The sequence below is a fragment of the Oryx dammah genome, unplaced genomic scaffold, assembly GCF_014754425.2.
Source record: "Oryx dammah isolate SB20612 unplaced genomic scaffold, SCBI_Odam_1.1 HiC_scaffold_6, whole genome shotgun sequence".
Lineage (NCBI taxonomy): Eukaryota > Metazoa > Chordata > Mammalia > Artiodactyla > Bovidae > Oryx > Oryx dammah.
Window position 1 is genome coordinate 24,353,865 of NW_024070190.1, and position 71,674 is coordinate 24,425,538.

The 71,674-nt window shown below is 41.1% G+C and overlaps 2 protein-coding genes across 3 annotated transcripts; one reads left to right on the forward strand and one right to left on the reverse strand.

The window, feature by feature from the left end:
* Positions 1–23,872: 23,872 nt before the first annotated feature.
* DYDC2 (DPY30 domain containing 2) lies at positions 23,873–34,761 on the reverse strand. Of its 2 annotated transcripts, none has more exons than XM_040242603.1 (6): positions 34,678–34,761; positions 32,498–32,673; positions 30,081–30,217; positions 29,414–29,569; positions 29,107–29,277; positions 23,873–24,402 (listed from the first exon to the last, which is right to left on the reverse strand). In XM_040242603.1, the coding sequence occupies exons 4-6, from the start codon at positions 29,558–29,560 to the stop codon at positions 24,136–24,138; spliced, it is 585 nt and encodes a 194-aa protein (XP_040098537.1). In that variant the 5' UTR covers positions 29,561–29,569; positions 30,081–30,217; positions 32,498–32,673; positions 34,678–34,761; the 3' UTR covers positions 23,873–24,135. The 2 variants fall into 2 exon arrangements, with proteins under 2 accessions (XP_040098537.1, XP_040098536.1); XM_040242602.1 differs by lacking the exon at positions 34,678–34,761 and adding an exon at positions 34,487–34,582.
* DYDC1 (DPY30 domain containing 1) lies at positions 34,714–58,806 on the forward strand. The gene is made up of 8 exons (XM_040242604.1): positions 34,714–34,791; positions 40,114–40,251; positions 40,340–40,509; positions 42,697–42,798; positions 49,954–50,046; positions 53,574–53,630; positions 54,438–54,539; positions 57,837–58,806. The coding sequence occupies exons 3-8, from the start codon at positions 40,363–40,365 to the stop codon at positions 57,864–57,866; spliced, it is 531 nt and encodes a 176-aa protein (XP_040098538.1). The 5' UTR covers positions 34,714–34,791; positions 40,114–40,251; positions 40,340–40,362; the 3' UTR covers positions 57,867–58,806.
* The last annotated feature ends 12,868 nt before the right edge of the window (positions 58,807–71,674 follow it).

A 71,674-nucleotide genomic window follows, 5' to 3' on the forward strand; every position in this document is an offset into this window, starting at 1 on the left:
TGTCATCGCATTATCCTCCTGCCTTCTATCTTTCTCAGCATCGGGGTCTTTTCTAATGAGTCGGCTCTTTGCATCAAGTGGCCAAAGTACTAGAGATTCAGCTTCAGCATCAGTCCTTCCAATGAATATTCAGGGTTGATTTCCTTTAAGATTGACTGGTTTGATTTCCTTGCTGTCCAGTTCAGTTCAGTTCAGTTCAATCGCTCAGTCGTGTCCGACTCTTTGCAACCCCATGAATCACAGCACGCCAGGCCTCCCTGTCCATCACCAACTCCCGGAGTTCACTCAGACTTGCGTCCATCGAGTCGGTGATGCCATCCAGCCATCTCATCCTCGATTGTCCCCTTTTCCTCCTCCCCTCAATCCCTCCCAGCATCAAAGTCTTTTCCAATGAGTCAGGTCTTTGCATGAAGTGGCCAAAGTACTGGAGTTTCAGCTTTAGTATCATTCCTTCCAAAGAAATCCCAGGGTTGATTTCCTTCAGAATGGACTGGTTGGATCTCCTTGCAGTCCAAGGGACTCTCAAAAGTTTTCTCCAGCACCACAGTTCAAAAGCATCAGTTCTTCGGCACTCAGCCCTTTTTATGGTCCAGCTCTCACATCTGTACATGACTACTGGAAAGACCATAGCTTTGACTAGACAGACCTCTGTTGGCAAAATAATGTCTCTGCTTTTTAATTTGCTGTTTAGGTTGGTAATAGCCTTTCTTCCAAGGAGTAAGTGTCTTTTAATTTCATGGCTGCAGTCACCATCTGCAGTGATTTTGGAGCCCAAAAACATAAAGTCTGTCACTGTTTCCATTGTTTCTCCATCTATTTGCCAAGAAGTGATGGGACCGGATGTCATGATCTTCGTTTTTTGAATGTTGAATTTTAAGCCAGCTTTTTCACTCTTCTCTTTCGCCTTCATCGAGAGGATTCTTAGTTCCTCTTCACTTTCTGCCATAAAGCTGGTGTCTTCTGCATATCTGAGGTTATTGATATTTCTCCCAGCAATCTTGATTCAAGCTTGTGATACATCCAGCCTGGCATTTTGCATAATGTACTCTGCATATAAGTTAAATAAACAGGGTGACAATATACAGCCTTGATGTACTCCTTTCCCAATTTTGAACCAGTCTGTTGTTCCATATTCAGTTCTAAGTGTTGCTTCTTGACCTGCATATAGGTTTCTCAGGAGGCAGGTAAGGTGGTCTGGTATTCAGAAGCAAGAAGTGGGAAGAATACACAGAACTATACAAAAATGATCTTAATGACCAGGATAACCACGGTGATGTGGTCACTCAGAGCCAGACATCCTGAAATGTGAAGTCAAGTGGGCCTTAGGAAGCATTGCTACAAACAAAACTAGTATATATAATGGAATTCCAACTGAGCTATTTAAAATCCTGCAAGATGATGCTGTTAAAGTGGAGCTCTCAGTGTGTCAGCAAATTTGGAAAGCTCAGCAGTGGCCAGAGGACTGGAAGAGGTCAGTTTTCATTCCAATTTCAAAGAAGGGGATTGCTAAAGAATGTTTAAACTACTGGACAATTGCACTCACTTCACATGCTAGTAAGGTTATGCTCAAAATCCTTCATGCTAGACTTCAGCAGTAAGTGAACTGAGAACTTCCAGAACTTCCAAATGTCCAAGCTGGGTTTAGAAAAGGCAGAGGAACCAGAGGTCAAATTGCCAACATCTGGTGGATCATAGAGAAAGCAAGGGAATTCCAGAAAAACATCTACTTCTGCTTCATTGACTACATGAAAATCTTTGACTGTGTGGATCACAACAAACTTTGGAAAATTCTCAAAGAGATGGGAATACCAGATCACCTTACCTGTCTCCTGAGAAACCTGTATGTGGGTCAGGTAGCAACAGTTAGAACCTTATACAGAATAACTGACTGATTCAAAATTGGGAGAGGGGTATGACAAAGTTGTATTGTCACTGTGTTTATTTAACTTCTATGCAGAGCAAATCACGGAGAAGGCAATGGCACCCCACTGCAGTACTCTTGCCTGGAGAATCCCAGGGATGAGGGAGCCTGATGGGCTGCCGTCTATGGGGTCGCACAGAGTCGGACACGACTGAAGCGACTTAGCAGCAGCAGCAGCAGAGCACATCATACAAAATGTTGGGCTGGATGAATCATAAGCAGGAATCAAGATTGCCAGATTACTATATTATTTGATATCAATAATCTCAAATATGCAGGTCATACCACTCTAATGGCAGAAAGTGAAGAAGAACTAAAGAGCCTATTGACAATGGTGAAAGAGGAGAGTGAAAACGTTGGCTTATAATTTAACATCCCCAAAATGAAGATCATGGCATCTGGTCCCATCACTTCATGGCAAATAGATGGGGAAGAAGTGGAAGCAGTGACAGATTTTAGTTCCTTGGGTTCTAGAATCACTGTGGATGGTGACTACAGTCATGAAATTAAAAGACACTTGCTCCTTGGAAGGAAAGCTAAACCTAGACAGCATATTAAAAAGCCAAGACATCACTTTGCCAACAAAGGTCCATATAGTCAAAGCTATGGTTTTTCCAGTAGTCATGTATGGATGTGAGAGTTGGATCAAACAGAAGGCTGAGCACTAAAGAGTTGATGCTTTTGAATTGTGGTGCTGGAAAAGATTTTTGGGAGTCCCTTGGACAGCAAGGAGATCAAATCAATCAATCCTAAAGAAAATCAACCCTGAATATTCATTGGAAGGACCAATACTGAAGCTGAAGCTCCAATACTTTGGCCGCCTGATCCGAAGAGCCCACTGATTGGAAAAGACCCTGTTGCTGGGAAAGACTGAAGGCTGGAGGAGGAGCGGGTGACAGAGGATAAGATGGTTAGATAGCATCACCATCTCAATGGACATGAGTTTGAGCAAGCTCCGGGAGATAGAGAAGGACAGGGAAGCCTTGTGTTCTGCAGTCCATGGGGTCACAAAGTCAGATACGACCTAGTGACTGAACAACAACATCATTGGAACCTAACATTGTGTAGTGACTTAAGCTTAAACTTAGGGTCAGGATTCAATTCTAGTTTAATAGGCTTTATCTCTGTGGCCTTGCTTCCAGGTGGCTCAGTGGTAAAGAATCCACCTGCCAATCCCTGGGTCAAGAAGCTCCCCTGGAGAAGGAAATGGCAACCCACTGCACTATTTTTGCCTGAAAAATCCCATGGATAGAAGAACCTGATGGGCTACAGTCCATGGAGTCACAAAAGAGTCAGATAGGACTTAGCAATTGAGCAACAACTGTAGTCTTAGATAGTCACTATCTCACTCAGCCTTGCGTAAAGAAAAACAAAGATAACAGAATCTAGTGTTGAAAATGTGGTGAGATAATGCACGATAGATCTTAGCCTAAAACCCAGTACAATGTAAGCAGTCTTTGGAGCACTTTGAAATAGGACTTTTTTTTCAATAATAGTGGTGTCATCTGCTCCAGCAGAGTTTGATCATTTACTAGATGTACACTGCGCACACAGTCTATGCATTCCAGCCTCTGCCTCTGTCTTACTTCTCTCTTCTCCCTTTCTAGAGCCTCTTTGGCAAATCCCACTGAGGCCCAGATCTAAGCCATCTCCTTCTTGAAACTTTCATCCATGCTCTCAGCAGGAATGTATCTTTGCTAGAGGTTGATTTATGAGGCCTGGGCTAGCTGTAAAGACAGTGTTACAGATGGGGTGGCTGAGTGTGTCCTCAGGTGATCATGGAATGCAGGAGGCTCTAGGACTTGAGAGAGGGGCTTATTCTTTCTCTGGCATTTTGGAAACTTCTCTGAGCTGTTTCAGAGAAGTTTCTTCTCTGCATGAGGAATTCATGAGACCTCAAGGGGGGCACCTATATGACCTAGTTTGTCAGCTACTGCAAGCCTTGGAGAAGAAGGAAGCTTTCTCAAGGATATTGCCTGGGTGTTCCTACCAGGCTGCCAGCTGTGTTTCCCAGTAAAAGCCACCCTGGGTGGTGGGAATGGCTCCCTCTGCACCATCTTGGGTCCATAGGCCTGATCGTTGCCCCTGCCTCCCCTACTTGTGTTCAGATCCAAAGGGCTAGGTTAATTCTCCTTTCCTACATGCACAGCAACTTCTGCCTTGGATTCTCTTATGCCTTGTGGTTCCTCTCTTGGGATATGATTCCAGTCAGTCCTGTGAGATTATTGTTTGGTCTATAATTTGCTCCTCCGCTGGATTAGAAACTCATTCAGTGCAAAGATTATACTAGATTGATTTCTCTGTTCTGTGCAGAGCCAAGCATGGTACATAGCTATGCTTGGCACCTCATAGTTTGTGTTACCTTGTTTTAATAGTGAAACTAACAACTACCAATTACCATGTTGCATGATCTGTCTGGCCCAGTCCTAAGTGCTTTATGTACATTATCTCAGGTAATTCTCATGTCTGTTCTGTAAAGAAAACTTTGCTACCCTCCACTTAAAGATGAGCCCTGGAGGCTTAGAGAGGATAAGTGACTTGGCCAAGGTCATAGAGCAAAGAAAAGATAGAGCTGGGGTTTTAATTCATCTCTATTTGACTGGATAGAGGCATGGATGGCCAAGCAAAACACACATACAAAGACATCATCTCCTTTGCAAAAATTTCACCTCGCACCTGAAACCAGTCACACGAACCTTAGAACACTTGACTCCTCTTAGACAACTTGACCCAGCATTGTGACGTGGACTGCTTGTTTGGAGGCTCCATTGGTTCAGACCCAGATTGGAGCTGGCCACATTTATAAGATCCTGAACTATACAAAGTGATCCGAATGTGGCTTCTGTCCTTCCTCTAGCTTCATCTTCATCATTGGCTCATGTTGCTCTCTAAGCTCCAGGAGGGCAGGGACTTTGTCTCTCCCAGAGCCATGCTTGAACCTGACAGGCGCTCAATAAATTACCATTATTATGTTCAGTCTGCTCCTTGGTGTGCTTATATCTTCTTAGCATCATTAGCAAGAACTATGGAGGCTCTGCACAAAATTCAGGGCTAAATAAATCTCCATAGAAACAAACACAAAAAGGAAATATTTCTTCAGTGCATAGAAAGATCCGTCTGATTAAGCTTGGCTCTATGTATAAGCATATAGGCAGAGTACATCATGCGGAATGCCGGGCTGGATGAAGCACAAGCTGGAATCAAGACTGCTGGGAGAAACACCAATAATCTCAGATATGCAGATGTCATCACCCTTATGGCAGAAAGCGAAGAAGAACTAAAGAGCCTTTTGATAAACGTGAAAGAAGAGAGTGAAAAAGTTGGCTTAAAACTCAACATTCAGAAAACTAAGATCATGGCATCCAGTCCCATCACTTCATGGCAAATAGATGAGGAAACAATGGAAACAGTGACAGACTTTATTTTCTTGGGCTTCAAAATCACTGCAGATGGTGACTGCGCCATGAAATTAAAAGACACTTGCTCCTTGGAAGAAAAGCTATGATAAATCTAGACAGCATATTAAAAAGCAGAGACATCACTTTGCCAACAAAGGTCCATACAGTCAAAGTTATGGGTTTTTCAGTAGTCATGTACAGATATGAGAGCTGGACGATAAAGAAAGCTGAGCGCCTAAGAATTGATGGTTTTGAACTGTAGTGTTGGAGAAGACTCTTGAGAGTCCCTTAGATGGCAAGGAGCTCAAACCAGTCAATCCTAAAGGAAATCAATCCTGAATATTCATTGGGAGGACTGATGATGAAGCTGAAACTCCAATACTTTGGTCACCTGATGTGAAGATCTGACTCATTAGGAAAGACCCTGATGCTGGGGAAGACTGAAGGCAGGAGAAGGTGTTGACAGAGGATGAGGTGGTTGGATGGTATCACCGACTCGATGGACATGATGATTTTGAGCAAGCTCTGGGAGAAGGTGAAGGACAGGGAAGCCTGGCATGCTACAATCCTTGGAGCTGCAGAGTCGGACCTGTCTGAGCAACTGAGCAACAACTATGTATCAGCAGATCCATGATCTTAATTTTTCTGAAATTAACAACCAGCCACTTCAGATGAACTTTTGTGAAGTGCTGGTGACACCATGTGGCTGTGAGATGAAACACAATCTGTGCTTTTGTCAAGGTAGAAAAGAAATTGTGGAGGTGCTGGGGAGGTGGGAAACCATCAATTACTTGGTTCTAGCACAACCACAACCATAGTGATAACAACACCACCACCAACTGATGTTATTGAGGATTTCCTGTGTTCCAGGCAAACTACTCTAAGAGCTCATTTAAGAGTCACAGGAGATACAGTCACAGGCGGATGTTCACAGGTGGAATAACCAGAGGCTGACTTTTTTTTTTTTTTAATGCCTTTCATTGAATTATAGTTGATTTTACAACGTTGTGTTAGTTTCTGGTGTACAGCAAAGTGCTTTGGTTATATATATATATGTATATACATATATTTATCCTTTTTCCTATTCTTTTCCATTACAGTTTATTACAGGCTCCTGGGTATAGTTGCCCGCTATGCAGTAGGACTTTGTTGTTTACCTATATGTACTGGTTTGCGTGTGCTGACACCCAAATCCCAAGCCATCCCGCCCCCAGTGCTTCTCTCTCTTGCAGCCTCAAGTCTGTTCTCTATGTCTGTGGCCTGTTTCTGCTTCACAGATATGTTTATTTGTGTCGTATTTTAGATTCCACATATAAGTGATAGCTTATGATATTTGTCTTTGTCTGACTTACTTCACTTAGTATTATAATCTTCTCTAGTTCCATCCAGGTTGCTGGCAAATGGCATTGTTTTATTCTTGCTTAGGACCGAGTAGTATTCCATTATCCATGGATATATATTGATATATATACCACATCAGCTTTATCTATTCATCTGTGGATGGACAGTTAGGGGGCTTCCGTGGCTTGATTATTGTAAATAGTGCTGCTATGAACATTGGGGTGTCTGTATCTTTTCAAATTGGAGTTTTCTCTGTATATATGCCCAGAAATGGGATTTCTGGATCATATGGGAACTCCATTGTTAGTTTTTCTTAAGGAACCTCCATACTGTTTTCCACAGTGGCTGCACCAATTTACTTTCCCACCAACTGTGTAGAAGAGTTCCCTTTTCGGCATACCCTCTCCAGCATTTGTTATCTGTAGACCTTCTCATGAAGGCCCTTTTGACCAACGTGAGGGGATATCTCGTTATCATTTTGATTTGCGTTTCTCTAATAATTAGCAACGTTGAGCATTTATCATGTGCCTAGTGGCCATCTTCATATCTTCTTTGGAGAAATGTCGATTTCGCAGAGACTGACTTTTTGAATGTGAGACTCTGAAGGACTATGCCTGGTAGGAAAGAGTTAGAAGCACTTAGCTAATCATGGTTATATTAGTGATCTTTATACTAGCCATGAGCAATGAATAATAGCAGCTACAAAGGTCATAATAATAATGATAATCTGAAGGGCAGCATTATGATGAGAGAACAGTTTCAGTGGGTTCTGCTTGCATTTCAGTGGAGCAATAGATTCCTTAAGATTGTGTTCAGAGAGACAGGTGAGCAGCTAAGTGAAGTTGTGGCAGTGTCTCACATCTCCCTCCACAAGCCTAACTTTCCCACCAAATTGTAGGTACAGAAGCTGAAACCAAGAGTGTGAAGATGTGCTGAGCCCCTGATAAGTACTAAACAGGTTCAAGACACCAGGGAGAAAGAAAAATCCCAAGTAGTGTGACATTTAATACATTGCCTCAGCCTAGCAGAGAAATGCAAAACCATGACTAGCAGACCCTAACAACCTCCACAAACAGAGAGGTCAGTTTTCCACTAGAAAGAGGACTGGTGGAGCAAGTAACCAGAACTCACTCCATCACTGGCCCATCTGGAGGCTGATCTAGAAGAATTCTGCGGCAACACAAAGACTGGGAAGTAAGCATCCCACCTCACAGAGAAAGATCATGTTTAAGTGTGCAGTTCATACTTTTAAAAGCTGAGCTTCTCGGGTTCATATTGATACATTTTACTTAAAAAAAAAACATTTATTTCTCCAGTGGAGAGAATAGCTTTATTTCATTTTAATTTAATAAAAGATTGATGATCATTATAAAGAAGCTTAAGTGCAGAGAAGTAATACAAAATATAAATTCAGCAGTGTTCCTGTCACTTGACCATCATTCTATGTATTTCTCTATGCATAGACATACACACATAGTCTAAGAAAATACATTTATTATGTTAACACATTTCTTTCTACATTATTGCTTTTCAGTTCAGTTCAGTTCAGTCGCTCAGTCATGTCCGACTCTTTGCAACCCCATGAATTGCAGCACGCCAGGCCTCCCTGTCCATCACCAACTCCCGGAGTTCACTCAAATTCATGTCCATCGAGTCGGTGATGCCATCTAGCCATCTCATCCTTTGTCATCCCCTTTTCCTCCTGCCCCTAATCCCTCCCAGCATCAGAGTCTTTTCCAATGAGTCAACTGTTTGCATGAGGTGGCCAAAGTACTGGAGTTTCAGCTTTAGCATCATTCCTTCCAAAGAACACCCAGGACTGATCTCCTTTAGAATGGACTGGTTGGATCTCCATTGCTTTTAGTGGCTGTCTAATAATCATAGTCATAAGCTGGAATCAAGATTGCTGGGAGAAATATCAATAACCTCAGATATGCAGATGACACCACACTTATGGCAGAAAGTGAAGAAGAACTAAAGAGCCTCTTGATGAAAGTGAAAGACGAGAGTGAAAAACTTGGCTTGAAACTCAACATTCAGAACACTAAGACCATGGCATCCCGTCCCATCACTTTATGGCAAATAGATGGGGAAACAATGGAAACAGTGTTTTGGGCTCCAAAATCACCACAAATGGTGACTGCAGCCATGAAATTAAGACACTTGATTCTTGGAAGAAAAGCTATGACAAATCTAGACAGCGTATTAAAAAGCAGAGATGTTTCTTTACCAGCAGAGGTCTATCTAGTTAAAGCTATGGTTTTTCCAGTAGTCATGTATGGACGTGAGAGTTGGACTATAAAGAAGGCTGAGCACCAAAGAACTGATGCTTTTGAACTGTGTGGTGTTGGAGAAGACTCTTGAGAGTTCCTTGGACTGTAAGGAGATCCAACCAGTCCATCCTAAAGGAAATCAGTCCTGAATATTCATTGGAAGGACTGATGCTAAAGCTGAAACTCCAATACTTTGGCCACCTGATGCGAAGAACTGACTCACTGGAAAAGATCCTGATGCTGGGAAAGATTGAAGGTGGGAAGAGAAGGGGACGACAGAGGATGAGATGGTTGGATGACATCACTGACTTGATGGATGTGAGTCTGAGTAGGCTCCGGGAGTTGGTGATTGACAGGGAAGCCTGGCGTGCTGCAGTCTATGGGGTCTCAAAGAGTTGGACGCAACTGAGCGACTGAACTGAACTGAACTGAACTGAACCGAATAGTCATAGGGGATTTCCCTGATGCCTCAACAGTAAAGAATCCACCTGCAATTCAGGAGCCACAGGAGACACAGATTCAGTCCCTGAGTCAGGACGATTCCCTGAAGGAAGGCATGCAAAGCATTCCAGTGTTCTCGCCTGGAGCTGGGAAGCTACATTCCATAGGACTGCAGAGAGGCATGACTGCAGTGAGTGAGTGCATACACGTGCAGCAGTAGTCACAGGGCAATGTTTTCACAGTGAATTCCAGAAATGTCTTTTGTCCTGTCTATCTATCTATCTCTGAAGTATTCGAGACATTAAATACTAGATCAAAGTGCCCTTTTTGTAGTCGGCTCTTAAAATTGTTGTCAGCCTATGCTTGTGTGTTATTGCTTTTGTATTGGGAAGTTCTTTGGGAAATGTTCAGCTCTTCGTTTTAAGGAAAGATTAGATGCTAAGCAGATCGGAACGTGGGATAGAGTAACACAAGATTTTGGAATTCATTTGGCCACTTAAGTTAATAAATGGAAAGGTAGGCATAGGGCACTTGAAATCAAGTTCAGAAGCCTGGAGCTGCTCCTCTGCCCACCTGCACTTGTCTCTCTGATGCCACCCTCTGGTGGTGGGGAGCTGTCAAGGTTGCACCCTGCCCCCTGTAGTCTTGTCTATCTTTTCCTTTTCCCCTTCCCTTGGGTTCTTGAAGGGTACTACTAAAGCAGGAGGAAGAAATATTAAAAGGGAGAGAAGCCTTCTTTTTAGTCATGTAGATTCTGAGTCTAATAAAATAGTTTTTAATAAGGAGAAGAAATCCACCCCTTTTTACAGTATCCTTTCAAACCCCTCTTCTTTTTCCCACGTCTCTCTCTCTCTCCCCACGCCCCGCCCCCCCACAACAAACACACATTCACATGTACTTACCAAAATCATGTCATTAGCTGTGGCAATTCTCCCTATTGCTGACATTCTGATTGCTCCAAGTTTTTCATTTTTATGAACTTATTTTGATGAACAACCCTGTATGTATATCTTTATATAGTTTGATGAATTAAAAGGCTCTTTTTTACTTTGTTGAGAGCAAAGAGGCTACTATTAGAATCTGGAAGAACTATTCCCAAGAAGAATTCTTCCAGACTGAGGGCAACAATAACCTGCTTTCATGACTAGGTGAAAACAAGGTCACACAAAGTGGCAAAAGGTTCACTCCTGCCAGAATGCCCACAGCCCAGGGCTCTGCCTCTGGGGGCATGGTGCTCCTTTAGCCCTTAGAGGGAGAGCAGTGTGGCACCAGGAGACAGCAGCACCTGCTTGGCGGCAGAAACCTTCAGAACACTCCTCGGAGAGCAGAGGCCTGGGCAGCAAGCGCACTGAGCGGGAGACACGTTCATGCTACTGTGTGAGAGCTCTCATGGTGGATCCACTAGGGATGACAGAAATAATCTAGGGAAGAATCTGAATAGGTGGAATTGTTGTTCGGTCGCTAAGTCATGTCCAACTCTTTGCAACCCCATGGACTGCAGCATGCCAAGCTTCCCTGTCCTTTACTATCTCCTGAAGTTTGCTCAAACTCGTGTCCATTGAATCAATCATACTATCTAACCATCTCATCCTCTGCCACCCCCTTCTCTTCTTGTCCTCAGTCTTTCCCAGCATCAGGGTCTTTTCCAATTAGTTGGCTCTTTGCATCGGGTGGTCAAAGTACTGGAGCTTCAGCTTCAGCATCAGTCCTTCCAGTGAATATTCAGGGTTGATTTCCTTTAGAATTGACTTGTTCGATCTCCTTACTGTCCACCACTGAAATAAAATATGCATAATCACTTTTAATGTAATAGTTTCCAGAAGCCAGTGTTTAGCTGCAGAAACAAGGCCCATAGCTATTGTTTAACGTATATACTGCCTCATGGAAACCCCAAAACAACTTTACATAGTGAAGTATCTTAGTATTTTAATCTTAGGGAGGGCAGGCATGTGAGGCATGGAGCAGTTAAGTAACCTGTTCATAGCCAAACAGCTAGTAAGTGCCAGGGTGTGGATTTGCAGCTAGTCTTGTGGAGATCAAAATTCTTGCTCTTATCTTTAGGTTATATTGTTTGCTTTCCAGTTAAATAGCAATTCACTTGAGGTAAAAATCAAGTAAAAGTTGATCAATTTTATCATCAATTCTTTTTGTTTGATTTGTTTTATCTCTATTATTTGTTGAGTGAAGGGGCTATACTCTTCTCATTTATACATTAGGTACCCATATAGTCATTTGCTTTTTCTTCTGGAGTTTCTGAAATATTTGATGCATCTTTAGACCTGATATTTTGGTATATTTTTAGTTAATAATCTCTTAAGAAATAGCTTCTTAGATAATTTCACCATCATCTTTCATCTCTAAGGAATAACACTGAACCATAGCGGGAAAGTTAGTTACCCATAAAATAACCACTTTCAAGAAGAAATTTGACTCAGATTGGTGGCTATCAGGAGCAATTCAGTTCTGATGAACAGCATCCAGGGTACTCATCTCTTGTGATGAAACTTCCTCGTGAAGTATAGCTGGATTCTTTTTTCTCTGCTCCATGGTGTCCATTCACCTGCTGCTGCTGCTGCTGCTGCTGCTAAGTCACTTCAGTTGTGTCCAACTCTGTGTGACCCCATAGACCATTCATCAATATCCACCTCTCCCTAGTGACAATTTGGTAAATACCTCCCCTCAGTTGCTGTCTTGTCTTTGAAGGAAGAAACACTGGGGAACTTGACCAGTTTTTCAAGGAAAGTCTTTGGGAATTATTCCTTGGGTAACTTCATCCTGACTGAACTCATTCTCTGATGCTGTGGCTTTCAATTCTTTTTGCTGAAATCTATCATCTTTGTTAACTTTAGTCTGGAGTTATCTTTCATGAAGACTTCTGAAAAGATTCTTGTATTTTTTTAGCCAAGTAGCATGTGGGATCCCAGTTCCTCAGCCAGGGATTGAATCCATTTCCCCTGCATTGAAAGTGCAGAGTCTCAACCACTGGACCACCAGGGAAGCCCCTGAAAAGACTTTTTTGGAATCACTGAAGGCAAGCAAATTAAACTTGAAGTGGAGAAAATCTTCATGCTTTCGTGGCTAACTAAATGTGGGTCACAGAATATAGAAAGAAGACTCAAAGTTTAGTTTAGGTGACACCGACTACAAGGCTTGTGCCACAAGATGACGTCTGTGGGACTACTTGGCCTGGATTTAGTTGACAGTGGCTATCTGTTTTTCCTGAAAAGAAATAGAGATAATAGAGTTTACCTCAGGAGAGTTACGTCTGCAGCAGAGAATGTGCTGCTGCTGCTGCTGCTAAGTTGCTTCAGTCGTGTCCTGCTCTGTGCGACCCCATGGACTGCAGCCTACCAGGCTCCTCCGTCCACGGGATTTGCCAGGCGAGTGTACTGGAGTGGGGTGCCATCGCCTTCTCCGAGAGAATGTGCAGAGCACATCTTTCTGATGGGCTACAGGTATTACGACATCACAAGATAGTGTCAGGTCAGGTTGGCTCCAAATGGCTCAGGTTGGCTCCTTTTGTCTTGGCTAACTTTTTCTTTTTTTAAATAAATTTATTTATTTTGATTGGAGGTTAATTACTTTACAATATTGTATTGGTTTTGCCATACATCAACATGTATCCGCCACAGGTATACATGTGTTCCCCATTTGCCACGGAGCCACACTGAGCTGGATCCTCTCCATAGATTTCCTGACAGCATTTGCTGAGCAGAATTTCCTTGTTCGCCTCCTAGAGAATTGTTTGCAAGACTTTTATCCTGACTAATTGAATGCTTGAAACTTTTTATCTCCAGATGGCATTATTTAACTAGACTTACCTACTATTATTTGCGATGACATTTGCTGAGAAATTTGTTCTTTGTTTAAAGTTCCTTATTTGGTTTGGGAGCTTTAGCCATGACAATGACCGTTGCTTTGGATATTTTGAAGGAATCTAGTGAAAAATGCTAATGTGCCCCAAGGCATGTTCTCCAGGAATACTACCCTGCAGAAACTCTTCCGTAAACCTGACTACTCTCGAGAAGTACACCTAACAACCTCTGCCCTAGAGCTTGCCCTTATGCCATGGTTATATCTTCCAGATATCAAGATTTGCGTAGTTTTATCATTTCTCATTGAGTCAACAAACTACTCTTTGGATACTGCCTCTTTGGGGAGTTGTCCTCTAACCATCTTGACCTTTGCACATTATTTTTCTAAATGAACTCTCTGAACATTTCTTCCGTGGCCAATCCCATTGATGGAAGCTTCTCTTTCTAAGGCCTTCTCTTGGTAACTATTAGTATATTCTAAATGTATCATTGGAAGTACTTCTTTCAGTTCAAAACTATTGGGGAATTTCCCTCTTGATTTCTGTCAATTTGACTCTGATGCTCTTTAATAGACTTGAGGAATAATGTTTTGGTCAACCTCTTTTCTACATGGTAATCCTCCTGAAGGAGCTGCCTGGGAAACTGGGCCCCATTTACATTTATCTGTTGGTGAAATATCTATTGATATCACTTGAGGAAATGTGCCTTAATTATCCTTTATAAAATTATATGTTGCTGCTGCTGCTAAGTCGCTTCAGTCATGTCCGACTCTGTGTGACCCCATAGACGGCAGCCCACCAGGCTTCTCCATCCCTGGGATTCTCCAGGCAAGAACACTGGAATGGGTTGCCATTTCCTTCTGCAATGCATGAAAGTGAAAAGTGAAAGTGAAGACGCTCAGTCGTGTCTGACTCCTAGCGACCCCATGGACTGCAGCCTATCAGATTCCTCCATCCACGGGATATATTAATTAAATTAATTAAATTTATTATATGTACATATTTTAAGCATTGCTTTTTGAAGACCTATTTCATAAATACCCTTATCCAAGGATCTCAGGGCTCTTGGCCTAATTATTTTGTGGCTAATTTTATTCATAGAATCTTTCAAGTCAGCAACCGATTTTTGAGGCATCTCATAAACACCAGTTTTATGCACTGATTGTGACATTGATGAATACTGAGGAATTTTTTTTCCCCTGGCTAACTTTTCTCATGAAATTGCTTTCTACTGGCCATTGCTCATGAGCATTTTCCCCAGCCAGGCTCATCTGCAGAATTTATCTCCCCAGTGATAATTCTTGCAAAGTCTCTCCTCAGCTAGTTGTATCCATGTAGTTCGTTTTTCAGATAAATGACCTGGAGGTAATTCATTCTGGCCCATTATGGTCTTGGAAAAGTCCAGTGGTGACTTTTTTGGGGTAGTAGGGAATAATTGCAGTCTGACTGAAAGCAGACACGTGTTTCATCATAGGGGCAATGATTTCTGATCAGCTTCTCCCTTCTTGGCATTATGTGTGCAGACTTTTCTTTTATGGTAACTCTGGTGGGGCAATTTTTGCCCCAATAATTGGTATCTGGGAACTGTATTTCCTCATGAAATATTTGATTATTCCATTTCACTTTGGCTAAACTTATCTACAAGTGTAATATTTTTTATACATTATCTTTGGATGCTATCATTTTAGTCAGAGAGGTCATCCTTTTTGATGATGGCAACCAAAAAAAATGTTTTTTCTTTTCTAATAATTTATTTGAGGAAGAAAGACCCAAGAAATTCCATCCAGTGTCAGGATAACTTCTGACCATGGCTTCCAAAAGTCTACTTTCTGGGAACACTTACTAGGATTTTTGTTCCATCTGTGACATCCAGACTTGCCTGTTGTTGAAAGTTACCAGAAGGAGTTTCTTCTTGAAAAAATAGAACTTGAACATGGACGTAGAAAGACCCAGAAAGCCTTCCCTGTGCTAACATGAGAGATGCAACAGGGCTCAGCTGTGAGCCCTCCCTGGGGAACTGCTGGCACATGCACTGGGCGCTCTTCATACAAACCATAGCTTTAATCCTGCCCAGAACAGTCACTCGCTGGCTTTTCTTTGCTGACAGGCATCCTCTTATAGCCACATTATCCGCTGATTTAAGCCATTTCATTCTCACATGCTGAAAATTTGTGGTTGTGACATCACAGCTGCTGCATTTGTTCCCCCAAAGTCATTCTTCATGTGGTCTCTCCAAAGATAGAAAAAGGGGGATCCATTCTACCCTACAGGATGCTATTCACCCTTTTGAAAAATATTTACAATCTACATAAAAATATAACAATGAGGTTACTAGGTACTGATTATTCAAAAGAATATTTTCACTGGAAAATCTTACTCTGTCTCGAGGAAGAGCTTTAGTGATGGACTTTATCACTTCTATCACTTATAACAGTGTCTCTAAAGGATCTAACATGAATTTTTGAAGTATCCTGTTTGGATTGTAAATGCCTAGAGTGTCAATTAATTTGGCTGATAATCAAGACAATAAAATATACATGAGTGAGCTTAAATGCCTCTGGATAACAATGATCACTGGGAAGCTCTTTGAAGATTTCATTTCCTGTCTGGGAGGTAAGAAAAAGACTGCAATTGATTTGGAGCAAAATATCCAAAGAATAGAGATCTCTTCAAGAAAATTAGAGATACCAAGGGAACACTTCTTGCAAAGATAGGCACAATGAAGGACAGAAATGGTATGGACCTAACGGAAGCAGAAGATATTAAGAAGAGGTGGCAAGAATACACTGAAGAACTATACAAAAAAGCTGTTAATGACCCAGATAACCATGATGGTATGATCATTCACCTAGAGCCAGACATCCTGGAGTGTGAAGTCAAGTGAGCCTTAGGAAGCATCACTGTGAGCAAAGCTAGTGGAGGTGATGGAATTCCATCTGAGCTATTTCAAATCCTAAAAGACGATTCTGTGAAAGTGCTGCACTCAATATGCCAGCAAATTTGGAAAACTCAGCAATGGCCACAGAACTGGAAAAGGTCAGTTTTCACTCCAATCCTAAAGAAAGGCAATGTCAAAGAGTGCTCAAAGTACCGCACAATTGCACTCATCTTACACGCTAGCTAAGTAATGCTCAAAATTCTCAAGCCAGGCCTCAACAGTACATGAACCATGAACTTCCAGTTGTTCAAGCTGGTTTTAGAAAAGGCAGATGAACCAGAGATCAAATTGCCAATATCCATTGGATCATAGAAAAAGTGAGAGAGTTCCAGAAAAACATCTACTTCTGCTTTATTGACTACACAAAAGCCTTTGACTGTGTGGATCACAACAAACTGTGGAAAATTCTTCCAGAGATGGGGATACCAGACTGCCTTACCTGCCTCCTGAGAAATCTGTATGCAGGTCAAGAAGCAACAGTTAAAATTGGACATGGAACAACAGATTGGTTCCAAATCAGGAAAGGAGTACATCAAGGTTGTATATTGTCACCCTGCTTATTTAACTTATATGTAGAGTATATCATGTGAAATGGACTGGAATGGGTGAATTTAACTGAGTTAACCATTATATCTACTACTGTGAGCAAGAATCCCTTAGAACAGATGGAGTAGCCATCATAGACAACAACAGAGTCCGAAATGCAATTCAGTTCAGTTCAGTTCATTCCCTCAGTTGTGTCTGACTGTTTGTGACCCCATGGACTGCAGCACACCAGGCCTCCCTGTCCATTGCCAACTCCCACAGTTTATTCAAACTCATGTCCATTGAGTCGGTAATGCATCCAACCACCTCATCCTCTGTCATCACCTTCTCCTCCTGTCTTCAATCTTTTCCAGGATCAAGATCTTTTCCAATAAATCAGTTCTTTGCATCAGGTGGCCAAAGTATTGGAATTTCAACTTGAGCATCAGTCCTTCCAATGAATATTCAGGACTGATTTCCTTTGGGATAGGCCAGTTGGATCTCCTTGCAGTCCAAGGGACTCTCAAGAGTCTTCTCCAACACCACAGTTCAAAAGCATCAATTCTTCAGCGCTCAGCTTTCTTTATGGTCCAACTCTCACATCCATACATGACCACTGGAAAAACCATAGCCTTGACTAGACGGACCTTTGGTGGCAAAGTAATGTCTCTGCTTTTTAATATTCTGTCTAGGTTGGTCATAACTTTTCTTCCAAGGAGCAAGTGTCTTTTAATTTCATGGCTGCAGTCAAAATCTGCCATGATTTTGGAGCCCCCCAAAATAAAGTCTGACACTGTTTCCACTGTTTCCCCATCTATTTCCCATGAAGTGATGGAACCAGAGGCCATGATCTTAGTTCTCTGAATGTTGAGCTTTAAGCCAAGTTTTTCACTCTCCTCTTTCACTTTCATCAAGAGGCTTTTTAGTTCCTCTTCACTTTCTGCCATAAGGGTGGTATCATATCTGCATATCTGAGGTTATTGACATTTCTCCCGGCAATCTTGATTCCAGCTTGTGCTTCATACAGCCCAGCCTTTCTCATATGTACTCTGCATAGAAGTTAAATAAGCAGGGTGACAATATACAGCCTTGACATGCAGTACTTGCATGCAATCTCAAAAATGACAGAATGATCTCTGTTTGTTTCCAAGGCAAACCATTCAATATCACAGTAATCCAAGTCTATGCCCTGACCATAACGCTGAAGTAGCTGAAGTTGAACAATTCTATGAAGACGTACAAGACCTTTTAGAACTAACACCCAAAAAAGATGTCCTTTTCGTTATAGGGGACTGGAATGCAAAAGTAGGAAGTCAAGAGATACCTGGAGTAACAGGCAAATTTAACCTTGGAGTACAAAACAAAGCAGGTCAAAGTACCCCACTCCAGTACTCTTGCCTGGCAAATCCCATGGATGGAGGAGTCTGGTAGGCTGTAGTCCATGGGGTCGCTAAGAGTCGGCCACGACTGAGCGACTTCCCTTTCACTTTTCACTTTCATGCATTGGAGAAGGAAATGGCAACCCGCTCCAGTGTTCTTGCCTTAAGAATCCCAGGGACGGTGGAGCTTGGCGGGCTGCTGTCTATGGGGTCACACAGAGTCGGACACGACTGAAGTGACTTAGCAGCAGCAGCAGCAGACATTTGACATCTGGAAACATTTTTTATTTTTTTAACTAAGGTATATGGGTGTGTACTACTGACATCTATTTTTGTCATTGAAGTTTAGTTGATTTACAATCTTGTGTTAGTTTCTGATGCATAGCAAAGTGATTCAGATATATACATATACATATATCTGAATCTTCTTCATTTTAGATTATTATACGATATTGAATATAGTTCCCTGTGCTATACAGTAGGACCTTGTTGTCTGTCTGTTTTATATATAGTAGTGTGTATCTGTTAATCTCAAGCTCCTAATTTATCCCTCCCCTTTCCCTTTTGGTAACCGTACATTTGTTTTCTATGTCTGTGAGTCTATTTCTGTTTTGTAAATAAGCTCATTTGTATTGTTTTCTAGATTCCACATTTAACTGATACTATATGATACTTGTCTATCTGACTTACTTCACTTAGTGTGATAATTTCTAGATCCATCCATGTTGCTGGAACTGTCATTATTCCATTCTTTTTTTTATGACTGAGTAATATTCCATTGCATATATGTACCACATCTTCTTTATCCATTCCTCTGTCTATGGACGTTTAGGTTGCTTCCATGTCTTGGCTATTATAAATAGAGCTGGAATGAACACTGAGATGTAAGTATCTTTTCAAATTAGAGTTTTCATCTTTTCCAGATATATGTCTAGGAGTGGAACGGCTGGATCATATGGTAACTCTATTTTTAGTTTCTTAAGGAAAATTCATACAGTTCTTCATAGAGGCTGCACCAATTTACATTCCCACCAACAGTGTAGGAGGGTTCCCTGTTTTTCACATCCTCTCCAGCATTTATTATTTGTAGATTTTTTGATGATGGCCATTCTGACCAGTGTGAGGTAATACCTCATTGTAGTTTTGATTTGCATTTCTCTATGTCTACTGAGTAAAGGCCATGAATGCTACTGACATCTTATAATATATAAGACAGCTCATTACAACAAAGAATGCCCAAAATATCTATAGTGCTAAGACTGAGAGATTTGACTACTTAGAGTGTGGTCTTTGGGCCGGCAGCTTGGGCACGGTGGAGAAAATTGTTGGGAATCTCATATCCCACTGGAAATATAGAAAATCAAGACATTTTAACAAGCGACATTTAACAAGATCTCCAGGTGACTTATAAGCACATTAAAGCTTTAAATGTGTTGCTTTTACACTTGTTGTTTATTCTTTCTGATTGTCAGTGTGAAAGTATTGTTTTCCAGAGGGTCCAAGAATTCTGATTAATTATAAGCATGAGTTTCTGCTTTTTTTAAGGAAAGACTTTACTGGGGCCCCTGCTGCATCAGGGGGAGGCAAGAACAAATGACAGGATCCCTTGCTTGCTCACTCCGAGTGGGGTGGTGAGCATGTTCCTTATATGAGGAGAGGATAGGGGTGTGTCCAGGGGACAGGGGATAGTGTCCAGGGGACAGGCCAGAGGGATGGCTTAGGTGTTTTGCCCACCCCAAAATAATTCTTGTTTTGTTTTTAAGCTGCACTGTGCAAAATGGGGGAATCTTAGTTCTTTGACCTGGTATGGAACCTGTGCCCCCTGCATTGGAAATGTGGAGTCTTAACCACTTGGGAAGTCCCTAAGCACTGGTTTCTAAGGAGAATACGTTTCCATCTCAGACCTGGGCTAGCCATCCACATCCAGCAGACAAACCCCAATAGCAATGTGTTCCAAGGTTCTGAGCATTTCCCTCAAGCTTGGCACATGTGGTCCTGAGTGTGGCAGCTACGGACTGATTCATGTGTGTGACTGTTGGGAAAGGCCAGTGGGAGCTCTCACCCTTAAAAGAATAGTAGTGTGACCTTGGATACACTTAATCTCCCCATCCTAAATTCTGATCTCATGGCTGGGGAAGATAAGGCCTCGTCATAGATGTTCACTGTAGGAAAAAAAGGCCTCATCATAGATGTTCAATGTAGGCGGCAGCTCTGGCTACAGCAGGGCTGACTTCATAAGAGTGCAACCTGTACACTTACACAGGACCAGATTTGGAAATGTTTCACTCTTGGTTTAATGCTCAGCTGTTGTCATCTTGAAGCACATAATTTTGATCAGGGCAGCCTTTATTTTCCTTTTGCACTAGGCTTTGCATATTATGTAGTCAATTCTGGGCCTAGAGGAAGGGGTCAGCAATCTGGAATTGCAACCTAATCCTTGTGCCAATCAAAGCTGGCTAGCGTGCACTTTTCACATGTCTGCCATGAGTTGCCAGCCCTTAAGTACTTTGATTCATTTACTTATTTAGCATATATTTACTGGCCACTTTTTGCACACTGGGCACTATTTTAGGTACTGGATATATCAAAGTACACTTGATCTTGGCCAAATGGCCAAGAAGCAATGGAAATATCAAAGTAAACAGACCAAATCCATGTCCTCTTGGAGCTCACACTGTCTTGAGGGAGACTCACAGAGGGGACAGTGTGAAATGTTGTGGGTGGCAGTATAAATAGGATGTATCTATAGGAAGCATGGACTTCCCTGGTGGATCAGTGATCAAGAATCCGCCTGAAATGCAGGAGATGCAGGAGACCATAAGTTCAGTCCCTGGGTTGGGAAGATCTGGAGGAGGGCATGTCAATCCACTCCAGTATTCCTGCCTGGAGAATCCCAGGGACAGAGGAGCCTGGAAGGCTATAGTCTATAGGGTCGCACAGAGTTGGCATGACTGAAGACACAATAAACTGTGGAACATTCTGAAAGAGATGGGAATACCAGACCACCTGACCTGCCTCTTGAGAAATCTGTATGCAGGTCAGGAAGCAACAGTTAGAACTGGACATGGAACAACAGACTGGTTCCAAATAGGAAAAGGAGTCTGTCAAAGCTGTATATTGTCACCCTGCTTATTTAACTTATATGCAGAGTACATCATGAGAAACGCTGGACTGGAAGAAGCACAAGCTGGAATCAAGATTGCTGGGAGAAATATCAATAACCTCAGATATGCAGATGACATCACCCTTATGGCAGAAAGTGAAGAAGAAATAAAGAGCCTCCTGATGAAAGTGAAAGAGGAGAGTGAAAAAGTTGGCTTAAAGCTCAACATTCAGAAAACGAAGATCATGGCATCTAGTCCCATCACTTCATGAGAAATAGATGGGGAAACAGTAGAAACAGTGTCAGACTTTATTTTTGGAGGCTCCAAAATCACAGCAGATGGTGATTGCAAACATGAAATTAAAAGACGCTTACTCCTTGGAAGGAAAGTTATGACCAACTTAGAGAGCATATTAAAAAGCAGAGACATTAGTTTGCTACCAAAGGTCCGTCTAGCCAAGGCTATGGTTTTTCTAGTAGTCATGTATGGATGTGAGAGTTGGACTGTGAAGAAAGCTGAGCGCCCAAGAATTGATGCTTTTGAACTGTGGTGTTGGAGAAGACTCTTGAGAGTCCCTTGGACAGCAAGGAGATCCAACCAGTCCATTCTGAAGGAGATCAGCCCTGGGTGTTCTTTGGAAGGAATGATGCGAAAGCTGAAACTCCAATACTTTGGCCACCTCATGCGAAGAGTTGACTCATTGGAAAAGACTCTGATGCTGGGAGGGATTGGGGGTAGGAGGAGAAGGGGACGACAGAGGATGAGATGGCTGGATGGCATCACTGACTCGATGGACGTGAGTCTGAGTGAACTCTGGGAGTTGGTGATGGACAGGGAGGCCTGACGTGCTGCGATTCATGGGGTCGCAAAGAGTCGGACACGACTGAGCGACTGAGGTGAGCTGCAGAGACTGAGCACGCACACGTGCACGCGCATGGGAAGCATCGATAGGATGGCTGAAAAGCCCTCATTGCAAAGGCCACTTCGAGTGAAGATGTAAAGGAAGAGAGTGTCCACTTTAATAACAGAAAAGCCAGTTATTTTACCAGCTACAGTGTTTATTAGGGAATAGCAGAGGAATTTCAATTCAGACCATAAGCAAATCCAGAGGAGGAGGAAAAGGAACTTGCTTTTATAGAGAAAAGGGGGGAATTGGGAGGGGCTGCAGTAATCAAAGAGCTTACTGAAGAAGCTGGGAGCTCCAACTATGGAGGCTTCTTATTGGTTGTTCTACTACAGTCTCTTACTGGCTGGAACCCGGGGTGGAGGGAAGTTTTATTCTGTGTGTGTGTGCGCTCAGTCATGTCTTAACTCCCTGCAACCCCATGGACTGTAGCCCGCAAGGATCCTCTGTCCATGGACTTTTCTGTCCATGGAGTGGCTTGCCATTTCCTACTCCAGGGGATCTTCCCGACTCAGGGATCAAACTTGCATCCCTTGCACCCCCTGCACTGGCGTGAGAATTCTTTTCCACTGTGCCACCTGGGAAGCCCTTTATTCTCTGTGCTGGACGCTAAAGTAGAGGCACCTTCAGGTGGAGACGTAGGCAAGTATCTCTTCCTATTTGAAGCAACTGATGATGCGTGGAGGGGCATGAGAGTTCTCCCTACTGGCCTGTCCCAGCTGAAGTTTTTTTTTTTTTTTTTAATTTTATAAGAGAATCTGCAGAAATCCAGGGGTGTGGGGAGGTGAGAGCTTTCCAAGTGGAGGGGAAGAGAAGGTAAAAGTTCTGAGACTAAACCATGCTAGTCCTGTTTGAAGAACGGAAAGTTGGCATGGCTGGCGTGGAAAGAACAAAATGGAGACTAAAAAAGGTGATGCAGAATCACTCTTATAGAGTCGGGCAGGTCATGGTGCGGGCCTTAAATGTTTCTGTGACTGAGATGAGAAGCTACTTGTTAGACATGATCAGACTTAATGTTTTACCAACATCATCCTACTTTAATGTTGAGGTTAGACTAGACAAGGTCAAGGGCAAAAGAAGGGAGATCAGTTAGCAGTCTATTATAACAATCAAGGCAAAAGATGATGGTGACTTAAGCATTCAGGTGGCTGAATTCTGTCTTTATTTTAAATGGAACGTCAACAGACCAGATTTAGGGCTGACATAAAAATAGTAGAGCCCAGGATGACACCAAGAGTTCTGACCTGAGCAAATTAAAAAAAAAAATAGTAGAAACCAATTCAGGGAGAATATCAGGGATCCCATTTGGATTACAGTTGTTCCTTGAACAACATGGGTTTGAACTGCACAGGTTCACTTACATGTGGTTATTTTCCAAGAGTAACTGCTGTACTTCACAGTCAGTGGTCTGTTGAATCCAAGGATGTGCAGGAACCTCAGATATGGATAGCCAACTCAATGTAAATTATATGTGGATAAACCCATGCATTGTTCAAGAGTCAACCATGGTTAGGTTGGAGATATCCATTGTTTATCCAAGTGGAGGTAGCAAACTGAGAGTCATGTTCAAGGAAATTTTGATTAAAGATATAAATATCAGATTATCAGCCTATAGATATCTGAATGAATACAGATGGAAAATGATGGAAAAAATTTCTAACCTTTGAGTTTTACTGTCACTGGAGTTGTTTCAAAAATAAAGACATGTAAACACCCTGAAGAGCCTAATTGCAAAATTCAGCCAAAGCTGAGGTACAAACATTTGAAACGAATGTGTCTTCACTGTCTAGTCTCCAAAAAATGATAAAGCAAGAGGAAAAAAAATTCTCATCAGTTTAGTTATTTATTTTAAATCTTTATTATGAGTTTATTTTACCCTATATGTAATTCAAATCTTCACACAATTAAGGGGTTTTCATGGTTATCAGGACGAGACTTGGGTTGGAGAGTCCCTGTAGACACCTCCTTCCACAGCCTTTCATATCTTGGTTTAATCCACATAGCTAATCATCTTCAAGTAAGAGCTCTTTGAGTTGGCCACTTTCTCAGCTTGTAGCTTTGAGAGAAGCATCATTAGAATCATCCACCTTCTACAACTTAGGGAGGAGATTCTGAGCCAGGATGAATTTCAAGAGCAATTTCATGCTGAACAGCCTGGTAACTTATTTCTTGTGGAGTTCCAGTGTTCAAGTCAACCTGGCTGGAGACAGATGGCTCTGAAAAAGGGCTCTGTTGAGGCATTCCTGGAATCGTATTGGAAGTTCCTGGCAGGGATTCTTGCCTCAAGGCTTCCTTCTCAAGGGGTTCTGGGTTCTCCTGCATGAATTTAGTCTTCTCCAAGGAACTTGCTACAGATATCAGTGGCTAAATAAAAAGCAGAAGAGCAAAAAAAATCATTAACAGAGACTAAACATTCTCGGCATAGCAGGAACACAACATTGCCGTTTTCATGCTCAAGCCTGAACAAAACTGAAAAAGACATTATCCAGAAAAGCATAAAGCAAATCTGACAGGTTCAAGATAATTCACCAATAATTTAGCTGCCAGACAGAGCAAAATTCAACACCTTTTAAAGAAAAACTACACAGTCTAGATGGCCTATACAGTATCACATACAAAGTTCAGCATACAGGTAAATAATTACTAGACATGTGAAAAAATAGGAAAATGTGAACCATAATCTGGATAAAAAATATTTACTAGAAAGAGACCTCAAAATGGAAAAGATGGTGAGATTGGCAGAGAAGAACTTAAAAGTGGTTACAGATTTAAAGGAGAAAAATGGCCATAATGAGTGAAAAGATAGGGTATATCAGCAGAGAAGATAGGAACCAGAATGGAATTCTAGAACTGAAAAATAAACTATCCAAAATGAAAAAAAAAATTCATTAAATTCCTAAATAGGATATTGGACATTGCAGGAGAAAGGATCAGAAAACCTGAAGACAGATCAATAGAAATTATCCAAATCGAAGCACAGAGAAAAAAAAAGATGGAAAAAATGAATAAAGTCTCAGTGACCTGAGACTCAATGAGACATCAAGCATCCACGTAATTGCAGTCCTTGGTGAGGTAGGAAACCTTGGAGCTTAAGTTCTATCCCCAACATCACCCACTGTCCAGTCAACAGTGGATCCTGTGAGGCACTGCAGAGAGGTCTGTGAAGTACTTGCCCACATGATCTCTAAGACCCTTCTAACTGCAAAGTGCTATGAATGAATCGGTGCAGCAAATCTACATATTGTTTCCATGAAAACGTGTTCCTGAAACATTTGTATGGCTCAGATCTTTATAACAGTGGGATTTTCAGACTTAGAAACAGAATAATGATTTACTTAACTACAAGATGCCTCTGCTTAATGAAGAGACACCAATACAGGAACAACTTTTGCCAGTTTTCTTCTAGGCCTGACTCAAATCTGTCTTCTCTGTGAGTCTCTTCTTGATTCCCATTTGATGTGATCTCTACCACACATAGCGCTCTCTTTCTGCTTCTCTTTTGACCGACACACTAGACCAACAGTATTCAATCTGGGGCACTAAAAGCAATGATGGCTTTAAGATATTTAGGAAAGCCTTGCAAAACTTTGAGTACAGGTGTTAAGAAAATTAGAGATACCAAAGGAACATTTCATGCAAAGATGGACTCAATAAAGGACAGAAATGGTATGGACCTCACAGAAGCACAAGATATTAAGAAGAGGGGGCAAGAATACACAGAAGAACTGTACAAAAAAGAGCTTCATGACCCAGATAATCATGATGGTGTGATCACTCACCTAGAGCCAGACATCCTGGAATGTGAAGTTAAGTGGGCCTTGGAAAGCATCACTATGAACAAAGCTAGTGGAGGTGATGGAATTCCACTGGAGCTATTTCAAATCCTGAAAGATGATGCTGTGAAAGTGCCGCACTCAATATGCCAGGAAATTTGGAAAACTCAGCAGTGGCCACAGGACTGGAAAAGGTCAGTTTTCATTCCAATCCCAAAGAAAGGCAATGCCAAACAATGCTCAAACTACCGCCCAGTTGCACTCATCTCACATGCTAGTAAGTAATGCTCAAAATTCTCCAAGCCAGGCTTCAGCAATATGTGAACTGTGAACTTCCAGATGTTCAAGATGGTTTTAGAAAAGGCAGAGGAACCAGAGATCAAATTGCCAACATCTGCTGGATCATGGAAAAAGCAAGAGAATTCCAGAAAAACATCTATTTCTGCTTTATTGACTATGCCAAAGCCTTTGACTGTGTGGACCACAATAAACTGTGGAAAATTCTGAAAGAGATGGGAATACCAGACCACCTGACCTGCCTCTTGAGAAACATATATGCAGGTCAGGAAGCAACAGTTAGAACTGGACATGGAACAGACTGGTTCCAAATAGGAAAAGGAGTATGTCAAGGCTGTATAGTGTCACCCTGCTTATTTTACTTATATGCAGGCACATCATGAAAAATGTTGGGCTGGAAGAAGCACAAGCTGGAATCAAGATTGCTGGGAGAAATATCAATAACCTCCGATATGCAGATGACATCACCCTTATGGCAGAAAGTGAAGAGGAACTAAAAAGCCTCTTGATGAAAGTGAAAGAGGAGAGTGAAAAAGTTGGCTTAAAGGTCAGCATTCAGAAAACTAAGGTCATGGCATCTGGTCCCATCACTTCATGGGAAATAGATGGGGAAACAGTGGAAACAGTGTCAGACTTTATTTTTGGAGACTCCAAAATCACGGCAGATGGTGATTGCAGCCATGAAATTAAAAGATGCTTACTCCTTGGAAGGAAAGTTGTGACCAACCAATGGCAGAGACATTACTTTGCCAACAAAGGTCCATCTAGTCAAGGCTATGGTTTTTCTAGTAGTCATGTATGGATGTGAGAGTTGGACTGTGAAGAAGGCTGAGCGCTGAAGAATTGACGCTTTTGAACTGTGGTGTTGGAGAAGACTCCTGAGAGTCCCTTGGACTGTAAGGAGATCCAACCCTCCATCCTAAAGGAGATCAGTCCTGGGTGTTCTTTGGAAAGAATGATGCTAAAGCTGAAACTCCAGTACTTTGGCCACCTCATGCGAAGAGTTGACTCATTAGAAAAGACTCTGATGCTGGGAGGGATTGGGTGGCGGCAGGAGGAGAAGGGGACAACAGAGGATGAGATGGCCGGATGGCATCACCAACTCGATGGACGTGAGTCTGAGTGAACTCCAGGAGTTGGTGATGGACAGGGAAGCCTGGAGTGCTGCAATTCATGAGGTTGCAAAGAGTTGGACATGACTGAGCGACTGAAATGACTGAACTGACTGAACTGACAGGTGTTAAAATCCATCAGTTAAATCAGCAGGCCTTCTGAAACCCAATACAACCCATTCTGGGCCTACTTCAGATAAGTTTTACAGTTCCAGTGATGAAAGCTAAAGGTGACAGCAGCAAGGAATAGTTTGTAATTCTCTTGGAGCCAAGAAGAAGCCAGAACTTAGACTGTTATTCTATTTGATGTACCTGCACAGCTTCCCTTGTGGCTCAGCTGGTAAAGAATCCATGTGCAATGCGAGACACCTGGCTTTGATCCCTGGGTTGGGAAGATCCCCTGGAGAATGGAAAGGCTACCCACTCCGGTTTTCTGGCCTGGAGAATTCCATGGACTGTATAGTCCATGGTGTCACAAAGAGTTGGACACGACTGAGTGACTTTCACGTCACCACCTCCTCACTCTTTATCTAGCTCTTTCAGTTTGTACCAGGATGTGGCTCTCCCTTGCCCTGTAAGCAATAAGCTTTCTTTTAGACCCCTGTTGGGTTCCCTTTGCTTCCTTCTAACAAAGGGAATAAATTTCCATAATTACAATTTGCATGTGAACTCTTTCCTAAAACTGAGAACTTGCTCACAATTCAGGCATCAGGCTGGCTCTCATTTCCCTGACAATTGCCAATTGTCTCACACTTGGCAAAAGAAAAGCAAACCTTTTGTTCAACCAAATCTTGCTAAGGAATAGCTATATGGTGTGAAACCTCCTGAGTGCAATACAGAGGGACAACTCAAAATACTGGTGTGAGCAAAGTTTTCCATCATAAAACCAGGGTACAGTTTTGGGAGTCTTTCCTTGCCTTATATATTTACATTTCTATTAACAGTGAAGCAAGGTGTTAGAAAAGGATTAGCATGGGCAACCGAGGTGATGACAACTTTTGCTTAATGATCTCACCTCTACCATCTCCCAACAACTGCTCAAATGATGAACTGTTCTGAGGGAGGTTCCTTCAATTACTGCTTTCAGACTGTAGTAGGAAACTATCTTTCTTTTGATCTACATGTAAAATATCCAGACTTAAAACATAAATCTATTAATTTTGAGGAAAGCTGAGCATGTTGATATAAATGTACATAAAGCTTAATATTTTCATGTCTTCATCAAAATTGGCTTTGGAAACTAGCAAACGCTAATAAATTATATAAGACTACATTAAAGATTTTCATGCACAGGAATACAGTGATCATTACAAAGATGTCAGATATTAAGTTCAAGAAGTCAATCTGCTCTCCAGGTGTCATGTACTTTGCAGAAAGCACAAAAGGACACATGGTGTTTTTCAGAAGACTGCGGCAAAAATTGTGGGAGATAAAAGATAAGCTTGACTAATAAACACCGAGTTGTTGCTTAACTATTCTAATAATTCATGACCACTGTTAGAACATTACAGGAGACATCTTGTGGCTTGATAAATAAATAGCATATATTAAATTAGTTAAGTAAATAGTATATAACATAAAATAATATATCTGAAGTATATACTGGAAACCATATTTGGTTTCTGAAAAATATTGAGTAATTTTTTAAAGAATTCGAAGAATCTTGTATGAAAATATACTTGTTCCAAGTGATGCTTTAGATTTTTCTAAACTCTGATTTTTTAAACCAGTACATGTAAGGTATTTCCTGAAATCTAAAATGCCTTTAAGCATTTTGTTCATTGACAAGGATTGTCAGTAAGATTGATCTACATACAAACATATGACTATGGAGGGAAAGTAGGTTTGGGGAGCCTCAGTGCACTCATGCATTTCCTGGTACCCACCACGGGATGTGGTGGTGTGCCCACTGCTGAATTTCTCCTCCCTCGCTGGTGGTGACACTTTTCACACTGCTCTTGAATCGCACGTTCTTCTTGCTTCAGCATCTCTGCCATTCTGGTTTCTTTCAGGCTATGTTCATATTCTCTCTGCAGCTGGGTCTTCTCTTGTCTATCCTGGGGTGATATGACAGAGTAGAGTCTGGTCAGTTCCCAGAGGCATGGACCCTCCCCAGGGATCTCCAGAGTCCTGCTTTGGGTTTCAGGTTACTATGAGAAAGCTCACAGCCCTCCCCAGACTGACTGCACACACCTGTTCTTTTGCTTTCGCCGTTTTCCTGTAATGATAAAGCCAGTGAGCCAGGTACTCTATGGGGTCACTGGGCTGAACCATCGCCACTTCTGCCAGAGCCTGGGCCAGGCGATTTCCAAAGCACCTCTTCAGGTAATTGGTTTCCATCCTGGTAGGCTTGGGAAACATCAAAACAGGGTCACAATCTAATTGGACTTTAAAAAAAAAAATAGACACATTCTAACCAATGGAGATTTATTTGGGGACAAAAGTGAGATGTTTCTGGGAGCCCATCCTTCCCCTAAATTACCAATAAATATATATGCACTTGTCAATAGCTCTTACATGCAAATGAACTTTTTTCTAAGTCTTCCCAGCTGTCTTAGGTCACAAATAGGTCCTGGGGTTCATCTGGCCAGGAGCTTGGTGGATGGGTATTTAAGAGTGGCTGAGTCCTCCACTTATTCACACATCTCGACTCTTGAGTAGGGAGGAAATAGCTGAGCAGGCAGGAGGGTGTAAGAGGGTCTCTGGGCACCTACCAAGCCACACTATTGTGAGGTTAAAAGCTACAGTCATCTATGACATAGATAAGACAGGCTTATATATTTCACCATGGACCACTGAGAAGCCCTGAGGCAGAGAGGGAGGGGAAATGCTTGGCACTGTGGCTACTGCCCAGGGCTACCTGAGCAGAGGTGTATGCAGCAGCAGGAACACAGACTCCAGGATCAGACAGACCACGTTCCAGCCCTGGGTCTCCTGTTTATTAGCTGTGTGATCTTCAGCAAGTTACCAAGTCTCTCTGAGCCTCAGCTTTCTGATCTAGGAACAGAATAACAAAAATATGTATTTTGTAATTGTGAGGATTAGAAGAGATACTCAATACATGTGAAGCACATAGCTTGGCGAGTAATAAATGTTTACTATTAGCTGTTACAGTGGAAGATTGTGACATGAAATCGCCTGGCATCCAGCCTTTTCCTGACCATCTTCATATTTCTGAAGCTGACACATTTTAACTCCAAAAGAGCTAATAATAAAGTGAATAATAGGCTGAGATCAAGTCCTAACATTTTCTGGAGGCACTTTTCAGTTTAAGGAGGGAAAGGTAAGTAGATTGGTAGATACGAATATGGAAAAAAATTCCCAGGTCTTTCCACTGCAAAGGCCTAGAACCAAAAACACCTCAGTAGCAATGAACACAAAGAATCTGCTTTTTTAAAAATTGAAGTATGGTTGATTAGTAATGTTGTTTTGATTTCTGTTATACAGCAAAATGATTCAGTTATACATATACATTAATATATGTGTTCTTTTTATATTCTTTTCAACTATGGTTTACCACAGAATGTTGAATAGAGTTCCCTGTGCTATACAACAGGACTTGCTGTTTTACCCATTTTACATATAATAGTTTGCATCTGCTACCCCAAACTCCCAGTTCATTCCCACCCACCCCCCCACCCCACCCACATAGCCCCAGATAGAATTTGCTCTTAAATAGCCTTAACAATTTAAAAGGAATCAGGGTTCCTTGGAGAAAGGACCAAGATCAAGGCAGGGAAAGTCTAATAAATCTGGAATATTTTGCTTTCCCCCCAAAATAAGAAAAGGCTAAAAAATAAAATGGTTGGGGACAGAGGATTCAGCTTGAAGGGGCTATTACTAGCCAAATCTGAGGTAATTTGGCCACCAAAATTAGTAATGACGGTTGTTATCGTTCAGTTGCTAAGTCGTGTCTGACTCTTTGCAACCCCATGGACTGCAGCACACCAGGCTTCTCTGTCCTTCACTGTCTCCTGGAGTTTGCTTAAACTCATGTCCATGAGCCTGTGATGCCATCCAACCATCTCATCCTCTGTCGCCCCCTTCGCCACTTGCCCTCAATCTTTCCAAGCATCAGGGTCTTTTCCAATGAGTTGGCTCTTTGCATCAAGTGGCCAAAGTATTGGAGTTTCAGCTTCAGCAATAATGACTGTAATGGATTATAATCAATTGAATAAAGTAAGAATCCATGGGTCCATATAAGAATAAATTACTGAATGGGAGACCAGGCAAATTCTTTCATAAAGAAGAATGCCAACTAATAAATGCGGAAAGAAAGATGAAATTTAAAAATATTTTGTAGTGATCATAGTATAACTGAAGCAATCATCAGTGAACACTAAAACTTGGTGAATATTTGACAAGGAGTAGGATATTCATACGGAGAAGGCAGTGGCACCCCCCTCCGGTACTCTTGCCTGGAAAATCCCATGGGCAGAGGAGCCTGGTAGGCTGCAGTCCATGGGGTCGCGAAGAGTCAGACACGACTGAGCGACTTCACTTTCACTCTTCACTTTCATGCATTGGAGAAGGACATGGCAACCCACTCCAGTGTTCTTGCCTGGAGAATCCCAGGGACGGAGGAGCCTGGTGGGCTGCCGTCTATGGGGTCGCACAGAGTCGGACACGACTGAAGCGGCTTAGCAGCAGCAGCAGCAGCAGGATATTCATATAGTCCCAAAGTTTCTCTCCACAAATTATGGATTAACTCCAAAAAGAAATACAGAAACTTCACAGTGGTAAAACCTGACAGGCACAATGTTAACCAAATGATCAAAGCATACATCACCCATAAAGGGAAAAAATAACATTATGTGTCTCCTGATGTGATGCACTTCCTCCTGGGACACAACACATTTCTGTAGATTCTTGCCCCAAATGCAAAACTGGAATCTGACATCAAACAAAGCCAAGATGAGAGAAAGTCTGTAACTGGGGTACACTCTTAAAATGTCAACATCACGAAAGACAAAAAAGATGAGGCACTGGTCCAGGTCAAAGGAGCCTAAACAGCCATGCCAACTAAATGCAATATATGATCCTTAGTTGGATGTAGACCAGGAGACAGAATTCTGCAAAGGACATTGTTGGGAAAACAGAATGTGAACTATAAGTTCCATAATAGAATTATATCAAGGTTAAACTTCCTGGTTGTGGTAATTGAAATATGAGTAAGAAAATGTCCTTGTCCCTAGGAAATACACAGTGTGTCAGGGCAGAATAATGGCTCCCAAAGGTGTTCACAAAGTAACAGCTGGAATCTATGAACTATGTTACCTTATATGACAAAGGGGACTTTGCAGATGTGATTAAATTAAGCATTTTTGTTTGTTTGTTTTGGGGAAATTATACTGGATTATCCAGGAATGCAGGCTTTCCAGGTGGCTCAGTGGTAAAGAATCTGCCTGTCAGTGCAGGAGACGTGGCTTCAATCCCTGGGTCCGGAAGATCACCTAGAGAATGAAATGGCAACCCAGTTCAGTATTCTTGCCTGGGAAATCCCATGGACAGAGGAGCCTGGCGGGTTATAGACCCTGCGGTTGTAAAGAGACGCAATTTAGCAACTAAAATAGCAACAAATCTAGGTATGCACAATGTAATCACAAGAGTCTTTATAAGAGGGACACAGTAAAGTCAGACAGGGTGGAAGAAGGTGTGGTGATGGCAGCCGAGGGAGAAAAGGTGATGTGATTCAGGACCATGAGCCAAGGAGGGTGGGTGGCCTCTAGAAGCTGGAAAAGGCAAGGAAAGGGATCTTTCCTAGGGCATCCAGGAGGAACCAGCCTTGCTGAAACATTCTGACGTTAACCCTGTAAGATTCATCTTGGATCTCAAACTTCAAAACCTGTAAGATAATAAATGTGTGTTTAAAGTCACTACTTTTGGGGTAGTTGGTGAAGGGAGGGGATGGGAATATGTTGGCGGCTCCTTCTGCCAATTGACTAATGCACCTGAACCAATGCACCCAAATAAACTACTTTCTACGCCCCTTCTTATCAAAGTGTGGTCCACAATCAGCAGCATTGCCTCACCTGGGAGCTGTTGAAATGCAGATTCCCAGGTCCCACCTCAGACTTACAGATTGAGAGTCTGCATTTTAACAGAATCCCCAGGTGATACACAGTTACAGCTCTCCTTTGCCTGAATCCCAGTACAACTACCCTTCCCGGGGGCGGAATCACCAAGTTTGGAGCAGATCCTTTATCCATTTTGTCACACTTACTGCAGTGTGGCAGCCACTGAGGACCAATCGTTGAAGAGCCTTCCGTCTGTCAGTGCTCATGCTGGCACTTATTATCTCAACCAACATTTAGTGAAGCATCTCGTGCCCAGCACTTCCCCACATAAACTGAAACAAAACATGGGAAATGCTAGCCAAGAACTGTGCAAAACAACTAGCCCAGGGAAGGCTGCAGATGGTTGGGGAGATGAAAAAGGTTGGAAGACTTCCTGGAGGTGGGGGCACCCGTGCTCGTTCTGAAAGGAGTGCCAACTAAAGAATGTCTCCAGCCAGCTGGCTCCACAAGGACTGAGTCCTTAGCAGTTGCTAACTGGTCACTAACAGCCTGAAAAGAGTTCAGGGTGGAAATCAGGAATGAGGTACTCTACTCTCTGGGAAAACTGACAGAATAGACCTTCAGACAGAAATTTTCAGGAGAAAAATTTATAAACCCAATTTCTTGCATCTTACATACTTAGAAAAGCAATAAAATAATTAAACTGTGCTTGATAGCTAGCAGTAAACTTTTACCTAGATATGTGTTTGACTGCAGGTACCCGTTCTCCAAATCTCCTATACGCTGACCTCTGCCCTCACCTCTTCCATGCTGAAGCAGTTTCTCAGAGTTGTCTGAGAGGCTGTCTGCAGGCTATAATCTTCAGTTAAGTCCCCAAGTAAAACTGAATGTACAGCTCTTAGATGTGCTATCCCCAACCCCCACCCCCACCCGCACCCCCCACCCCCGCCCCAGTGGCCAGGATCCAAGCAGAAGTCACCAGCAGGTGCAAAAGCGCTAGACTGAGAAAATACCAGGATGTTAGATTGCTACACTCTTCTCTGGCCTTAAGCAGTGCGGGCTTCACCTACAGGTAGCCTTTGCGCACATCCACTCCTGCCCCTGCCCCCCCGCCGCCCCGTCCGGGTCAGCCTCTGTCCTGGCTCTCTCCGTGTGCACTGAGCTTGCCAGTCTCGCTTGGTCAATTCCTCTTTTTGGCTGGCCCCTCCCCACAGCCTCTAGATTGCACATCCTGTCTCTGCTCACGTACCCTGGTGCTTCCGGCTCTCCATCCAGCACCATGCACACCTTGGGCGCAGCCTCCTCTCAGCTGCGCATCCTACCCCGCCCCACTCCTCCAGCTTCTCCGCTCTGCAGCATCTACTCCTCCGTACACTCCCCTCCGCCGCCTCCAGCCCTCACCATCGCTCACGCCCCGGCCCGCGCGTCCCCTCGTCTGACCTCGGCCCAGCGTAGTCAGCTAAGCTCTCAGCACGCACTCTTCTCTCTCGGACCCAGGCAGTCTCCAGCCCAGGGGCGAGGGCTTATTGCCTAGCAACGGGACGCTATCTGCAGGTAGGTAGGCGCATGCGTCAGGCTCCAGCCTCTAGAATGCAGGCGCCTTTGGGGAAGAACAGCTTCCGGTGCTGGGCTGGGTTCCAGCGGGCAGAGGCAGCTTTGGCCCTTGGACCTTGCCAGTGGTGCGAGAGAGGAATAGCCCAGCGCAGGGCGGCACCTCTGTGGCTGAGTCCTCCTCCTCTTCCTCCTCACTGGTGAGCGGCGCCGCGCCTTTTGGAGAGGCAGGGGAGGCGGGTCTGGGATAGAAAAGCTACCGAAGTTCTCGGAATCCAGGTCGGGTAAAATTCGGGGTACCCAGTTAAATTTGAATTTCAGAGACATAAGAAATTACTGTTTAGCACAAGTATAGTAGAGTGTATAATACAAAATCGTTTCTTGTTTATCTGAAATTTTAAATTTAACTGGCCACCGTATCCGATCACTTCCTCTCCCACTCGGCCGGCTTTCTCCCAAGCGTGACCGAGGAACCTCTGTTTCTTCGGACAGCTTCGCCAGGCTTCAGTTCAGTTCAGTCGCTCAGTCGTGTCCGACTCTTTGCGACCCCATGAATCGCAGCACGTCAGGCCTCCCTGTCCATCACCAACTCCTGGAGTTCACTCAGACTCACGTCCATCGAGTCAGTGATGCCATCCAGCCATCTCATCCTCTGTCGTCCCCTTCTCCTCCTGCTCCCAATCCCTCCCAGCATCAGAGTCTTTTCTAATGAGTCAGCTCTTCGCATGAGGTGGCCAAAGTACTGGAGTTTCAGCTTTCGCATCATTCCTTCCAAAGAACACCCAGGGCTGATCTCCTTTAGGATGGAGGGTTGGATCTCCTTGCAGTCCAAGGGACTCAAGAGTCTTCTCCAACATCACAGTTCAAATGCATCAATTCTTCGGTGCTCAGCCTTCTTCACAGTCCAACTCTCACATCCATACATGACCACAGGAAAAACCATAGCCTTGAATAGACGGACCTTAGTCAGCAAAGTAATGTCTCTGCTTTTGAATATGCTATCTAGGTTGGTCATAACTTTTCTTCCAAGGAGTAAGCGTCTTTTAATTTCATGGCTGCAGTCACCATCTGCAGTGATTTTGGAGCCCCCCAAAATAAAGTCTGACACTGTTTCCACTGTTTTCCCATCTATTTCCCATGAAGTGATGGGACTGGATGCCATGATCTTTGTTTTCTGAGTGTTGAGCTTTAAGCTAACTTTTTCACTCTCCTCTTTCACTTTCATCAAGAGGCTTTTTAGTTCCTCTTCACTTTCTGCCATAAGGGTGGTGTCATCTGCATATCTGAGGTTATTGATATTTCTCCCGGCAATCTTGATTCCAGCTTGTGTTTCTTCCAGTCCAGCGTTTCTCATGATGTACTCTGCATATAAGTTAAATAAGCAGGGTGACAATATGCAGCCTTGACGCATTCCTTTTCCTATTTGGAACCAGTCTGTTGTTCCATGTCCAGTTCTAACTGCTGCTTCCTGACCTGCATACAGATTTCTCAAGAGGCAGGTCAGGTGGTCTGGTATTCCCATGTTTTTCACAGTTTTCCACAGTGTATTGTGATCCACACAGTCAAAGGCTTTGGCATAGTCAATAAAGCAGAAATAGATGTTTTTCTGGAACTCTCTTGCTTTTTCCATGATCCAGCAGATGTTGGCAATTTGATCTCTGGTTCCTCTGCCTTTTCTAAAACCAGCTTGAACATCTGGGAGTTCACGGTTCACATATAGTTGAAGCCTGGCTTGGAGAATTTTGAGCATTACTTTACTAGCGTGTGAGATGAGTGCAATTGTACAGTAGTTTGAGCATTGTTTGGCATTGCCTTTCTTTGGGATTGGAATGAAAACTGACCTTTTCCAGTCCTGTGGCCACTGCTGAGTTTTCCAAATTTGCTGGCATATTGAGTGCAGTACTTTCACAGCATCATCTTTCAGGATTTGAAATAGCTCCACTGGAATTCCATCACCTCCACTAGCTTTGTTCATAGTGATGCTTTCGAAGGTCCACTTAACTTCACATTCCAGGATGTCTGGCTCTAGATGAGTGATCACACCATTGTGATTATCCGGGTCGTGAAGATTTTTTTGTACAGTTCTTCTTTGTATTCTCGCCAGGTTTAAGACAGCTGTTTCTGTGGGAATGAGCTTTCTTATGTTGAGCCAAGATGCCTGTTGGTGTGTCTGAAAAATATGCCTTACAACAGGCTGGGTATTTTTGCTGTTTCCTGGAGAGGAAGCAAGCCAAACGAAGTAACAAGTTTCACATGGGTTCCGTTGATGAGAAGATGCAGCCTGCTTCTGTTGGAGACCAATCCTCCTTGGGCAGTTTCTCCTTACGGAGACCATGGTCGTCTTCTCTTGTGTTAGCTTTCTGGAACTGCAGCAGGAATTTCTTCCAGATTTCCTGCACTGCCATCAGATTCTTTACTGCCCGAGCCACCAGGAAAAAGTCCTTTAAATTGCTAGTGTGTTTCAAATGGAATTGAGATGTCGATGTAGTTATTTTTGTCTTTAGAGTATTATCCCATTGAAGAAGTACAATTAGGATACTGTGTTCCATACTCAGTTATAATCATTCTTTTCTCTGTGTGGGTAAGATGCTAGTGCCAGCTAGGTAGGGCATTAAATTTGTGCCGGGTTTTGGTTTGTCTTTATGACAATGTTTGTGGATACACAGGTACACATTCCTTTCCCCATAGCGGTTGTTAATACTGAAGAGGGCATGCTGCTGCTGCTCAGTCGCTTCAGTTGTGTCCGACTCCGTGAGACCCCATAGACGGCAGCCCACCAGGCTCCCCGGTCCCTGGGATTCTCCAGGCAAGAACACTGGAGTGGGTTGCCATTTCCTTCTCCAATACATGAAAGTGAAAGTGAAGTCAGTGGTGTCCGACTCCTAGCGACCCCATGGACTGCAGCCTACCAGGCTCCTCTGTCCATGGGATTTTCCAGGCAAGAGTTCTGGAGTGGGGTGCCATCGCCTTCTCCGAAAGAGGGCATACTAGATGCAATTTCTGCATCTTGCATCCCTCCCCCGCCCTCCCGCCCCCCTCCCCCGACGCCTTCACAGTATGTCCTAGAGCTCACTCCTGGTTTTGGAGACCTTCCTCATTCTCATTTTATTTGCACAATAATCCATTGTGTGGCTGTACCTTAACGATGGATTTCCAATTTGGTTATTGTTAGTGACAGTGCAAAACAACCCTGTGTATGTATTGTAACAGAGCGTAGGGAGCTCATCCCTTAGAACGCAGCAGACTCTCGACACCCCTTAGCAGGCAATGGTCCGCCTCAGCCATTAATCAGTACAGGCAGTGGGCCCGCCCATAACCAACGAACCAACCATCAGTGAGTGACCGTTAGTGGTCCTGCTTAACCATTGGTTGTTGCTGCAGTGGGCTCCGCCCACAAGCAACCAACTGTCAGCTACCGTTACTCAGGAACACGCCGAGGGTCTGTTGGTGGAGTAGTGATCTGTGGAGTGGTGGTCCTCAGGTGCAGAGTGAGGTAAGAGGCGGATCCAGGCCTTCTCCATGGAGTCCTCCAGTTCACCTGGCCTCGGGCCAGTGGGTGGGCTGGAGGGCCCAGGGAACAGGCGGGGGCTCTGTCCTGCAGAGTTTCAGAGCCGTTGACAGGGCCACCCACTGGCTTTAGCCTGGGGCTTGAGGCAGCGGTGAACCTCTCCCCCATACCTACTAGCAGTGGCTGCCTGTGGAACCTGTTCCTCCCCACACCCCGCAACTCTTTGGGCAGAACATTTACAGGAGCATTGTTACCTGACCATGATCTGATAACTACTGACTCCACCTCTCTCTCATCTTTCCTAGAAAAGGGCCTGGCTGAGAGCTTTTTCAGGAGGTTGGGGTTTTTAAGGCATGAGCCACCCAGTTCCTTGCATGGCCCTGCAATAAACCTTTCTCTGTTCCAAACTCTGACTCTTTGGTATTGTTTTGGCCTCACTGTGTGACAGGCATATGAACTTGCATTTCAGTAATAATATAACTTCATATTTTTGTAAGATAGGATCCCAGATGTGAAATTGATGAGTCCAGTGGTAAATACATATGTAATTTTCAAGATATTTACAAATCCTTCTCTGTGGTGTTATGCCATTTTGTACTCCTATCAAGGAGAGAGAGACTAGGTTTGAGATCTATGGATGGAAGTCAAGGGGTCATTTTTTCTACAATTTTGTGCAGAATGTTAGGTGCAATTGTTTAGGGGACCCGTCTAGACACTGGCATTCTGTCCCCTGAAATTGCTCATGTCTGAATATAACAGATACCAAGTATGTATTTGTTGAATAATGAATACATTTCATCAGATTCTCAGAAGAATCTGAATTCCATACGGGTAATTCAAAGGTGGTCACTGCTTTCCAAGCACCTGAAATAGAGTGGTTACTGCATTCCTCCTACCCTCCCTCTTTCTTTTATTCTTCCTTCCATTTTTGTCTAAGATTCATTAGTAAATTTCTTGTCCAGATTCATTAGTAAATTGGGACATTACTGAGAGAGTGGAGAAACTCATTCACTTGCCCATGGAGGAGGGACAGCTGTGTCCACAGTGTGATTGAGCCATACTTTTTGAGGAGCTAGGGAAACTTGTCCTCTTGTGGGAGGACAGACATATGCATACACAGAGAGTGCTCAGGTGGCGTGACAAATGCTGTGTGAGCCGCTTGGGGAAGGAGGACCGTCTTTGCATTGCCTGGGAGACTGTTGTATGAGCCACAGCAGGGAGAAATGAGAGAGGATTGATGCCTTGCAGGTGAGGAAGTATTTTCCAAGCTGAGGGAGAGTGAGGGGGCCATCATATGCAAAAGTCATGGAGATGGAAACATGCAAGGTGTGAGCAGCAGGATGGCAAGATCTTCTGTGTAGTTAAAGCCCAGGAGCCAGAATTGATATCTGAAAGTGAGCCTGGAAAGAAAAGTGGAGCCAAAGCATGAGGAACTTCATATACTATTCTTGGAAGGTTGGATTTTTTTTTTTAATTCTTTGGCCTTGAGATATTTGCAGTTTTAAAAAAATTGAGGCGGACGATTGTGATATTTTCAAGAAATAAGTCTCATGGCTTGCAACGAACACCTTAATAAGTCGTGTAGGGTAACAGCTCTGGAATCAAGAGTTGGGTATGATTCCCTCTCCATCATGCACAAGCTGTGTGATCCTGGGCTGTTTGCTTACACTCTTTGTGCCTGGTCATCCTCATCTGCACAGTGAGGCTAAGGATACCATGTTCAGGCATGCTGTGAGGATTTAGTAAGACATGTATCTCTTGTCACATGGACATCTCACCATAATGAAAGTAACCCTTCTCTGACTCTTGGACTCCAGGGTCCTTCAGGATTTGGAAACTATTCTAGTTGTGGCAACTTTTGTGGAGCCATTTTGGAAACTGCTAGAAGCATCCCAGAGCCAGCTTGCTTGTGCCCTGATGTGCTGATGGCAGATGCCCATGACTGGTGACAGAAGGTAATGCTTTGTTGGCCTCACTGGACTCTGCCTTGACTGTGCCTTCGTTGAAAATTTCCTGCACTAATGCAAAATGTTTATCTTTTAGAAGTTTTTATTTAGCAGTTAGAAATGGAGTCAGCGTATCTTCAAAAGTTTCTTGGGACATGTCTAACTGAAGGTCTTGCGGAAGTGGCAAGGATGCGTCCAGTGGATCCAATAGAATATTTAGCACTGTGGATTTATAAGTATAAGAAAAATGTGACCATGGAGAAACAGGTAGATATGGATATAGTTTTTAAAATTTATTATTTATCAAAGAATAGTTGATTTACAATATTATATTAGTTTTAGGTGTACAGTAAAGTGACTCATATCCATGCATGTATTATATACATATATATTTTTTAGATTCTTTCTCCATATAGATTATTACTAAATAGTCAGTCTAGTTCTCTGTGCTGTACAGCAGGTCCTTCTTTACTAATACATAGTAGGGTGTATACATTACTTCCAAATTCCTAATTTATCCCTCCCCCCTCCCCGAACCTTTCCCTTCTGGTAATCATAGGTTTGTTTTCTGTCTTTGAGTCTGTTCCTGTTTTATAAATAAGTTCGTGTGTATCATTTTTTAGATTTCACATAGAAGTGATCTTGTATAACGTGTCTTTGTGTGACTTATTTCACTTAGTATTATGATCTCTAGGTCCATCCATGTCCCTGCAAATGGCATTCTTTTTTGTGGCTGAGTAGTATGCCTTTGTCAGAGAAGGCAATGGCACCCCACTCCAGTCCTCTTGCCTGGAAAATCCCATGGACGGAGGAGCCTGGTGGGCTGCAGTCCATGGGGTCGCGAAGAGTCGAACACGACTGAGCGACTTCACTTTCACTTTTCACTTTCACGCCTTGGAGAAGGACATGGCAACCCACTCCAGTGTTCTTGCCTGGAGAATCCCCGGGACAGGGGAGCCTGGTGGACTGCCGTCTATGGGGTCCCATGGAGTCGGACACGACTGAAGCAACTTAGCAGCAGCAGCATGCCTTTGTATATATGTACCACATTTTTTTAAATCCATTTAACTATCACTGGACTTTTAGTTTGTTTTCATGTCTTGACTACTAGTAAATAGTGCTTAAGTGAACATTGGGATGCAAGTATCTTTTTAAATTAGAGTTTTCTCCAGATATATGTCCAGGAGTGGAACTGAAGGATCATGTGGGTTCTATTTTTATGTTAAAACGGAACCTCCATACTTTTCTCCATGGTGATTGTACCAATTTACATTCCCACCAACAGTGTAGCGAAAGGTTCCTTTTACTTCATACCACCTCCAACATTTATTATTTGCAGACTTTTTGACGCTGGTCATTCTAACTGGTGTGAGGTGATACCTCATTGTAGTTTTGTTTTGCATTTCTCGAATAGTGATGTTTAGCATCTTTTCCTGTGTATTTTGGCCATCTGTATGTCTTCTTTGAAGATAAGTCTATTTAGAATTTCTGCCCATTTTTTGATTGAGTTGTTTGTTTGTTTTGATATTCAGCTATATGAGCTGCTTGTGCATTTTGGAGATTAATTTCCTTGTCGGTTGCATCCTTTGCAAATATTTTTCCCATTCTGTAGGTTGTCTTTTAATTTTGTTTATGGTTTCCTTTGCTGTGCAAAAGCGTTTAAGTTTAATTAGGTCTCAATTGTTTATTTTTATTTCCATTACTCTAGGAGATGGGTCAAAAAAGATATCACTGCAATTTAGGTCAAAGAGTGTCTTGCCTGTGTTTTGTTCTAGGAGTTTTATAGTATCCAGTCTTACATTTAGGGCTTTAATCCATTTGGGGTTTATTTTGGTGTAGGGTACTAGAGAATGTTCTGATTTCATCATTTTCCATGTAATTGTCCAGTTTTCACAGCATCATTTATTGAAGAGACTGTCTTTTCTCCATTGTATATTCTTTCTTCTTTTGTCATAGATCAATTGACCAGAGATGCTTGGGTTTATTGGGCTTTTTATCCTGTTCCATTTTGGATCTTCTGTTATAAAACTATATGAGTGAAATAATTGGCCCAGTGTCTGCTTTTTAAAAGAAGTTCAATATTATAATTTCTTTCTATTATAAAAATAGTATGTTTATTATACAAAACTGGGCAACATGGAAAAGTAGAAGAAAACAAAGACCTCTATTTAGATTTTTAGGTATTTTTAGGTAGTCTAATCTTTTTTCTACATACTTGTCTGGAGTTTTTTTTTTTTTTTACACAATTGTGCCCACATTCAATGTGTAATTTTAATTTTACGCTCTTTTTTGAAATAATACATTTTCCCCAATTATTATATAGTTTGCTAATGGATAAACTGTAATTTGCTTTCCTTTCCCTATTGGTGGCGGTTAAGATGCTTTTAAAATTGTGTTTTACAAATTGTTTTATCTGTAATTAGTAATGGGATGTTTTTCTTTAAATCATGCAAGCGACAAGAGGAAATGGCCCAACTGGAGCATGAAAGAGAAGTAGCTTTGATGGAGCAGGAGATGATGGAGAGACTTAAAGCAGAGGAGCTTCTCTTCCAGCAGGTGAGACCAGAGAGGTCAGTGGTGCCTGGAGCCCCAGCGGTGGCACCCTTGGGGCGGTGCCCCCACACCAAGGTGCAGAGAACTCCTCGCCTCTGGTTGCTTAGACGTGGCTTTCTTACAGCTTCAGCCTTATGTCTGTTATGTGGTTTCTTTTGCTTAATGCTTATTTTTATTTATTTATCTTACTTGGCTGCACTGCGTCTTAGTTGCTGGCATGGAGGATCTTCATTGGAGACATGTAGACATTTAGTTGTGACATGTGGGATCTAGTTCTTGTATGGGGAGCATGGAGTCTTAGCTACTGGACCACCAGGGAAGCCCCTGTATGTGGCTTCCTTACTGGGGAAGAAGCAGTGTGAAGTAGGAGGAAACCCCAGAGAGTCTGCTATTGCAGGAGCCAAGGGGACGGCATCTCAGTGAGACCTGAGTGGTCAGTCATGTCTGTGGTTGGTCAGGTGAGAGCCGAATTGCCAAGTGCTCACTTGAGGCCACAGGTGACCTAGGTGGGAGCAGCTGTGTGGGGTGGGGTAGCTCAGGGGACATGGAGATGGTGAGTAGATGTAATGCTTTCAAGGAGATTTTCAGGGAAGGGGTTTTCTTCTGTTTGTTTGTTTTAAGGAACAGAGTGGAAGGGGAGTGGTTGAGATAAAGAAATGAAGGGGATAGTTACTGGGGTCAGTTTTTCTTGGAGACCAGAGGAAACTGTCTCTGGAATGAAGATTAGGCAGGTGAAAGTGTCCGTTGATTCAAGGGAAGAGGAGAAAACGGCATTAAGTACATGTGTGTAGGTTTTGTGGAGCAAAGATGAAAGCAGTTTCTGTGTGACTGTTTCTTTTTTATAAAGCAGGGACCATGATCATCTACCCAGAATGAGGTGGTAAGGTAGGAGGTGATGGGAGAGTGGTGAGGGTTTGAAGTGGTGACTTTGGAGAACTAGAGTTGACCAAGGAAACTAAGCGTTCCTTGGTAGCACTGAATTCCCTGAGTCCAGCCAGTCATAATGGGGCCGTTTGGTTTGATTTTGTTGTTGTGTGATTTTCTCCACTTAGACCTAGGTATACTGGTAAAGATGTGGAGGAGACAGACCGACTGAAGTGAGTTTGGCTTAGCAGGCTTGGGGAGCTAAGGATGTTGGTATGAGAATGGTTGAAGAGGTGGGTTATGGACTATAAACCAGATAGGGGAAAGTCCTAGAGTGACTTCTAGACTAATTTAATTTATGGAGCACTTCTAAACCAAATTTGAGTCACCCTTATACTTCTACCATATAGTACCTAACTCTAGGGACTCAGCTCAAGTTTACATATTTTAAGAAGGGATTATTTGGGTGTGTGGATAAAAAGGAAAATGTAGACATGGAAAATAGCTTCTCTATCTTGTCTCCCATGCTCAATACGGTAAAACTTTCTAGGCACCTTAGATGGATATGGCTGTAGAGGCCTGTAATGCTTCTGAGTCTTCATTTTTCAGTCATTGGGCTTATTTTTGTAGGGAGGTTGCACAGTGTTGGATGTCAAAAGCCCATCCAAATGGGCAAGTGTCTGCTGCAGTCTCCCTAACTTTGAGTGGGGGTCTGCCCTGCCTCTTCCAGCTCCTGGAGCTGCATCTGTCCCCTGTCTATCTGAATAAAGGGAACTTCTTAGCAGTTCTCCTTCCCCAAGACAATTAGATCACAGCTGTGGAGATACCCCAACTTTCGTTGACTTATCTTCTTTACATTACTTCAATAAAGTTTGGCAATACTAGAAACTTTTCTCTGGCTGTATCAGTCACCCACTGTGCATCGAACCCTAAGCATTGTATTGGGTGGGTGGAAGATACAGTGATATCCTGCAGAAGGCACGGTGGCTGGTTAAAGAAGTGGATTGATGGGCAGAGAGATGAGAGGAGGAGAAGGGATGTGTGGAAAGATGGACCAGCAGAGAAGCACTTAAAACAGAGAGGCTAAGATGAAGAAACATCAGAGAGGCTCTCTGTGCCCTTTGAGTCAAATGAACTGGAGGTCAGGACTCTGGTCACCTGCCTTGTGGTTGCAAAAGTAAGTGTCCTCATAGTATAGCTGACTTGAAATTCTTTGAAAGTTTAGACACTCTTCAGCAACTCAGGTCCTTGTGAACAGGGAAACATTTTTATTGGTGTTTTTTACTTAAGAGCTCATTTTAGAAGTGATAGCTTTTATATTTGTTTGAACGTTTTGCTAATGGTTTTTGGTCACATGAGAAGAAAGCAGTTGAGTTTCAAACATTTCCAGAAACTGTTAAGAAACTGGTTATGTTGACCAGTGTGGTTGGTATTTAACAACTGCATTTTGCATTGTTATTGACCGATTAGAGTTATTTCACTTTCTGTACTGATGTCTGAAATGATTGAATGATAACATTCCTGCATTTCAGCTAGCTAGCCCATCACTTTTATTTTAGTGGGGATGACATAAGAAATATGAAGAAATTAATTAACAGCCCTTTGTGAATAACTATTAATCACTGTTTATTATCTCTTTGTTTATAAAAAATGTATTTTTTAAAATCCTTAATATAGTTTTAAAATTCTCTTAATGGAATGAGCTTCTATTATCCTGTTTATGGGGTGGCACTGGACTGATGGTAAGAAATTATTTTCTAGTGAGGTTAACAAACTCTCCCTGTAAAGGTGGATATTTTCAGGCCAAGAGGCAAAACTGAGGATATTGTGTGGGGATTACGGTATATTATGTAGCCATAGCAAGAGAGAAATTTCTACAAATGTTTTATCGATGAAATAAAAAAAAATACGATTTCTTTCTGTAATGTAGGCTTACTGTTGAGAAGAATTACACTCTCCCATTAAAGATAATGTTCCCTCTCATCAAAAGGGATGGAAATGTTTCTGTTAATGCTGATCTGTAATGAGATTTTATGTATTTCATCTATGAAAAGTCTTTTCACTCATAGGTCCTACCAACTATTGCTAATTAGTCCCTGTGCCTATAATATTCAGTGTATCGATCTCTTGGAAGGCACTTGTAGAAGTCTGCTCAATTTTTCTCTTGATATTTGTCTTTTAGCATGTCTCCACCTGGTAAATTCATCCCTTCCAGTTGAAGGTTGGTGAAAGCTTCTCAGTTACAGTTTTGAAATCCATTGTAAATGGATTTTGAAATGTGGGAATTTCCTTTGCCCTTACATCAGGCCTAAACACACTCTGAAACTATAGTTTAAACTTGGAAAATGTATCTGGCACAAATTTGTATGGGAATGGAAACCTCCTTTCCGACAGCGCTGGGAGTATATACAGCAGCTTGACGTGATTCAGATGGTATTAGCTATTGTCAAAATGATTTTACTGAAGTGTTAAGTTTTATATATAAGTGCTATTTTGCCTTATACTTTTAGACTGAATTGATTAAAAATTGTTTAGTCTACATCAGAAGCTAATTAATGTTTGATAATTATGGTTGAAAATGGCCTTCTCATTCAGGAATACCTCAGTCTTGTCCCTGAGCTCAAAAATTCATAACAAAACTATTACACATGAAACTATCGAGTGGAGAGCATATCAAGATATATTCAACTTCTATTTCTTTCTTTTTTTTAAAATATGTTGTCTTTGTAAAAGTTTTTATTTATTTATTTGGCTGCGCTGGGTCTGAATTGTGGTGTGCAGGATTTTCTGTGTTGTGGCATGGAGGGTCTTTAGCCGAGGCTTGTGAATGCTATTAGTTGTGACATGTGACCTGGAGTTCCCTGACCAGGAATTGAATCCAGGCCCTGTATTGAGAGCATGGAGTCTTAGCCACTGAACCACCAGGGAAGTCTCCAGCTTCTATTTCTTATGAAAATTCATAGAACCGATGATGGTTAAATTCATAAGGGTAAATGAAGGTCACTGTTGACACTGTTACTAAACCAAACTCAAGTCTGTTCCTCCACTGCACAGTAAAGTGAAACCTGTTGACACTGGGTTGTGGTGAAGGCAAATACAGAGTTTACTACAGGGTAACAAGCAAGGGCACAGGAGACAAACTGTGTCCACTCTCACTTAGTGTCTGAGTGAGTGAGTTTCTTAAAGGGGAAAAGCAAAGAGGCTGGGATTAATCTTGTGACATTTCTGTGACATTTTCTATTTTTAAATTGAAGTATAGTTGATTTACAATACTGTGTTAGTTCCATGTGTATAACAAAGTGATCTGGTTATATATATATCAATAGATACTTTTTCTATTTCATTATAGTTTATTACAAGATATTAAATATAGCTCTCTGTGGCATACAGTATCCTTGTTTATTTTATATATGGCAGTGTGCATCTGTTAACCCCTACTCCAATTCCCCCTACCTTTGGTAATCATAAGTTTTCTATCTCTGTAAGTTTGTTTCTGTTTTTTATGTTAAGTTCATTTGTACTGTTTTTCAGTTTCCATGTACAAGTGTGGTATATGATATTTGTCTTCCTCTGTCTGACTTATGCTTAGTAAGATAATCTCTAGGACTATCCATGTTGCTTCAATACTTCTGTGATATTTCTTAATCATTGCTTTTTTACAGGCAGCGATTGATTTTTCAGTCGTTTTGAACTTGGCATTGACTCCTTTGGAAGTCAGGGTGTTGCCCATTTACAGTTCCCTGGCCAGGTGGTCCATGGCTCAGTGGGTCAGTTAGCTCATCTTGTCCTAGAGAAATGATCTGAATTTGTACATTAATGATAAAATAGCAATTTTAGTGCATTAATGATGTTACCGACAATAGCAATTTTAGTCATCTGACTCTGGTTGATTATAGTGTTCGGTTAGCACAGAATTGAGGTCAGAGAGGACAACAAAGGGAATAAAGTTTTGGATAGAGAGATTGATCATAAACTCAGTACAGGAACTCAACTTCAGGGGGTCTCAGTTTCAACACTGCTGGCTCAATAACACACGATCAGTTCAATTGCTCAGTTTTGTCCAACTCTTTGAGACCCCATGGACTGCAGTACGCCAGGCTTCCCTGTCCTTCAACTCCCAGAGCTTACTCAAACTCATGTCCATTGAGTTGGTGATGCCATTCAACCATCTCATCCTCTGTCGTCCCCTTCTCCTCCTGCCTTTAATCTTTCCCAGCATCAGGGTATTTTCCAATGAGTCAGTTCTTCGCATCAGGTGGCCAAAGTATTGGAGTTTCAGCTTCAGCATCAGTCCTTCCAATGAATATTCAGGATTGATTTCCTTTAAGATTGACTGGTTTGATCTCCTTGCTACCCAAGGGACTCTCGAGTCTTCTCCAACACCACAGTTCAAAAGCATCAATTCTTTGGTGCTCTTTAAGAATTTTCCATTGTTTGTTGTGATCCACAGAGTCAAAGACTTTGGCATAGTCAATAAAGCAGAAGTAGATGTTTTTCTGGAACTCTCTTGCTTTTTCGATGATCCAACGGATTTAGCAGTTTGGTTCTTCTGCCTTTTCTAAATCCAGCTTGAACATTTGGAAGTTCATCTGGAACTCTAACACATGATAGAGTCAAATATTTCCCGAAGAGTAGCTGCTATTGAATCATGCAGTGTAAACTCATAGGTTTTAAACACTATGTTTTCATAAACTTTGTAAATTTGTCCAATTAGGCCTTTTTCTGTTCCACACACACTGTTTTTTGGCAGGTTGTTACACATCTTAGCAGATTTCATGTCTGGTTGTACTGAATTAATGTTCCTCAATGTCTGAAGATGTTCTTGCCTGTAGTACTGTCCCAAGAAGATTGCTCATGGTGGTTGATTTTTCAGTCACTGCAAACTCAGCATCAACTCCTTTGATAAACAGTAGCTAAGCAGTGCTGAGAGCATTTGTCTACTCGTCAAGGGCAAGGAAGTTCAATATTTCCCTTGTCTTTAATTGGCCATTGAAGTTGCTCCTCATGTCATCCACTCTGAGCAACTGTTCTCACCAAAAGGCTAATAACCTTATTGTTTTTTTTTTTTTAGACACTGAAACCAAACTTGTTTTGATTAAATCACCATTGATGAATGTGTTTCTTTGCTTGGCTAACGGAGGAGCCATTTGGGAGCTCACTTTCATTGAGGCCTCCTTTTCACTTTTAATTTTTGTGAAGAAATTCTGTTCTGGTGAAATAATTTTGTTTTAAATTATCTAATATTTCCAACCTTTGTGTTCATGTGAGTTGAGACCATTGTGATGAGTGCTTACTCTGATAATATTGACATTTACTGTATTCTTTTAGTACACTGTCATTGAATGAGAAACCCCCTTTGCTCTTGAATAATTTGATAGTAAAATAACCCACATTCTGCTTTGTCTTAAAAGAGCAGCATTCAAAATTCACTTCTTTTCTTGATGGATAATGCACTGGTTAAAAGAAATAGCCCGGTGTAGTGATACTATGGCACTCCAAACACTGTGAGTTCTGATGGTGTCAGTGAGCTTGTATGTACTGTGCTGAGCAGCAGTGCAATGCAGTGAGAGCACCACCTGCCACCTCTGTTGCAAATACTGGGCTCTGCTGTCATGGGGCAGAAGCAGTCACAGTAGATACGTGAGTGAGCGTGAGCATGGCAGAGTTTCAAGAAAGTTTTATTTATAGACACTGACATTTGGACTTCATATAATTTTCATGTGAAATAAAATATTATTCATTTGGTATTATTCAACCATAAAAATGTATAAAAACCTTTCTTCACTTGTAGACTATAGAAAAAACAGGAGTTGGGTCAGGCTTGGCCAGAGGAATTTAGTCTGTGGACTTCTGTTCTCCTGGAGCTAGGATATATGTTGAGATGGGACCAAATATGTTGTTGATTATCTCTGGGTTCAGGTAATATACTTAAAATGTTCTCCTCTACTGTTTTACAACCAGAGTTTGGCTATTTGAAGATCTATCTGTTCTTAAAGAAATGTCATCTGAGAAAAATCACTGCAGTCTCATTTGTAGCTTCTAGAAAAATAGGAAAAATGATTTAATTTTGTACAAATACTGCTTTTCTAAAATCAGCATTTAAGGAACCTTTTAAATTTTGTACATCAGAAATATTTGTAAAAGCTTAAGTACTGGGAGCCTGTGACCATTTATTCTCTTAAGTTTCTGAAATTTAGGTGGGTGTAACCTTAATTATCCTGGGATACTTCAGAGTAATCGAGTGAATTCCTTGCAATAAACTCTAATATGACTTATTTATATCTGAATATTCAGCAACAGCTAGAATTCCAGCTGGAGTTGGAAGAGCAAGAAAAAGAGAGACAGAGAATAGAAGAACTGCAGAGAGCTCAAGAACAATTTGAGAAGGTAAATTAAAGTTTTATAAATTTTTGTTTTATGGGAAACCTCTTAGAATCCTCACTGTTACTTTCAGTTGTTATAGCAGGGGATTCACAGTCTAAAGACCTGCCACATATTATTTGTGCTACTTAAGCAAGTCCTATAACCCTTTCAGTTTCAGTTTACCTTTTAGAAAAACAGGGATAACAGTATAATGTTGTTGGCAATATCTCACTGGGCTGTTGTAAGGATCAAATAAGACTGTATGTGAAACTGCTTTGTGAGCAGTGGCGTTCTCTAATATTGATGTGGTCAACATTTTCGTCAAGAGATAGTGGTTCCTAATTATGGCAGCTGATACTGAAGGCAAAGTTCTTTGTAGTATTGGGGGTATTCTCATCTCTGAGACAATAGTTTGTCTCTTTTCTTCACACTGGATGTATTGTGAACAATAACTTACATTTTCAAATATGTTCTTATTTGGATTTTTCATGTCTTTAAATTTTTCAGTAACTTATGCCAAAAAAGTCCATCTCCCTTGACTGTGTCTGTTTTATGTCAAGCCTCCTGCTTGGTCAATGTTTCCTTGTATCCAAAAAGTATATGTTGTATAGACTAAACTTTTGCATGACTGAGTTATACTTTTCAACTGGATATTTCATATTGTATGCTTACAACTATCAATTGTTACTCAAATGTTATTCCTCTACTTATTCCATGATTAAAATTTTAAAAATTTAAAATAGAAGCAGGTTTTGTAGAATATATTTATTAATGTCTTAGATGAGAGTATCATTGTTTAAAGCAATTTAAAAAAGTAAATTAAAGGGTAAATGAAATTTTTTTAAAAATGAGATTTAATTAATTTACTATTTTTTCCCATCAATGCACAATGCTTATCGTTCTATAAGAGATGAATAAGAATTGTTTTTACAAAGTGAAATCATTTAGTCCTATTGTAGTCCAAGTGTTGGAAGACTACTTTTGTGAGTCAAAAAGATGAGATTTTAAAAGGATAAAATCAAATACCCATACAGAGTTTTAAAAACAGAGATGCTGATGTTGTGTTGTCTTTGTCTGAATAAGGGTAGGGTACATGGATATCCATGCATGCACACACATGTCAATACCCACACCCTTCCGCTTCAGTTAAGATTGAGTGATCGCAAGTAAAAGAAGAAAACTCAGAATACATCAAGAAGATAGTGATCAAAATGATAAAAGAATTGAAAGTGTGTTTTATTGAGATGCCCTGATAGTTATAGCTGAGTGATATAGAAAGTCTGTGATTTATAAGAGGGATTGGCTCCAAAGGGTCCCCGTTCATATTACTTACTTCCTGGGCATTATCAGACTGAGTGTCCAGAGCTGCAGTAACATTAATAATCCATATTCCTACTGGCTTATCACACCTTTCTTCCCTGCAAGATACTGCCTTGTTTGGAGGCAGATTCATCCAGGTCTTTGCGTCCTGGCCTTCTTGTGGCTTCAGAGACATGACTTAAACTATCATTTGCAAAAGGAAATGTATTGGAAGGATCCTGGGTTGAAGCAAGGGTTTTACAACTGAACTGTGAAGGGCTTTGGTTGAGCTGGGTCTTCTAGGCCTCTGGGGGCAAGAGAATCAGTGCTGCCAGGGCTCACACCTCTGCTGTTGCCTCTCACTGTGGCCTGGTTTGCTGCACGTGGGTGAGGGTCATCATGGTTCTTAATGGTTCCTACATCTTATAATGCTGTGGCTCCTACCATCCGAAAGGAATGGATTCCTTTCTTTTAGGTTTCAGTTAAGAAAAGAATCTTGGGAAGGATTCTGACTGGATGAATTTGTGTCAAGTATCCATCCCTTGGTTGGGGAACAGAGTCCTGTGAGAACATGGATTTTTCCATCAAAACCACGAAGTTGTGGGATAAGATGTGTGCAGGAGAAGGGAGTGATCTGGAGAAAAGCATATAGTGCTAAGTTGCTTCAGTTGTGTCTGACTCTTTGCCACCCTATGGACTGTAGCCTGTGAGGCTCCTCTGTCCATGGGATTATCCCAGCAAGAATACTGAAGTGGGTCGCCAGGCCTTCCTCCAGGCGATCTTCCCAACCCAGGGATCAAACACATGTCTCTTACATCTCCTGCACTGACAGGTTGGGTTTTTTTTACCACTTAGCGCCACCTGGGAAGCCCATATGTACCATTCAGTTCACTTCAGCTGCTCAGTCTTATCTGACTCTTTGCAACCCCATGGACTGCAGCCCGCTGGGGTTCCGTATCCATCACCAACTACCAGAGCTTGCTCAAACTCACGTCCATCAAGTTGGTGATGCCATCTAATCATCTCATCCTCTGACGTCCCCTTCTCCTACCTCCCATCTTTCCCAGCATCAGGGTCTTTTCCAATGAGTCAGTTCTTCACATCAGGTGGCCAGAGTATTGGAGTTTCAGCTTTAGCATCAGTCCTTCCAATGAATATTCAGGCCTGATTTCCTTTATTGACTAGTTGGATCTCCTTGCAGTCCAAGGGACTCTCATGTACCACATGTGTCCCTAATCATCAGGGGACATTATATAAACGGTCACAAGATGACTCACCCTTGGACAGCCGAAGTGAATCAGCTCAAGAGCAGTTAAGTCAGCTTGCTGCCTTAGAATGGAAAGATAGAGGCCATAGCAAGGTTTGGTTTGGTTAGAAGATTCTGGGTTTTCACATTCAGAAAGCAGTGTCCTATGTATTCAGAGCGCTTTATAGAGGGCATTACCAGGTGCTGTTGGAGAGGTCACCTGTATTAGGTAGTGCCTTGGGCCAGACTAATTGTTTTAGAAATATTTGCTTCTTTTTCACTATGTATAAAATTCTACTTAACTGAAAGTTCTTTCAAAATCTCTTATTCTAAGAGTTTATTAAAATTTTTATTTTGTCACTTTTCACTTTTGTTAGTAATTTGGCTTCAGGGTTAGTGTTTCAGCCTATTTCATTTTTTAAAATATTCTGCTGCTGCTGCTGCTAAGTTGCTTTAGTCGTATCCGACTCTGCGTGACCCCATAGATGGCAGCCCACCAGTCTCCCCCGTCCCTGGGATCCTCCAGGCAAGAATACTGGAGTGGGTTGCCATTTCCTTCTCCAATGCATGAAAGTGAAAAGTGAAAATGAAGTCACTCAGTCATGTCTGACTCTTCACAACCCCATGGACTGCAGCCTACCAGGCTCCTCCATCCATGGGATTTTCCAGGCAAGAGTACTGGAGTGGGTTGCCATTTCCTTCTCCAGAGGATCTTCCTGACCCAGGGATCGAACCCAGTTCTCCCGCACTGTAGGCAAGATGCTTTACAATCTGAGCCACCAGGGAACATTCTATTTAATTATAAACAAAATATGGTAGTCACCTATTAATAGAGTATTAAATGAGACTGTATCTGTAGTTTTGTATTCAGATTTCTTCTTTAAGAAGGTCAGCATTTTTGCTGTTAAATGGGTCATAATGTAAAAATAAAATGCTTAAAAATTAAACATGGAATCAAAATGAAAAGCATATTCAAAGTATTTTTCTCCATTTTTATATATTATAGGAGTTGAGAATGAGCATGGAAAATATGGCTAAGGGTGAAGATACTTTACATGGAGAGGTGAGAACAAAAAGTTATGTTATGGGATACGAATAAGCATCCTGGATTGTGGCACTAAATTTTGGTGCATTAGTAGATACATTTTAAAAACAATTTTATTTATCTATGTTTGGCTGTGTTGGGTCTTCTTGCTGCACAAGGCTTTTCTCTAGTTGCAGTAAGTGGGTGCTATTCTCTAGCCGAGGTACCCGGGCTTCTCACTGTGGTGGCTTCTCTTGTGGAGCACAAGCTCTAGGGCACACGGGCTCAGTGGTTGCAGCTCCCAGGCTCAGTAGCTGTGGCACACAGGCTTAACTGCTCCTGCAGCGTGTTGGGTCCTCCCGAACCCATGTCTCTTGCATTGATAGGCAAATTCCTTAACACTGAGCCACCAGGCAAGCCCAGTAGCTAAAGTTTTAATATGGAGATTATCAAAACTGATAGTTCAAATACATAATCTAGTAATAACAAGTCACAAATAGGGTGTACTTTAAAGTCAAATCTCAAAGTGGGTAAAACTGGAATATTCAATTTGTTTGTGTATTTTTAAAAACCTGGCTATTATGAGATTATTGACCATATGATTATATGCAGTGATATGTTTTAAATTTTATGATGTATTTTTTAAAAACACATTTTAGCCTTTGTTTTTAGAATTCACTTGTCATTAACAGGTATTGGTTCATTCCATTAACTGACAATGTTGAATGTTGATGTTATAATTCAGAAATGCCTTAGCAGAACTGAAAGCAAATTAATGTATTAATCTCAAAGTCATTTGAAAGTAAAAATGAATTATATGATTCATTTATGATCATATGATTATAGGATGGAGCCGACTCAGGCAAAACACTAGCTGAAATTAGTGATCGATACGGGGCACCAAACTTGAGCAGAGTGGAAGAACTCGACGAGCCAATGCTCTCTGACGTAAGTATCCTTAGGAAAGTGTTTTGTGAAAAGCAGAGTTTCTTGTTTTATTTGGGAAAACCCAGTGCCTCTCAGGCCAGGGTTGGATGGCAAAGTCGGTCTTTTGCTTCACAGAAAGAAATCAGCTTTCTGGGTGCCAACTTTTTTCTAATTGGTGTTCTGTGCAGTGTGCTGCTGGCCTCGAGAGTGAGGGCAGGCACTTGTCTGGCTCCACACAGAAGTGTGGGTGCTGGCGGGGAGGTAGCTGGGTGCTAATGTGGAGTGAGCAGTGTGCCCTCCTGTGCAGAGCATGACACGGTTGTTCGGAAGTGACACTTTGACAATTTCAAAATCTTTTCAAAACGTATATTTAAAACCATGTGGTAAAATACATAATCTTTAAATTTTGGGGGCCGATATTTTGGTTCTCAGTAGTAAACCATGGAGCCAAGTAAATAACCTAATGAGAGTGCATGTTTTTACAATATTTATGTACGTTGGCTTATTTAATAATCATACAGTGTTTCCTGTGCACGCATATGTGCCCAGTGCTTTTATGGCCAAAACAGGTCATTCTGACCTTGTCTAGGAAAGAAACAAACAACTGGACAAGCAAGTAATTGTCAGTGTTAGAGTGGCCAGGTAATTTGTCCTCCAAAGCAGTATGCTTCGAGAGCGAGAGGAGGAGCTGTTGATATCTGATGCCGTCAGCAGCTATAACCCAGGATGCTCTGAAAGAGGCTGCATTGAGTCACCTGCATCCGTGGGCGCTGACAAAGTAGAACAGCCACCTGGCTGAAGACCCTTGATCAGGGAAAGCTTCATGGAGAAAGTCAGCCTTGTCACTCAGTGGTGGGGTGGGAGTCTGGGGGCACAGAAAGTATCAGGACCCAGCTCAGGTGAAGAGAGAGGGAATGAGAGGCAGGGAGAGATCAGAGCTGGGACAGTGGAGAAATCAGGGGCCAGACCACGAAAGGACCTGACTTTGTGCTCAGACAGATATTTATCGTCCTAAAGGCAGTGGAGGTCAACCTGCTCAGAGCTGTGTCTTAGGAAGGCCGTCTGGCTATAGCGTGTAGAAGAAAATGGAGTGATAGATCTGAGAAGACGCACCAGGGGGCTATTGTAATCTACGGAGAGAGAGCATTGATGACTGAAAATAGTAACTGGTGTTTTAAGAGCTGTTCAGAAAGTGGAGCTGGGTGGATTTGGTTCTAATCAGTCAGTGGATACATTTTTATTAAATGGCTGCTGTGGTTCAGTACTATGCAGGGAGCTAGAAAATACCAGAGAGCAAAACAGATTGGGTTTCTGCCCTTTGGGAGCCATGGGCTGCTGGGAAAGTTCACTGAAAGGACAGAGCAGGGAAACCTGACCTAGCCTGGGTGAGTCTTATGCAGGAAATGACATTTAAAGAATTAGCCTGAGATAAGTCTAGCAGATAGAGAGAGCAAGATGCTTTCAAGGAACTGGAATAGTCCAATATTTTGGTTTGAGTTGCACGGAGCTAGGAGAAGGAAGTGATTTGAAGGTTGGAGAGGTGGGTACAGGCAAGATCATACTGGGCTCTGTGTGTCATGTTAGGGATTTTGGTCTTAGGTGCAGTGGAAGTCATCAAAAGGGTATATGTGAGGATTAGATATGTGTTTTTCGAAGGTGGAGAGAAGATCTGAGTGGGTGGGAGTGGGAAGAGCAGACAACTTGGGAAATTCTCATAGTCGTTCAGGTGCGAGGTGAGTAGGGTCAGGATGCACACGCACAGAATGGGGACAGCTGAGCGGATTCACATTAGCTGGGAGGATAAGAGGGAGAGAGAAATCAGAGATGAAGCACAGATTTCTGCCTTGGGAACTGGAGTCATCATCAGATTTTGAACTTTACCATTGGTTGAATTGAGGAACATATGAAGAGAAAGTAGGTTTTGTGAAAACAATGACTTCAATTGTGGACATGTTGAGTTTCGGGTCACTCTGAGATATGCAGGTGGGTCTGGAGGACAGGAGAGAAATCCAGGCAGGAGAGAGGAATTTAGTCATATATACTAAGTGAGGCTAGGAGAATGAGTCAGATGCTCAAGAGGGGATGCAGAATGTGAAGGAGAGGTCTCAGGGTGAAGTGTGTGTGTGTGTGTGTGTGTATGTGTGTGTTTAGTGGCTAAATCATGTCCAATTCTTTTTTGACTTCATGGACCGTAGCCCACCAGGTTCCTCTGTCCAGGGGATTTCCCAGGCAAGAATACTGGAGTGGGTTGCCAGTTCCTTCTCCAGGGGGTCTTCCCAACCCAGGAATCAAACCTGTTTCTCTTGCATTGGTAGGTGGATTCTTTACCACTGAACCACCTGGGAAACCCTCTCAGGGTGAAAGCATGAGAAATTTCAGCGTCTAAGGGATGGGTACAGGAATCTGCAAGAAGGATACAGACTACAATAAGAGGGAATAACAAGAGCAGTAGAAGAAAGGATGGGTTAATAAATACATTGAGTATACAAGTAAATTATTATTATATTGAATTTGGATTTTATGTGAAATAATCCGAAACTATTAAAAAAACTTCATTTGCATATCACATAGAAGTTACCTAAGCTCTAATTTTGTGTAGCTTGTACATTTCACAGTTCTAATTGTATTTAGTTAGTTCACTCACTCAGTTGTGTCTGACTCTTTGTGACCCCATGGACAGCAGTATGCCAGGCTTCCCTGTCCATCACCAACTCCCAGAGCTTGCTCAAACTCATTTCCATCGAGTCAGTGATGCCATCCAATCATCTCATCCTCTGTCGTCCCCTTCTCCTCCTGCCTTCAGTCTTTCCCAGCGTCAGGGTCTTTTCTAATGAGTCAATTCTTTGCATCACGTGGCCAGAGTATTGGAGTTTCAGTTTCAGCATCAGTTCTTCCAATGAATATTCAGGACTAATTTCCTTTAAGATTGACTGGTTGGATATCCTTGCAGTCCAAGGGACTCTCAAGAGTCTTCTCCAACACCACAGTTCAAAAGCATCTGTTCTTCAGCACTCAGCTTTCTTTATAGTCTAACTCTCTGACTACTGGAAAAACCATAGCTTTGACTAGATGGCTTTGTTGGCAAAGTAATGTCTCTGTTTTTTAATATGCTGTCTAGGTTGGTCATAGCTTTTCTTCCAAGGAAAATTGTATTTCTAATTGTATTAATTAAAATTTCTTATTGTATTAAAGCATATTTTAATACAATATGCTACAATTAATTTTTATTAATTTTAATACAAAGCATACAGTTAATAATTGTGTTAATTAAAATTTATAATTGTATTAAAGCATATTTACTTTTTATTTTGTTTTTAGGTTGCATTAAACATTGATCAAGATTTGTAGGCTCAACCAGCCTAAGAACAATACATTTTTCTTCTTGTTTCAAGTTTCAAAATAGGAGGTCCCCAGTTGTATTTTTTTCCCTCCAAACTTGTACTCTGCTTTTCCTCCCTCTAACCACAGCTTTATAAATGAGTTTCAAGTGTGGCCTTAAAATATTGTTTTCTTAATGTAACTGATTACATGTATGATATCACTGAGAGAACAGGAGAGAACGTTTTCCAAAGCAACCAAAAGGAGCAAGTGGGAGACCAGCTGAAAAGAAGTGCGTGCATCTGTATGAGAACAAGGTTGCCTGAGGTGGAAGTTACTGGTCTGTGAGAAGTGAAAGAGGCTGCCACTCTGCAGGGCTCGGGAGCATTCAACATGCTTTAGATATGATGATTTCCTCCCAGGAGTGCACCGCAAAGACTTCTCCAGTTTGCTGGGAAATGATCTTTGTAGTTCCACTTAATCCATGCTTATTGACGCAGCTGGGGTGGGGAGGGATGTCAAGTCCCCAGATGGGGAAGCTTCGTTTCTTTTGGAACAATCTTTGGGCAGAGGGATGATGTGCTGCTGTTGAAGGGAAGGTCTCTCTTCTTTCAGTGGATGCTGGGTGGTCTGCGGACCCTGGCTGCACTCTTGGCCGCTTGGAAGTTTCAGGACTAGCTTTGAACTTTAGGGAGAAATTTGCTTTTATAAAAAATTTTTCCAAATCTATGTTTATGCCAAGAAGAGGCTTCTTCTAAAAAAAAAAAAAATTCTGGTTTTAGTTATAATATACCTTTCCTGACACAATGAGAAGAGAACAACCTAATTGCTTAAATGGGAAAAGAAAAAGGGGAAAAAAATTATGGGAAAGAATACAGATTTCATTGAAAAGAAACGTTACATCAGTTCTGTACTTTTTTTAAAAACTTAAAGAATTTGGGGCTGTGCTGGGTGTTCACTGATGCGCATGGGTGGCTTTTGCTGTAGTAAACGGGGGCCACTTTCCATCGTGGTACGTAGGCTTCTCATTGCTGTGGTTTCTCTTGTGGAGGAGCACAGGTTGTACGTGAATGGGCTGCGGTAGTTGTGCAGGGGCTTAGCTGCCCTGTAGCATGTGGAATCTTCCTGGACCAGAGACCAAACCTGCGTCCTTTGCATTTACAGGTGAATTCTCAACCACTGAACCACCAGGGAAGTCCAGTTCTGTGCATTTTATTTTTTGAGAAAAAAGTTCCAGGTGCCCTGGAGCCATCGATAACTTCTGTGTCCATCAGGCTTCCAGGCACTCTGCCCCCACATATGGATGACCTGTGTTCACTGCACCCAGGCAGAAATGTTGAAGGCAGCAGGAGAGTGTCCTTCAAGGCCTCGGCCTCAACCAGTGTAGCACCGTCAAGGAGGGCTAGGTGTGGAAAGCCAGGCTCAGAAGGCATCTTGGACTCAGTCAGCCCATGCCCTCCCCAAAGAGTGCAGTCTGGCCCTGGGATTTGGCAACAAGAGTTTCTGAGTGTTAGTCAACACTCAAGGTGAAGCTTTGTGGCTCTGGGCTAGGGGGTGGTCTTGTGTGAAGCATCCCCAGCCAGAGCTTGGCATAAGAGGAAGAAGGTAGAATGGGATAAGAAAGGAGATGAAAGGTGTTCAACCTTTGTCTGGGGAGAGAGCCCTCATGAGGATTCAGCTGGTGATCAGGGTGCAAGGGAAGAGGCTCCCATCTCCACCAGGAGATGACTCAACAGATACAGCAGATGGCCAGTGGGGCTAGGGCAAGGCTGTCATCTTCAGGCAGACACTTAGGCTGAGTTTGAATCTGAGTCTTAGAGTTTCTTGCTAATGGCAGCAAGACTTATTTTAGACCCACCCAAGGATGGGGTCCTCTGTCCATTAGATTTCCCAGGCAAGAATACTGGAGTGGGTTGTCACTTCCTTCTCCAGGGGATCTTCCCAACCCAGGAATGAAGCCCGCGTCTCCTGCATCGACAGAGAAGCCTGGTGGGCTACACAGTCCATAGGGTAGCAAAGACTAAACAATGATAACAAAGGATGGGGTGGGGATGTCTCCTGTTCTGGCATACTTTTAAGTAGCTAGATAAGATCTTGTTTTGGTTGAAATTGCTGGGAGAAATATCAGTAACCTCAGATATGCAGATGACACCACCCTTATGGCAGAAAGTGAAGAGGAACTAAAAAGCCTCTTGATGAAAGTGAAAGAGGAGAGTGAAAAACTTGGCTTAAAGCTCAACATTCAGAAAACGAAGATCATGGCATCCAGTCCCATCACCTTATGGGAAATAGATGGGGAAACAGTGGAAACAGTGTCAGACTTTATTTTTGGGGTCTCCAAAATCACTGCAGATGGTGATTGCAGCCATGAAATTAAAAGACACTCCTTGGAAGAAAAGTTATGACCAACCTAGATAGCATATTCAAAAGCAGAGACATTACTTTGCCAACTAAGGTCCGTCTAGTCAAGGCTATGGTTTTTCCTGTGGTCATGTATGGATGTGAGAGTTGGACTGTGAAGAAGGCAGAGTGCTGAAGAATTGATGCTTTTGAACTCTGGTGTTGGAGAAGACTCTTGAGAATCCTTTGGCCTGCAAGGAGATCCAACCAGTCCATTCTGAAGGAGATCAGCCCTGGGATTTCTTTGGAAGGAATGATGCGAAAGCTGAAACTCCAGTACTTTGGCCACCTCATGCGGAGAGTTGACTCATTGGAAAAGACTCTGATGCTGGGAGGGATTGGGGGCAGGAGGAGAAGGGGACGATAGAGGATGAGATGGCTGGATGGCATCACGGACTCGATGGACATGAGTCTGAGTGAACTCCGGGAGTTGGTGATGGACAGGGAGGCCTGGAGTGCTGCAATTCATGGGGTTGCAAAGAGTTGGACACGACTGAGCGACTGAACTGACTGACTGATTGTAGGTTTTCCTCCTGATCTGGCTGTTAGTGGAAGGCAAAGAGAAGGAAGAAATGAAAGAATGGAGAGACATAAAGTGTCTAAACATAAATAAACTATAGGTTTCTGCTTCTTTTTGTTTTACTCACTAGTTTGTTGTAGTTTTTTAGATTCCACATGTAAGTGGCATCATGCAGTTAAATAGACGTTTTGGCTGAATCTTGAATAGCCAACTATTAAGTTCACTGTTCAGCTGAAGTTAAGGCTGAAGTTATAGGTTAACTTCTGAGACATAGCAATTTTTAAAACTACACTTTTAAAATTTTGGTTTAATATTATGATGCTGGAGCACTGATTTTTCAACATTTTTAAATGCTTGGAACTTTTGTGGTCACTGTGCCACACAATTTTGGTACTATGTAAATGTTTATTTTCAGCTAAAATAGAGAAAGCAGATACTTTTCAGTATTTTTCCCCCTAATGTGTTTTTTCTTTAAGCTCTCTATTGTTCATTTGTCTTTGATACTTCTGGATACCTAATTTTTCTCCAATTCAGTTTTCTGCTCTGTAGGTGCTATATTTTAAATTTTGTTTGGATTGAAGATGACTTATCCAGCTGTATATATTTTTGGGACATAACAGCTTTATTGAGATAAAATTCGCAATCACCCATGTAAAATTTACAATTCATTGGTTCTTAGTACATTCACTGGTTTGCACAACTGTCACCAAAATCAGTTTTAGAACATTTTCATCACCCCAAGAAGAAACTGTCTGGTTTAGTGGTCATGACACCTAGATCCTTCCCCATCAACTCTAGGCAACTCCTAATCTAATTTTTCTGTATAACATCAGAAAACCCAGCATCTGACCCACCATCGGTATAGTTAAGAAGAACCGTTGGGTTAGGGTGATGATTGTCTCTGCCTCTAGTCTTCTGTGCCCCTCTTGCAACTCTGAAGTAATTTGTATGGTTACAATATGACCATCTAATCCTAATCATTTTAATATTAGTTGCTAATTTTTATCCAAATCAAACTTTGCATTGGAGTTTGTGAAATTCATTTAATTCTATTTTCCTTTTACATTTATGTCCAGCATTCTTCTGAAAAGTTTTTCATAGTCATTGAGAATCATTTGGTTACCCCCAAAAGTAATTCTTCCTAAAAAGAGATAACTGTTTCTTTTCCCTTAATTGCTAACCTTAAAAGTAAGGAATTCAAGTAGTTATGAATAATGACAGTTTTTCCTGAATTTCTTCTAATTGATTATCATTATGGACTCATGGTACTTCTTTGATTTAGTTATTTTTTATTATCATCACCTTGGTAAGTGAATAAGCTCCTTTATTCCTTATGTATGGTGTTTCCACTACTCAGGACCCTGCATAATTGATGTTATTCACTAGTCTGCAGATGAAGAAACTGAGGCACGAAGAGAGGGGTTTTGCCTCATTTTAAACAGTTGGTAAGTGACAGAGCTGACCTGTGCTGGGCCTTTGTTGGGCCTCAAAGTCAGTGCTGCTGATGTGCTCAGTCATGGCCGGCTCTTTGCGACCCCATGGACTGTAGCCTGCCAGGTTCCTATGTCCATGGAATTTTCCAGGCAAGAATATTGCAGTGGGTTGCCATTTCCTTCTTCATCAAAGTCAGTATTTTCTGTCAATTCACTATTTGGATTCTGGATAGGGACAAGAAAATTGAAAGTAATTTTTTTTAAAAAAGATCTGAAACAATTGTTAGTATAGCTTGATGTTCATAAAGAATTAGACTTTTATATGTTTTACTTTTTATTGTGGTAAGATGCACATAACACGAAATTTGCCATTTTACCATTTTAAAGTGTACAGTTCAGTGGCCGTAAATAAAGTCAGCCATCGCTGTACTTGATATCATGCCGCCATCCTCACTGTCTGGTTCCAGGATGTCTTTATCAAAGCTGGAGACTACACAGCCACTGAGTAATCACTCCCCATTCCTCCCTCCTCCCAGCCCCTACCAACCGCTGAGTAGGTGTCTATGAACTTACCGGTTCTGGAAACTTTAAATAAATGGAATATATGGCCTGGCTTCTGTCACCTCCATAATGTTTTCAAAGTTCATCTAAGTTGTGCCATATATCAGTACATTTTTTGTCACTGAATGATAACTTACTGCTTTGATATATACCACACCTACCCATTTGTCAGTTCATGGACACTAGGGTGATTTGTGCTTTTGGGCTATTCTGAATAATGTTGCTATCAACTTGTGTATTCAAACTTGTATGTGGACATGTGTTTTCAGTTCTTTTGAGTATATACCTCAGAGTGAGGCATACAGTAATTCCATGTTGACATTTTTGAGGAACCTCCAAGCTACTTTCCACTGCAGCTACACCATTTTACATTCCTACCAACAATGTATCATCCCCACTTACACTTGATATTTACCATTTTCTTTTTTTGTGTGTGGCTATCCTAATGGGTGTGAAGTCATGTGTCATTGTGGTTTGGTTTGTATTTCCCTAATTACTTAATAACTAAGCATCTTTACATGTGCTTGTTGGTCATATTTATGTCTTTGGAGAGATGTTCATTCAAGTCCTTTGCCTGTTTTTATTTTGATTTTTTGTAGTTTTAAGGTTTATTTTTTTTAAGAAAAATATATTTTCTGGATTCTAGACCCTTATTAGTTGTATAATTTGCAAATATTTTCTCCCATTCTCTCACTCTCCTGATAGTGTCTTTTAATCCTCCAAAGATTCCATTTTCAAAAAGTCCAGTTCATCTATTTTTTCTTTTGTTACTTGTTCTTTTGATGTCATATCTAAGAAATTATTGCCAAATCCAAGGCCATAAAGGTTTATACCCATGGTTTCTTCGAAAAGTTTCATAATTTTAACTTTTATTTAGATCTTTAATCCATTTCAAGTTAATTTTATATAGAATACAAAGTAAAGGTCCAACTTCCTTCTTTTGCATTTGCCTATTCCGTTATCCCAGCACCATTCATTGAAGAGACTGTTCTTTCTCCATTGAAAGGTCTTGGCACTCTGTTGAAATCAATTAAGATAATGTATATGTATGGGTTTACATACATTGTGGACTCTCCATGCTATTCAATCAATCTATATTACTGTTTTTATCCCAGTGATACCCTCTTTTGACTATTGTAGCTTTGTAATTTTTATGAGTTTTGAAATTGAAAAGTGTGATCCCTCCAACTTTGTTCTTTTTCAATGTTTTGGCTATTAGGCCCCCTTGAAATTGCATATGAATTTTAGGATTGTCTTTTTCATTTTTGTAAGGGAGTACATTGGGATTTTGATGGGGATTTCATTGAATCCTTAGACAGGTTTGGGATATATGGCCATCTTAACAGTGTTAAGTCTTCCAATTCACAAACACAAGATGTTTTTCTATTTAAGTTTTCTTTATTTCTGTCAAAAATGTTTTGTATTTTTCAGCACACAGGTCTTGCTCCTTCTTGGTTATATTTATTCCTAAGCATTATTAATGCTATTATAAATGAAATTATTAATCTCTCTTTTACATTGTTCATTACTTATGTACTGAAATGTAATTGGTTTTGTTTATTGGTCTTATATCCTGAAATTTTGTTGAATTTATTTATTAGCTCTAGTAGTTTTTTCTTTTTGTGATTGCTTAGAATTTTTTATACATAAGATCATGTCATTTACAAAGAGAGATAATTTTACTTCTTCCTTTCCAATTTGTGTACCTTTTTATTCTTTTTCTATTCCCTCAATTGCTCTGGCCAGAACTTTCAGTATAACATTGAATAGAAGTGTTGAAAGCAGGCATCCTTGTTTTGTTCCTGATTTTAGGGGAAAAGCTTTCCATCTTTCACAAGTAAATATTTTGTGACTGGGGTATTTTAGAGTTTTTTATAAATCAATTGAAAAATTTCATGTATTCATGATGTATTAAATGCTTTTATCATGATATGATCCTTTTTATGTTTTTCTAGGACCAATTTACTAGGAATTAGTTAAGGATATTTGTATCCATATTCAAAGCAGATACTGGTCTCTAGTTTTCTTATGTTGTTCTTAGCTTTTGTAAGGGAGTACCTTGGGATTTTGATGGGGATTTAACCAGTATAACCAGTTTAATACTGGTTTCATAGAATAAGTAAGGAAGCATTCCTTTCTCTTTTGTTCTCAGAAGAGTTTATGAAGGATTGGTATTAATAATTCTTTAATTGGTAGAATTTTTTTAATTGATAGAATTCACCCATAAAGCCTTCTAGACCTATTCTTTTCTTCGTTGGAAGCTATTGATTACTAATTCATTCTCTTTACTGCCAGTATTTTTGTTTCTTTTTGAGTCAGTTTTTATAGTTTATGTCTTTCTAGGAGTCTGTAGATTTTACCTAAGTTATCTAATTTGGCATAGAGTTAACATACAATCCTTATAATCCTTTATGGGGTGCATATATCTTTTTGAGTTAATGTATTAATTTTCTTTGATAAATACCCAGAAGTGGAATTGCTGGATCATATAGTTTCACTTTATTTTTTTTGAGGAACCCTGTACTATTTTTCACAGTGGCTACATCAATTTGCAATTCCCCATAGAGTGTACTTGGGACTCCTTTTCTTTACATCCTCACCAATACTTGCTATTTCTTGTGTTTTTTGAAAGAAGTCCTTCTAGTGGGTATGAAGTGCTATCTCTTTGTGGTTTTAATTTGCATTCCATGATGATTAGTAATGTTGAGCACCTTTTCATGTTAGCCATCTGTGTATCTTTGAAAAAATGTCTATTTGGATTGCCTGCCTATTAAAAAATTTTTTTTGATATTGAATTGTATGAATTCTTAGCAGATATATGATTTTTCAAAAATTCTTTCCCATTTTTGGTAGGTTGCCTTTTCATTTTGTTGATGGTTTCTTTTGCTGTGCAGAAGCTTTTTAGTTTGATGTAGTCTCACTTGTTAATTTCTGGTCTTGTTGCCTTTGGTTTGATGTCAAATTTAAAAAATAATCACCAAGAATGATGTCAAAGAGCTTACCACCTATGTTCTCCTCTAGGAGTTTTATGATTTAGGGTCTTTAATAATTTTGAGTTAATTTTTGTGAGTGGTATAAGATATTGGTTTCATTCTTTTGCATGTGGCTATCCAGGTTTTCCAACACTGTTTATTGAAGACACTGTCCTTTAAAAGAAATATGTTAATAAATAATACTCTGGTTTAGAATAATGCCTACTTAATTTTATTTATTTACAGTAACTGCTTCTACTTACTCTATTTTCTTCCTCCTCTTTTGTGCTATCATTGTCATAGAAATAACATTTTCAAATTTGTATGCCCATTAACACAGATTTTTAATTGTTGCTTTTAAATAATATAGGAGAAAAAGTTACAAACAAAAAATACATAATTATGGGTATCAATGTTCATTATTTCTTCATGGGAATTCAAATTACTGTCCAGTTTCATTTCTGCCTGAAGAATTCTCTTTAGTATTTCTTGCAGAGCAAGTCTGCTAGCAATGAATTCTGTTAGCTTTGTTTTAATTTCTCATTTATTTCTGAAGGATGGTTTTGTTGGATATAGAGTTACTATCAGTGTTTTCTTTTAGCACTTTGAATACGTGATCACACTGCCTTCTATCCTCCATGGTTTCTGATGAGGAATTAGCTGTTAATTTCATTGAGCATCCCTTGTGTGTGATAAGCTGCTTCTCTGTTGCTGCTCCCAAGATTCAGTCCTATCTTTGGATAGATTGATTATGATTTCCCTCAATATGCATCTCTTTGAGTTTATTCTACTTGGAGTACACTGGGGCTTCTTGGATTTGTGCTTTAATATTTCGTATAAAATCTGGGAAGTTTGGGACCATTATTTCTTCAAATATTATTTTAGCTTCTTTTTCTTTCTGCAACCCATTTATGCACATGTTGGTATAATTGATGGTGTTCTATTTGTCTTTCAGGCTTTGTTATTTTATATTTTTTTTCTTTCTTTGTCTCAGAATGAATAATGTCAATTGACCTATCTCCATAATGTTGATTTATTCTTCTGCCAGCTCAACTCTGGTATTGCATTCCTCATATGAATTTTTCATTCTAGTCACTGTCCTTCAACTCCAGAATTTCTATGTTTTCTTTTTTTTTTACTGTTTTTATTTATTTATTTATATTTTATTTTTTTCCCATGGTGTATAATTGTTTTTTTTTTTAATGCTATTTTTACTCTATTTTACTTTACAATACTGTATTGGTTTTGCCATACATTGACATGAATCCACCACGGGTGTATACAAGCTCCCAATCCTGAATCCCCCTCCCACCTTCCACCCCATATCATCTCTCTGGATCACCCCCATACATCAGCCCCAAGCATCCTGTTTTTTTTAGTTTTATGGTTTATTTTAGCTCTTTGAACATATTTAAAATAGTTGATTTAAGGTTTTGTCTAATAAATCCCATGCTTGACTTTTCCTTAGGGACAATTTCTAATAATCCTTTCTTTTTCTGAATATGGGCCATATTTTCTTATTTCTTTGCATACCTTGCAATTTTTTGAAAAGTGGGTATTTCAAAACATATGTATTAACAATTCTGGAAAACAGATTCTACCCTCACCCCAGAATTTACTATTGCTATTTGTTCTTGTTATTTGTTTGTTTAGTAACTTTTCTGAATTTATTTTATCATGTCTGTATGTTTTGTCATATGTGGTCATTGAAGTCTGCTTGGGTTGCTTAGTCAGCCTTTGATTTGACAGACGTTTCTTTAGATGTTTGAAACCAATAAATCTTCCAGACTTTGTTGTGGCGTACATTCAATGCTTAGGTATGTAGTTTACAGCTCTGCTTTAACCCTCACTTTCTGATTGCATTGAGCCACCTCCAGCTCAGCCAGAAATGAGTGCTTAGGGTCTTCTTGGGTCTTTCTTAACTGTATATATAGCCTTAGGCATGCAACCCAGCAAACATGTAGCCTTCTCAATTTCTAGCAATATTGCAGAACTTTTAATAGTCCCCTACGGAATCTCATTCTTAAGCTTTTTGACGTAAGGTTTTGGTCATCTGTTCTTTGTCCCAGTCATCATCACTGTATCAATCAGCCATGATGTTAAAAAAAAAAGTTGGTGCTGATTTTTTGTTTGCAATAGGTGAACTTCGAGTCATGTCAAATATGGTTTTTTCAAGTGGGATTTTCCATGGAACTTCCAGGCAAGTCAAATAATGCCTATTTTCTGGGGATTGGCCTTTAGATAAGTTCCATCCTGATTCTGCCTTTATTTATTTATTTATTTTTGGCTAATAGGTCACTGATTTTCACCATGGTCTCAACATGAAAGCTCTGTTGATTTTCAAGACTACCATAGACTTGGGATAGGGGAATGGGAATAGAGAAAGATAAGTAGCCACGAGGTTCGTGCTATTCTTGAGATTCAGCTATTTTTCTTGAATGAATATTCCCTGAATTTTTGCCAGTCTTTGGTTAATTTTGAGTTCTGAAAAAGTTGGTTTTGACAGTTTATACCAGTATTATTACTGTTTTTATGGAGAAGAGGATTTGGGGAGATATTTTTAGAGATCTTTATTTTTGGAAATCATTATTTTACCTTTATTTTAAAATTGTTTAGTGTTGTTCTTAGGCATCCTAGCGAGATAAGGCCAAATGGTACATTTCTTTCTAACATTAAATGAAATCTATAATCATCTATCATGTAAATGATATGAGATGTAAGCCTTTGAATTTTGTATATAAATGTTTTTTGGATTTTAACATTTGTCTTTGAAGCAGTTTTCCACTGCTTATAAAATTGTAAGTTGGCATTTTTTTCTCTTTCAGTATTTTAAGGATGATTTCTTGCTCTCTTCTCATTTGCTTTGTTTTTGATAAGAGATCTAATATCACCCTTAGGTGTTCTTATGTAATATGTTTATTTTCTTTGATTTTAATATTTTATCTTTATTACTGGTTTTGAACAATTTGATTTTTATGTGCCTTGGTGTACTTTCCTTCATATTTTGTATGCCTTAGGTTTATTTGAGTTTCTTGGCTTAGGTTTTTATTAAATTTGAAAAAAGTTTTAGTCTTTATTTCTTAAGTATTTTTTCACTATTTTCTCTCCAGGGTGAACTGAGTTCACTGATGTTGTAATTCCCTTCTTCTTGTTTTTTTTTGCCTCTCCCTGTTTCATTTTTGAAAGTTTCTGTTGCTAAAGGTTTTTTTTTTCCTCTGTGATATCTACTATTAATCCTGTCTGGTATAATTAGCATTTATATTTATTATTTTTATAATATCATCCATCCTCTACTTAATATGTTCATTCTTTCCTCTAGCTTATAAAATGTATAGGAGACAATTAGAATGCTTGCATTAATGTTTCTGGTTACTAATTCTGTCATTGCATTGGGGCAATTTTGATTTATTTTTTCCTTATTATAGGTTATTTTTCTTCTTTGCTTAGTAACTTTTTATGTGAATTTTGTCTTTTTGAATGTTGAGCATTTGTATTCCTACAGTAAATATTTTTGAGCTTTTTTCCTAGGTGCAATTAAGTTACTTGGAAATAGTTTGATATCTTTTCAGGTCTTAGTTTTAAGAAGCTTTGTGAATTGGGACCAAGAAAGCATTCCGTCTTGGGCTAATTTTGCCCTGCAACTAAGGCAATAGTCTTGAACATATGCTACCCGATGCTAGTGAATTATGAGGAGTCCCACTTTGGCTGTGGGAAGATCAATTATTTTATTGTATTTTTGAAATGACTTTATTTTTCCCAATTAAAATCTATTATTTTAGAAAATTATTTATTTTATTTTTAAATTTTATTGGAGTATAGTTGATTTACAGTTTGTGTTAGCTTTAGGTGCACAGTCAAGTGATTCAGTTTTACATATACTTATATTCATTCTTTTCCAGATTCTTTTTGCATATAGTAAAATCACTTTGTTGATGTGTGATTGACAGGAAGAGAACTTTTTCCTGAGTCTTTTTGAGCCATGCTGTCTAATCATTTCAGGGGGTTCCTTCTTTAGCTTTGTATCATTTCTTCATACACAGGCATTTATTACCCATCCGAAGACGCGAAGAGGACCCTCTGTAGGTTTCTCTGTGCTTTCAGTTCCTTTTCCTTCAGTCAAGGAGACACCAGGCTTCATATATTTCCCCCTCCCTCACTGTAGTAGAGAACACGTTTTTCTCTCATTTCGTGATTACTGTCCCTTGTTGCTCAGCCATCACTGTCTTGAAATGTATTGTTTCCGGTATTTTGTCCTGGTTTTGTTTCATGTACAAGACCTGAACCTTTTACCCCATTCTGGCTTGAAGCCAAAGATCAAACCCTATAGACTTTTTCTCATGAAAAACTGTTCCTTTGCTATACTCATCTTTCTTAATTTTATGAAGTTTAGTGTGATTATTTTCTGAGGACTTTAGGGGTCCTGAATGTACCTAATGACTTATATCTCTTATCCTGTTTGAAACCAGGCATAAGGGGCCAAATGCCCCTTATGAGTCAAAGAATCAGCTTCACAGATGTTAATTTCATCAAAGGGTGCCCTTTGGACACTGGGCCAAAACAGAGTGTTTCATTCCTGGTTAGTCTCAAGAAAAGCAGTCGGGGAGCTTCAGTTCTGTCTGTGTCAGGAGGAGAGCCTGGTCTATTGGCTTCTCAGAGGGGGAGATGAAAGCACAGAGGGTCTTTGGTTGGTTTGGTTGGCTGAGACATTGAGGAGCAAGAGCTCTAAGTCCCAGGTGGGCCTGCGGCCTTTACACTAGACCCACTCATCCTTCTCTTGGAAGAAGCAAGAGAGTAGGGTGGTGCAGAGGTAACCTGGCTGTTCTGCCACACCCATCACTCCATCTTGGGAAATGATACCATATTAGTCTTGTTTTGGCTGAAATAACTTAAAACCCCAATTCAGCTGGCTTCAAGGGTCAGATAACTAATCATCTCCCCAAGAAGTACAGAGGATGGCAGGCCCCAAGCATGGCATATCAGGGCTCTAGCTCCCTCGTCCTAGCTCTGCCATCCTCTCCTATTGGCTTCACCCTCAGATTCCTCACAGCTTGACAGCAGTAAATAAATCCAGGTGTTATATTCAGATACAGCAGCACCTTATGTAAGAATTAGGTGAGACTCTTATCTTCCTGGGTGTTATTATATGCCTAGAAATTGTTTAGCAAACTTCTTTTCCTGTCTCACGTGATTGCACTATATATATATCATCTCCAATCTCATTTCCAACAAAGATGAGTAGTTATCACCCAAAGTACTTACACACCATTGATTCATTCATTGATTAATCAGTTTAGATTCTTTTATTCTCAATCTGTATCAAAGAGACATCGCTAGTTACAGGGCAGGGCCAGGGTAAGGCAAATGTGATAAAAGTTTAAGAGCAAACTCTGTAATTACAGGAACCGGAGAATGCCGGGCGCTTAAATTTTGCCCCCCTAGGCACTCTGTTTGCATTGCCCTAGTCCTGCCCCTGCTAGTTACTGTAGGACAGAAAAATAAAGTATTACTTTTTCCCTGACAGAGCGTTTGTGTCACTGGAAAGCATAACTGTGTGCACATATTTGGGGCAGTTTGTTTGAAGCAATTAATTGACACAAACAGGACCAAAGAAATTAGAGGAGGGAGTTATTTTTTAAATTTAATTTATTTTTTAATTAAAGAATAGTTGCTTTACAGAACTTCGTTGTTTTCTGTCAAATCTCAACATGAATCAGCCATAGGTATACATATGTCCCCTTCCTCTTGAACCTGAGGAGGGAGTTATTTGAGCAAGCTTTATGAAAGGGAGAACCTTGAAAAGAACCTTAAAGGAAAGGTAAGTTTTGAACATGTGAAACCCATGGGGATGTGAAGTGAAGTGAAAGTCGCTCAGTCATGTCTGACTCTTTGCATCCCCGTAAACTGTACAGTCCATGGAATTCTCCAGGTCAGAATACTGCAGAGGTTAGCCTT

Excerpts from the sequence above, each read along its gene's own strand:
- DYDC2 (XM_040242603.1), bottom strand. The coding sequence starts at position 29,560 with ATGGAAACCAATTACCTGAAGAGGTGCTTTGGAAATCGCCTGGCCCAG. Across the intron at positions 29,278-29,413 it reads CGGCGAAAGCAAAAGAACAG|GATAGACAAGAGAAGACCCA; the intron begins GTGTGTGCAGTC and ends ATATCACCCCAG. Across the intron at positions 24,403-29,106 it reads GCACACCACCACATCCCGTG|CCACTGATATCTGTAGCAAG; the intron begins GTGGGTACCAGG and ends CTTTTTATTTAG.
- DYDC1 (XM_040242604.1), top strand. The coding sequence starts at position 40,363 with ATGGAGTCAGCGTATCTTCAAAAGTTTCTTGGGACATGTCTAACTGAA. Across the intron at positions 42,799-49,953 it reads AGGAGCTTCTCTTCCAGCAG|CAACAGCTAGAATTCCAGCT; the intron begins GTGAGACCAGAG and ends CTGAATATTCAG. Across the intron at positions 50,047-53,573 it reads CTCAAGAACAATTTGAGAAG|GAGTTGAGAATGAGCATGGA; the intron begins GTAAATTAAAGT and ends TATATATTATAG.